This window comes from Leucopleurus acutus (assembly GCF_964270905.1).
Source record: "Leucopleurus acutus genome assembly, chromosome: X".
In the NCBI taxonomy this organism is placed as follows: Eukaryota; Metazoa; Chordata; class Mammalia; order Artiodactyla; family Delphinidae; genus Leucopleurus; species Leucopleurus acutus.
Window position 1 is genome coordinate 47367546 of NC_139148.1, and position 60948 is coordinate 47428493.

Genomic DNA, 60948 nt, shown 5'->3' on the forward strand with positions numbered 1-60948 from the left:
ATTTCATTGTTTTAATTGGAATTTTCCTGATAACATATGATGTGGAGCATCTCTTCCTACCTTTATTTTCCATCTGCATATCTTCTGAGGTGAGATGTCTGTGAAGGTCTCTGGCCCATTTTTTTGAGTTTTTTGGGTTTTTATTGTTGGGTTTTAAGTGTTTGTATATTTTGGATAACAGTCCTTTATCAGATATGCTTTTGTAAATATATTCTTTCAGTCCATGGTTTGTGTTATCATTCTCCTGATAGTGTCTATTGCAGAGAAGATATTTTACATTTTAATTAGGTCCAACTTATCAATTTTTTTAATGGATTGTGCCTTTGCTGTTGTATCTAAAAAGTCACCGCCATATCCAAAGTCTTCTAGACTTTTTTTCTTACGTTATCTTCTGTGAGTTTTACAGTTTTACATTTAGGCCTACAATCTATTTTAGTTAATTTCTGTGATGTAGTGAATTTTTCATTTGTTATCTGACATTCCAGCTCCAGAATTTTATTGGTTCCTTTTCACAGTTTCAATCTATTTATTATAATTTTCTATTTTGTGAGACATTGTTCTTCTGATTTCCTTTAATTCTTTATTTATAGTTTCCTTTATCTTTTTGAGCATATTTAAAGAAGATATTTAAATGTCTTTTCTAGTAATTCCAATATCTCTTCTTCCTCAGGGACCGTTTCCACTAATTATTTATTTTGTAAATGGTACTGTGGACAAAGAATGTCACTTGCCATATCAGTAAGCAAAGGGTGTTGCAGCCATCAAGCCATCAGCCACTGCAGATGAACCCCACCCTGAAGGTGTACCCTGAGGGAATTCAGGATGGAGAAAACAGGATACTGCCCCTAGACAGTTAAGGTGTACATCAAAGGAATGATTTCAATGAGCCCCAACTCTTGCATCTTCCCATACATAGAAAAGTGCCTAATTCATTAACTTGAGATGTCTAGTTTTTCCTTCCAACTACCTAGTGGTTTTTGGCAGAAATTCCTATATATCCCAGCTCCTTCCTTACCTTGCTGGAGTAGTCTCTGATTGCTGAGAGGCTGTCTCCCAGGCTTAAGTCCTCATTATGTCTGCTTAATAAAACATATTTCTCAACTGTTAGCTTGTGCAATTTGTTTCAGTTGACAGTACATAGGTTCTTATCTCTTCTCATGCTTTGAAATTTTTGTTGAAAACTATATTTGGAATGTTATAAAGAGGCAACTCTGGAAATGAGATTCTCCTCCCTTTCTTGAGTTTATTGTTGTTTGTATTTTTAGGGACTTTTAAAAATTATTTTTGAGAGACTCTCTCCTTTGCCATATGTGGTCATTGATGACTCTATCTCATTACCTTTGTTCATTAGCTTTTATTAGATCATTTATTTGTTCATTAGCTTTTATTTCATTAGCCAGCGTTTTCACAGAGAACCCTTTAAGTGTCTGGATATAAAAAAAAAACTCAGTCTTTTCAGGTAGGCTATGTGTGTGCATTTGGGCACAACTTCAACACATCTAGGCAGATTACAGCTATGCGTTGTAATCTTCATTTCTTGTTTATACACACACACACACACACACACACACACACACACACACACTGCACATACGTAAAAAGAGAGAGAGAGAGAGAAGAATTTAGTATAAGGAATTGAAGCATATAACTTGTAAGACAGAACAGCAGGCTTAAAATTCAGGTGAAAGATGATTTTACAGTCTTGAGTCTGAAATCTGCAGGAAAGGCCATCAGGTAGGAAACTCAGGCAGGATTTCTATGTAGCAGACTTGAGGAAGAAAAAAAGCTTGTTCAGGAAACCTTAGACTTTGCCCTTAGAGCTTCGCCTTGGCTGATGCCCACCCAAATAATGAAGAGTAATCTGCTTTACTCCAAGTCTACTAACTGTAAATATTAATCACATCTAAAAATATCTTCGCAGCAACATCCAGACTGGTGTTTGGCCAAACAACTGGGCACCATAGCCAGGCATGTTGACAAAAAATATTAACTATCACAATTTCCATGTAAATGTTTTTGAGGAACACTGTCCCCAAAGTCACTTCTCTGACATGAGAGAGATCTGAATTAGATGAAAAAAAGGTAAGTCCTTTGCAATAGACCTTCAGGGAGCCACCAGACATTTCCAAATGGACAATCACAATTCTTTGAGGGCAAGGATCTGCTGCTCTCACCAGCACCAGGAAACCACACTGGGAACATGGGTTGACATCAAACCCGGGAGGTGGGGTGGGACAAAGGTAAGTTAAAATGTCACAATGCACTCCTACCAGGTTTTAGTCACCTTTTTCTTGTTTAAGCATTTGATTGGTTGCTATAAACCTTTGATTATTTTCCAGACATCTGAAAAGTTGATTTTGATGTTGATTTTACCAGTGCTTTTGTAGAGGGATGGTCCTTTGGAACTCCCTACGCTGACATTTTTGTTGCTGTCACTACTATCAAGATGCATTTTAAGGAAAATTTAAGAAAAAAAGAACGTGTTTAAAAGAAGAAAGCTTATCCCCCATAGAATGCAGTGTATTTTTCACCATTAGTCGACCACAGTCTGGAAACTTTTACAGTAGTGGACCTACTCATAACCATAGTACTGACTAGAATTAATATGATTTGTTGAGCATTTTACTCTGTGCAACTGATGCCCAAATTGCCTCACATGTGTGATCTCCTTGGATCCACACAGACAGTGTAGCAATATGTTCTATTTAACCTAAGAACAGAAGAGGCAGATCATATAGTAACATTCCCTATTTTATTGAATAAGAAACTGAGGATTAGCCACTGACACAATATCAAAAGGAGAAAATCTAGCAAAATTAGGTTTGTCACTCAATTTGGGACAAGTCAACTTCTTGACCCTTCAGTTTCTTCATTGTAAAATGGGAACAAGAATATCTACATTCTAGGAAAGTTCTGAAGGTATAGTGGTATAACATATGTTCAATTGCTAGCAGACATGTGCTCAACTAATATTTAGACTAATATTTAAACTAACAATGATAATGAGGATTAGGGCTGCTATGTTCTCAGCCTCCACTATGAAAGTCCAGCACTAAATAGCTAATTTCATTAAATAGACTGCCAACTTGCACTGACTGTACAGGAGAAATAACAAGTCATTTCATGTTGTCATTTATCAGAATATTGCAATATGGACCTAACCTCAAAGGAAATTTATGTTTGGAAATTAATATTCAGGCATTGAGATGTAACACAAGGCCCAAAGAGTTGCAATACTGTTGCTTAATTTGGTGAAAAATCTAACCTTTCTGATTCTCAGTTTACAATTTACTGTAAAAAGGCATCATAAGAAATCATTGGAGAAAATCTGAAAACCAAAAGCAAATACTTTGAAAAGACCAATATGATTGACAAGCCTCTATCCAGGCTAGCTAAGAAAAAAAAGAGGATGTAAGTTGCTAATATAAGAAATGAAAGAGAAGAGATCACTACAGATCCCATAGGCACTGAAAGGGTAACAGTATATAATGAACAACTCTATGCCCACAAACTTGATAACCCTGACCAATTCCTAAAAAGACACAATTATCCAATACTCCCACAGGAAGAAATACACAATCTGAATAGGCTTCTATTTATTAAAGGAGTTGAATTAATGATTAATACCTTCCAAAGCAGAAAACCACAGGCCAAGATGGGTTGGCCATTGAATTCTAACAAATATTTGAAGAAGGAATTATACCAGTTCTGTAAAAGCTACTCCAAGAGATAGAACAAGGTAGAATACTTCCTAACTCATTCTATGAGGCCAGCCTTGTCCTAGTACCAAGCCCAGGCAAAAACATTATAAGAAAAATACACATCAATATCTTTCATTAACACAAATGCAAAATCCTCAATAAAATAGTAGTAAATCAAATACTATAATTTATAAGAACAGTGCATATATCATGAACATGTGAGATTTTGAATTTACCAAGAGAAAAGTGACTCATTCCCTACAAGAGAAACTCCATAAGACTGGATTTCTCAGTAGAAACCTTGCAGGTCAGGAGAGAGAATGATGTGTTCAAAATGCTGAAAGAAAAAAAAGCCTACCAAGAATACTTTACTCAGCAAAGCTGTCCTTTGCATATAAAGGAGAGATAAAACTTTGCCAGCCAAACAAAAAATGAGGTAATTACTCACCACTAAACCTGCCTTTACAAGAAATCCTAAAGGGAGTCTTCAAGCTGAACCAAAATGATGCTAATTAGTAACATGTAAACCTGTAAAAGTATAAAACTCACTGGTAAATGTAAGCCTATAGTCAAACTCAAAATACTCCAAAACTGTAATGGCAGTGTGTAAATCACATTTAACTTGAGTGTAAAGGTTAAAAGACACACACACAGAAATAAATTAAAAATAACTTTAGCTAAATAATTTGATAATGGATACACTAAGTAAAACAATATAAATCATGACATCAAAAACATAAACGTGATGGTAAAGTAAAAGTATAGAGTTTTTGTACGCAATCAACATTAAATTGTTATTGCCACACAGCTCGCAGTGCCATGTTGGCAGGGGTGTGTGGAATGACTCTGTTTCAGAAAAGAGAAGACAAGATGGTGGAGTAGAAGATCTTGAGTTCACCTCCTCCCACGAGAACATCAAAATCACAACAAACTGCTGAACAATCAAAAATAAAGAAGACTGGAACCTACTGAAGACAAAGAAGAAATCACAGTGAGATGGTAGGAGGGGTGTACTCACAATATAATCAAATTTCATACCCCCTGGTGGGTGACCCAGAAACTGGAGAATAATTATATCACAGAAATTCTCCCATGGGAGTGTAAGTTCTGAACCCCATGTCATGCTCCCCAGGCTGGGGGTCTGGCTACAGGATGAGGAGCCCTAAGAGCATTTGACTTTGAAGGCCACCAGGTCTTGTTTGCAGGAGCTCCAGAAGAGTGGGGGAAACAGAGACTCCAATATTGGAGGATGAACACAAGGTCTCATTTGCACCGGGACCCAGGGCAAAAGCAGTGACTTTGTAGGAGCCTGGGCCAGACCTACATGCTGGTCTTGAATTTATTCAGGTATGCAAGAGTGGTTCAAAATTTGAAAATCAATTGATGTAATCTATCCTATCAACAGTCTGAAGAAGATAATTGCATGAATATATATGAATATATATATATATGCAGAAATTGGATTGAACAAAATCCAATGCCCATTCAGCAAAGTAGGAACATGGGAACTTCCTCAATTTGACAAGTTCATATACAAAAACCTACCGTTAATATCACATTCAGCAAGATGGTGGAATACCATCCTTTCTACCATCCTCTTCCCACAGAGGTACAGATTTTCATAATCTCCCCAGCATAAGAGTACCTTTGTGGAAGTCCTGGAGTCCAGAGAAGTTCCAGCACACCAATTGAGCAAAAAAAATCCAAGAATAGACACACTGAAGAGGGTAAGAAGCACAGTTTCACCTGACCCACATCACCCCTCCCCCAAGGCAGCACAGCTCAGTGCCAAGAGAGATCCCCTCAACACAATTTCTCTCACAACGGAGAGTGAAAACATAGTGAACTCATGGCTTCCCCAGCAAGAAGTCCACTTCTTTCTTGCCCCACCCAGAATGCTGAGGTAGGTGGAAGAGTTTGGGTACAGGGAAAAGAAGTGGGGACTCACAACAACCAGGGCTCAGAATTCAATAATGGGCCATAGATCCTATTGTCAGCTTCACAGACTGCAACAGGAGGCACACCCATGAGTCACTTGGTGTGCCTCACCTTCAGAACACTCTCTCCCCCAACTGGCCCACAGGAATTCCCAAAACACAGCTCTATTCAGCCTCCTCTGTGGCTGGCTCCCATTGCTTGACCCCACAGATGGCAAGTGTGATCCTCTGCAGACAGCTTGAGAAAACATGCCAATGGCCATCTCAACTCTGCAGAATTGGGAGAAGGCACACAAACTTGAGCATTTCAGGGAACTGCACTATGGTAAACAAACAGGAGGCTCTCAGCACCTTGCCTGGTATTGTGGGATCAAGAGAGACATAAAATCTTAGGAATTCCCTCCTCCTAAGAGGGAACAAGGAGTGCAGAGTTGGTGTATCCATAGAAATGGTCTGCAAGTGCCTCAAAATCCATAGCTGGGCTGACTGGTGAAGGTGTTCCTCTCCTATAGCCAGTCAGTAAGAACTGTAGGAGGTGTCTACATCTTCAAATGTGAAAACAGCAACACAGAATTTCAATGTTAATGGAAAATCAAGAAAGCATGATACTATTGAAGGAACATAATAATATTCCAATAACTGACCACAAAGAAATGAAGAGCTATGAATTGTCTGACAAAAATTCAAAATAGTTGTTTTAAGGAAGCTGGTGAGCTACAAGAGAACACAGATAACTCAGCAAAATCAGGAAAACCATACATGAACAAAATTAGAATTTCAATAAAGAAATAGAAATAATGAAAAAGAACCAAAGAGAAATTCTAGAGCTGAAGAAAGCATCGAATAAAGAAAAATTCCATAGAGAACACCAAAAACAGACTTCATCATGCAGAAGAAAAATCTGTGAACTCAAAGACAGGTCATTTGAAATTATCATGTCAGAGAACAACAAAGAGTGAAAGGATCAAAGATAGCCTACAGGATTCATCAGAAACCATGAGGGAACTAATATACAGATTATGAGAGTCCCAGAAGAAGAGAGCAAGAAAGAGATGTAAAGCTTACTTAAAGAAATAATGGCTGAAAACATTCCAAATCTTGAAAGAGCTATTTATGGATATCCAGGAACATGAAGGTCAAAGGTGCCCAAAGAGGATCAACCCAAATTGAATTTCACCAAGACACATTACAATCAAACTGTAAATAATCAAAGACAAAGAGAATTTTTTTTTTTTGGTCCCCGTGAGGGGAAGTGCACCATTCCTGGAGATACTGCAATACCAGGTCGATGCGTGGAGCGGACAGAGCAAGCTCCTATTCCGACTCCCAGCTCCAAAAATCCATTTAATATATTGTCCTCGGATAGAGGACGTATCAGATATTAAACTGATAAGAACAGATACTACACTTGATCTTAGCCAAAAGGCCGAGAAGCGATGACAAAGAGAATTTTGAATTCACCAAGAGAAAAGTGATTCATTCCATACAAGAGAAACTCCACAAGATTCTAGATTTCTCAGTAGAAACCTTGCAGTTCAGGAGAGAGTGAGATGATATGTTCAAAATGCTGAAAGAAAAATAAAAAAAGCCTACCAAGAATACTTTATCCAGTAAAGCTGTCTTTTGGAAATAAAGAAGAGATAAAACTGCCAGCCAAACAAAAAGTGAGGTAATTAATCATGACTAAACCTGACTTTACAAGAAATGCTACAGGAAGTTCTTCAAGCTGAACCAAAATGATGCTAATTAGTAACATGTAAACCTATAAAAGTATAAAACTAAAAGTATAAAACTCACTGGTAAATGTAAGTATATAGTCAAACTCAAAATACTACAAAACTTTAATGGTGGTGTGTAAATCACATTTAACTAGAGTGTAAAGGTTAAAAAAACAAAAGAATTAAAAATAACTATGCCGGGAGGACCTTCAAGATGGTGGAGGGGGGCTTCCCTGGTGGCGCACGGGTTGAGAGTCCGCCTGTAGGGGACACGGGTTCGTGCTCCGGTCCGGGAAGATCCCACATTGCTGCGGAGCGGCTAGGCCTGTGAGCCATGGCTGCTGAGCCTGCGCGTCCGGAGCCTGTGATCTGCAACGGGAGAGGCCCAAACAGTGAGAGGCCCGTGTACCGTAAAAAAAAAAAAAAGATGGTGGAGGAGTAAGACGTGGAGATCACCTTCCTCCCCACAGATACATCAAAAATACATCTACATGTGGAACAACTCCTACAGAACACCTCCTGAACACTGTCAGAAGATCTCAGACTTCCCAAAAGGCAAGAAACTCACCCCCACTGTACCTGGGTAGGGCAAAAGAAAAAACAAAACACAGAGACAAAAGAATGCGGACTGGACCTGCCCCTCTGGGAAGGAGCTGTGATGGAGGAAATGTTTCCACAAACTAGGAAGCCCCTTCACTGGCAGAGACAGGGGGATGGGCGGGGGGGGAAGCTTCGGAGCCACAGAGGAGAGCGCAGCAACAGGGGTGCAGAGGGCAAAGTGGAGAGATTCCTGCACAGAGGATCAGTGCCGAACAGCACTCACCAGCCTGAGAAGCTTGTCTGCTCAACCACTGGGGTGGGTGGGGGCTGGGAGCTGAGGCTTGGGCTTCGGAGGTCAAATCCCAGGGAAAGGACTGGAGTTGGCTGTGTGAACACAGCCTGGAGGGGGCTAGTGCACCACAGCTAACTGGGAGGGAGTGCAGGAAAAAGTTTGGAACTGCCTAACAGTTAAGAGACCATTGTTTCGGGGTGCATGAGGAGAGGAGATTCAGAACACCATATAAATGAGCTTCAGAGATGGGCTTGAGCCACGGCTATCAGCATGGACACCAGAGACGGGCATGAAGTGCTAAGGCTGCTGCTACAGCCACCAAGAATCCTGTGTGCAATCATAGGTCACTATCCACACCTCCCTCCCTGGAGCCTCTGCAACCCACCACTGCCAGGGTCCCATGATCCATGGACAACTTCTCCGGGAGAACACTCGGCCTGCCTCAGGCTGTTGCAATGGCACACTGGCCTCTGCCCCCACAGGCTCGCTCCACATTCCGTACCCCTCCCTCCCTGCAGCCTGAGTGAGCCAGAGCCCACTAATCAGCCGCTTCTTTAGGGTTAGGCAGTCTACTTGAAAAAGAATTCAGAGTAATGATAGTAAAAATGATCCAAAATCTTGGATTTTTCTTTGTATTTAATTTTTGATAGTTTAATTAATATGTGTCTTAGTGTGTTTCTCCCTGAATTTTTCCTGTAGGAATGGGACTCTGTGCTTCCTGGACTTGGTTGACTGTTTCCTTTCCCATGTTAGGGAAGTTTTCAACTATAATCTCTTCAAATATTTTTCAGTACCTTTCCTTTTCTCTTCTTCTTCTGGGACCCCTATAGTTCGAATGTTGGTGTGTTTAATGTTGTCCCAGAGGTCTCTGAGACTGTCCTCAATTCTTTTCATTCTTATTTCTTTATTCTGCTCTGCAGTAGTTATTTCCACCATTGTATCTTCCATGTCACTTATTTGTTCTTCTGCCTCAGTTATTCTCCTATTGATTCCTTCTAGTGTATTTTCCATTTCAGTTTTGTGTTCTCCATCACTGATTGTTTGTTCTTTAGTTCTTCTAGGTCTTTGTTAAATATTTCTTGTATCTTCTCAATCTATGCCTCCATTCTATTTTCGAGGTCTTGGTTCATCTTTATTATGATTACTCTGAATTCTTTTTCAGGTAGATTGCCTATTTCCTCTTCATTTATTTGGTCTTGTGGGGTTTTACCTTGCTCCTTCTTCTGTAATCTATTTCTCTGTCATCTCATTTTGTCTAACCTACTGTTAAGGTCTCCTTTCCTTAGGCTTCAGTGTCTGTAGTTCCTCTTGCTTTTGTTGTCTGCTCCCAGTCAGTGAGGTTGGTCCAAGGGCTTGTGTAGGCTTCCTAGTGGGAGGGACTGGTGCCTGTGCTTGGGGGTGTGGAGCTGAGTCTTTTCCCTCTGAAAGGCAGGGCCACATCAGGTGGTGTGTTTTGGGGTGTCTGTGATCTTAGTATGACTTTAGGTAGCCTGTCTGATGATGGGTGAGGCTGTGTTCCTGTCTTGCTGGTTGCTTGGTGTGAGGTGTCCAGCACTGGAGCCTGCAGGCTGTTGTGTGGGGCTGCATCTTGGTGTTGATATGGATACCTCCGGAAGTATGCACACCGATTAATATTCCCTGGGCCCAGGTATTCTCTGGCGGTCCAGTGTCTTGGACTTGGCACTTCCACCCCAGAGGCCCAGGCCTGACCCCTGGATGGGGAACCAAGTGCCCACAAGCTGCCCAATGATAAAAGAAAGAACAGAAAAGAAACCCAAGGCAAAGAGCAAAAACAACAGCAAACAGCAGCAACAACACAACACACACACACAGAATAAAATAAAATAAATTTAAAAAAACAAGAGAACAAACAAAAGAATTCAAACATGAGAACAGTCAATAAGGCCTTAACGAACAAAACTTAAAAAATGAAAAATAAAACAAAAACAGACAGCAAACAAAAAACAAGAAAAGTGAAGAAAACAAAATATACACATATAAACAATCAAAAAAACTAAAGAAAAAATAAAATGAAAGAACAAAACAAGAAAACAAGTAAAGTAAAAATAGAATATATATATATATTTAAAAAATAAAAATAAATGATAAAAAATAATAAAAGGAACAACACCAACAACTGAACAAAACGAAACAAACAAAACTGAATAATAGAATTAAGAATATTTTTCTGGGCCCTCCTCTGTCAGTGTCATTGCTCCCTCAGTGAGCCACAGCCAATCCCTACCTTCCCAGGAGGACCTCCAATAACCTAGGTAGGTCCCTGGACCTGCTGTGGGCACTGTGGGGCCAGCTCAGACTCTGACCTGGCTTGACTCCCACATGTATGTTACCTAAAACTCCAGTGCTATGAAGGCTAGATCGGTCTCAACTGTGGGAACACTCATTGTCTATTCAGGTATTCCACAGAGGCTGGATTTACCAAGTCAATCTTGGGGATTTAATCCATGGCTTGTGCAGCTGCATGGAAAGACTTCCATTCCTCTTCCTTAGTCGCATGGCCCCTGGGGCTCAATTCTCGTTTTGGCCTCACCTCTGCATGTGTGCCACCCTCAGGAATCTGTTCCTTGCCCAGGTGTGAGTGGGTGAAAGCAGTGGCTGCTTGGGGCACACTTACTCAGGCCAGGGAGGGGTATGGCGGACACAATTGGGGTGTTCATGAGTTGCCTGCAGCAGCGGGGACCAGCAGGCAGTTGCAACAGTCTGGGGCATGCTCACTCTGGTGGGAGTGCCTGGCAGTGCCTGCAGAGGCAGGAGCTGGCATGTGGGGGCAGTGGTGGCCCTGCCCCCCTCACACCTCTCAACAATGGTGCCCCACTTTCCAGGCAGTGCATGCTTCCTCTAGGGGCATTCCCAGCTGTGCATCCCCTCACTCCTGTCCCCACTGCTATATCCACGCAGCTTACAGCACTCCTCTGCCCAGATCCATTCTCCCAACCCCACGCTTTAGCACTCAGCCCAGCCAGCATCAGCAGACTCTCATCCCAGGCAGGGGAGCCCAGGGCTGATGCCCAAGGAGGCTTTGGGATGGGCAGCACTCAGGCCTCTGGAGCCCACATGGGCAGAGGAGACCCTGGCCCGAGGGATGGGTGTGCCTGCTCAGATAGGAGCCCTTCCCAATGCCCATGGAGGCTGAAGAAGCCGGCAGGTGGTGAAAGGGGTTATAATGGCAATTCTGCCCCTTGTACGCCACTCAAAAATGACGCCTTGCTTTTATGGTGTCCCAGGTTTTTTCTGCAGACTTTCCCGGTTGTGCATCTCCTTACTCTTGTCCCTTCAGGCTATCTTTTCACACCCAACAGCTGTCCCCTCCCTGGGTCCGTGCTCCAAACCCCAATTTCCTGCACCCAGCCTCCCTTTGCAACAGGTGACTCACGACTCAGGCTGGAATGTGCAGAGCTGCAGTGTAGACCATGCAGTTCTTAATTTTTCCTGCCTTCTACAGACTGTCCACTGCATTCTCCTTTGATCCCCTGAAGGTCCTTTTCTGTCCCAGCTGATTTCCCCACCATGAGAGAGTTTTTCTGAATGTGAGGACCTCCCCTCACCTTCAGCTTCCCACCAGGGTTGCTGGTCCCTCTTTTGATTCCTCTTTTCTTTTTTTCTTCTTTCTTTCATCCTAGACAGTTGTGAGGGGATGTTTCTTGTCCTCTTAGGTGTCCAAAGTCTTCCGCTAATGTTCAGCAGGTGCTCTATGAGAACTGTTACGTTTGTAGTTGTATTCTTGATATACTTGTGAAGAGCGACGAATTCCACATCCTCCTATTCCACCATCTTGACTCCTCCCCTCTCTTGTTTCTTGATGTAGGCATTTATCAGTATAAATTCTCCTTTTATAACAGCTTTTGTAGAAACACATGGGTTTTGATGTGCTTCAATTTTAGTTTCAAGATATTTCTTGATCTCGCTTTTAATTTCTTCTTTGACCCATCAATTGCTGCTGAGCATGTTGTTGTTTTTGTTGTTGTTTTTAACATATTTATTGGAGTATAATTGCTTTACAGTATTGTGTTTGTGCTGTATAACAAAGTGAATCAGCTATACATATACATATATCCCCATATCTCCTCCCTCTTGCATCTCCCTCCCACCCTCCCTATCCCACCCCTCTAGGTGGTCACAAAGCAACAAGCTGATCTCCCTGCGCTATGCAGCTGCTTCCCACTAGCTATCTATTTTACATTTGGTAGTGTATATATGTCCACTGAGCATGTTGTTTAATTCCCAACTATCTGTTAATTTTCCAGCTTTCCTCCTGCTATTGATTTCTAATTTCATACCATTGTAGTCAGAAAATATACTAGCTATAATTTCAATCTTTTTTAAAATTTGGTAAGACTTGTCTTCTGACATATTATATAATTTATCCTGGAGAATGTTCTGTGTGTGCTTAAGAATATTCTGCTGCTCTTGGATGGAATATTCTGTACATGTCTGTTAGTTCCATTTATTCTATAGTATGGTTCAAATCCAATGTTTCCTTATTTATTTTCTGTACAGATGTCCTATCTGTTGTTGAAAGTGGGGCATTGATGTCTCCTACTATTATTGTATTGCTGTCTATTTCTCTTTTCAGAACTGTTAGTATTTGCTTAATATATGTAGATTCATATATATTTACAATTGTTATATCTTCTTTCTTATTTATTTTATTTTATTTTTTATTGGAGTATAGTTGCTTTACAATGTTGTGTTAATTTCTACTGTACAGCAAAGTGAATCAGTTATACGTATACATATATCCACTCTTTTTAAGATTTCCTTCCTATTTAGGTCACCACAGATCATTGAGTAGAGTTCCTTGTGCTATACAGTAGGTTCTCATTAGTTATCTATTTTATACATAGTAGCGTACATATGTCAATCCCAATCTCCCAATTTGTCCCACCCTCCCTTCCCCCCTTGGTAACCATAAGTTTGTTCTCTACATCTGTGACTCTATTTCTGCATTGCAAATAAGTTCATCTGCACTATTTTTCTAGATTCCACATATAAGCTATATTATACAATATTTGTTTTTCTCTTTCTTAATTACTTCATTCTGTATGACAATCTCTAGGTCCATCCACATCTCTGCAAATGGCACTATTTCATTCCTTTTTATGTCTGAGTAATATTCCCTTGTATATATGTACCACATTTTCTTTACCCATTCCTCTGTCAATGGACATTTAGGTTGCTTCCATGTCCTGGCTATTGTAAATAGTGCTGCAATGAACATCAGGGTTCATGCATCCTTTACAATCGTTATATCTTCTTGACCCCTTTATCATTACATAATTACCATATTTGCCTTCTGTTACTATTTTTTGCTTAAAGACTATTTTTTCTGATATACATATAGCTACCCCTCCTCTCTTTTGGTTTCCACTTGCATGGAATATCTTTTGTCATCTCTTTACTTTGAGCCTATGTGTGTCCTTAAAGTTGAAGTGAGTCTCCATAGGCATCATATAGTTGGGTCCTATTTTTTCATCCATACAACCACACTTTGCCATTTTATTAGAGAATTCAATCCATTTACATTTAGAGTAATTCTTAATAGGTAAACGATAGGTAAAGACTGACTAATGCCATCCTATTAATTGTTTTCTGGCTGTTTTGTAGCTTGATTGTTCTTTTCTTCCTTTCTTGCTGTCTACCATTGAGGATTGATAATTTTCCAAAGTGATATTGTTTGATTCCCCTCTTTCTATCTTTTTTTGTAACTGCTTTGCAGTTAACAAGGAGGCTTACATAAATCTTCTTATATATATAACAGGCTATTTTACACTGATAACAATTTAACTTTGATTGCATGCAAAAACTATATACTTTAATCCCCTTTCCTTTTATACTTTTTATGTCACTATTTTAATCTTTTTTTATTGTGTATCCATTAACAAATTGTTGAAGCTATAGCTATTTTGGGTACTTTTGTTTTTTAACCTTTATGCTAGAGTTAACTAGTTAACACATCACCATATTACAGTATCAAGCTGTTTCGAGTCTAATTATATGTTCACTTTTGCCAATGTGTTGCTTATTTTCTTATGTTTTCATGTTAGTAATTAGCATTCTTTTGTTTCAGCTTCAAGAATTCCTTTCAGCATTTCTTGTAAGGCAGCTTTAGTGGTGATGAAATCCCTCAGCTTTTGCCTGGGAAACTCTTTATCTCTCTTTCAGTTTTGAAGGACAACTTTGCTGGCTAAAGTATTCTTGGTTGGCAGTTTCTTTTAGCACTTTGAGTATATCATCCCACTCTCTCCTAACCTGTAAGTTCATTGCTGAGAAATCCACTGATAGCCTTATGGGTGTTCCCTCGTTGTAGAAAATTTTTTTCCTGTTGCTTGTAAAATTCTCTCTTTGTCTTTAAACAATTTTATTATTATGTATCTTGGAGAACATTGTTTTGGATTGAAATTTTGAGGTGACCTATTAGCTTCATGAACCTGAATAACTATATCCCTTCCCAGGTTTGTGAAGTTCTCAGCCATTATTTTTTTTTTAACATCTTTATTGGAGTATAATTGCTTTACAATGGTATGTTAGTTTCAGCTTCACAACAAAATGAATCAGTTATATATATACATATATTCCCATATCTCTTCCCGCTTGCGTCTCCCTCCCTCCCACCCTCCCTATCCCACCCCTCCAGGCGGTCACAAAGCACCGAGCTGATCTCCCTGTGCTATGCGGCTGCTTCCCACTAGCTATCTACCTTACGTTTGGTAGTGTATATATGTCCATGTCTCTTTATCGCTTTGTCACCGTTTACCCTTCCCCCTCCCCATAGCCTCAAGTCCATTCTCTAGTAAGTCTGTGTCTTTATTCCTGTTTCACCCCTAGGTTTTTCATGACATTTTTTTTTAAATTCCATATATATGTGTTAGCATACGGTATTTGTCTCTCTCTTTCTGACTTACTTCACTCTGTATGACAGACTCTAGGTCTATCCACCTCATTACAAATAGCTCAATTTCGTCTCTATTTATGGCTGAGTAATATTCCATTGTATATATGTGCCACATCTTCTTTATCCATTCATCCGATGATGGACACTTAGGTTGTTTCCATCTCTGGGCTATTGTAAATAGAGCTGCAATGAACATTTTGGTACATGACTCTTTTTGAATTATGGTTTTCTCAGGGTATATGCCCAATAGTGGAATTGCTGGGTCATATGGTAGTTCTATTTGTAGCTTTTTAAGGAACCTCCATACTGTTCTCCACAGTGGCTGTATCAATTTACATTCCCACCAACAGTGTAAGAGGGTTCCCTTTTCTCCACACCCTCTCCAGCATTTATTGTTTCTAGATTTTTTGATGATGGCCATTCTGACTGGTGTGAGATGATATCTCATTGTAGATTTGATTTGCATTTCTCTCATGATTAGTGATGTTGAGCATTCTTTCATGTGTTTGTTGGCACTCTGTATATCTTCTTTGGAGAAATGTCTATTTAGGTCTTCTGCCCATTTTTGGATTGGGTTGTTTGTTTTTTTGTTATTAAGCTGCATGAGCTGCTTATAAATTTTGGAGATCAATCCTTTGTCAGTTGCTTCATTTGCAAATATTTTCTCCCATTCTGAGGGTTGTCTTTTGGTCTTCTTTATGGTTTCCTTTGCTGCACAAAAGCTTTTAAGTTTCATTAGGTCCCATTTGTTTACTCTTCTTTTTATTTCCATTTCTCTAGGAGGTGGGTCAAAAAGGACCTTGCTGTGATTTATGTCATAGAGTGTTCTGCCTATGTTTTCCTCTAAGAGTTTGATAGTTTCTGGCCTTACATTTAGGTCTTTAATCCATTTTGAGCTTATTTTTGTGTATGGTGTTAGGGAGTGATCTAATCTCATACTTTTACATGTATCTGTCCAGTTTTCCCAGCACCACTTATTGAAGAGGCTGTCCTTTCTCCATTGTACATTACTGCCTCCTTTGTCAAAGATAAGGTGACCATATGTGCGTGGGTTTATCTCTGGGTTTTCTATCCTGTTCCATTGATCTATCTTTCTGTTTTTGTGCCAGTACCATACCGTCTTGATAACTGTAGCTTTGTAGTATAGTCTGAAGTCAGGGAGCCTGATTCCTCCAGTTCCTTCTTTCGTTCTCAAGATTGCTTTGGCTATTCAGGGTCTTTTGTGTTTCCATACAAATTGTGAAATTTTTTGTTCTAGTTCTGTGAAAAATGCCAGTGGTAGTTTGATAGGGATTGCATTGAATCTATAGATTGCTTTGGGTAGTAGAGTCATTTTCACAATGTTGATTCTTCCAATCCAAGAACATGGTATATCTCTCCATCTATTTGTATCATCTTTAATTTCTTTCATCAGTGTCTTATAATTTTCTGCATACAGGTCTTTTGTCTCCTTAGGTAGGTTTATTCCTAGATATTTTATTCTTTTTGTTGCAATGGTAAATGGGAGTGTTTTCTTGATTTCACTTTCAGATTTTTCATCATTAGTATATAGGAATGCCAGAGATTTCTGTGCATTAATTTTGTATCCTGCCACTTTACCAAATTCATTGATTAGCTCTAGTAGTTTTCTGGTAGCATCTCTAGGGTTCTCTATGTATAGGATCATGTCATCTGCAAACAGTGACAGCTTTACTTCTTCTTTTCCGATTTGGATTCCTTTTATTTCCTTTTCTTCTCTGATTGCTGTGGCTAAAACTTCCAAAACTATGTTGAATAAGAGTGGTGAGAGTGGGCAACCTTGTCTTGTTCCTGATCTTAGTGGAAATGCTTTCAGTTTTTCACCATTGAGGATGATGTTTGCTGTGGGCTTGTCATATATGGCCTTTATTATGTTGAGGAAAGTTCCCTCTATGCCTACTTTCTGCAGGGTTTTTATCATAAATGGGTGTTGAATTTTGTCAAAAGCTTTCTCTGCATCTATTGAGATGATCATATGGTTTTTCTCCTTCAGTTTGTTAATATGGTTTATCACATTGATAGATTTGCGTATATTGAAGAATCCTTACATTCCTGGAATAAACCCCACTTGATCATGGTGTATGATCTTTTTAATGTGCTGTTGGATTCTGTTTGCTAGTATTTTGTTGAGGATTTTTGCATCTATGTTCATCAGTGATATTGGCCTGTAGTTTTCTTTCTTTGTGACATCCTTGTCTGGTTTTGGTATCAAGGTGATGGTGGCCTCGTAGAAGGAGTTTGGGAGTGTTCCTCCCTCTGCTATATTTTGGAAGAGTTTGAGAAGGATAGGTGTTAGCTCTTCTCTAAATGTTTGATAGAATTCACCTGTGAAGCCATCTGGTCCTGGGCTTTTCTTTGTTGGAAGATTTTTAATCACAGTTTCAATTTCAGTGCTTGTGATTGGTCTGTTCATATTTTCTATTTCTTCCTGATTCAGTCTTGGCAGGTTGTGCCTCTCTAAGAATTTGTCCATTTCTTCCAGATTGTCCATTTTATTGGCATAGAGTTGCTTGTAGTAATCTCTCATGATCTCTTTTATTTCTGCAGTGTCAGTTGTTACCTCTCCTTTTTCATTTCTAATTCTATTGATTTGGGTCTTCTCCCTTTTTTTCTTGATGAGTCTGGCTAGTGGTTTATCTATTTTGTTTATCTTCTCAAAGAACCAGCTTTTAGTTTTATTGATCTTTGCTATTGTTTCCTTCATTTCTTTTTCATTTATTTCTGATCTGATTTTTATGATTTCTTTCCTTCTGCTAGCTTTGGGGTTTTTTTGTTCTTCTTTCTCTAATTGCTTGAGGTGCAAGGTTAGGTTGTTTATTCGAGATGCTTCCTGCTTCTTAAGGTGGGCTTGTATTGCTATAAACTTCCCCCTTAGAACTGCTTTTGCTGCATCCCACAGGTTTTGGGTCGTTGTGTCTCCATTGTCATTTGTTTCTAGGTATTTTTTGATTTCCTCTTTGATTTCTTCAGTGATATCTTCATTATTAAGTAGTGTATTGTTTAGCCTCCATGTGTTTGTATTTTTTACAGATCTTTTCCTGTAATTGATATCTAGTCTCATGGCATTGTGGTCAGAAAAGATACTTGATACAATTTCAATTTTCTTAAATTTACCAAGGCTTGATTTGTGACCCAAGATATGATCTATCCTGGAGAATGTTCCATGAGCACTTGAGAAAAATGTGTATTCTGTTGTTTTTGGATGGAATGTCCTATAAATATCAATTAACTCCATCTCGTTTAATGTATCATTTAAAGCTTGTGTTTCCTTATTTATTTTCATTTTGGATGATCTGTCCATTGGTGAAAGTGGGGTGTTAAAGTCCCCTACTATGAATGTGTTACTGTCGATTTCCCCTTTTATGGTTGTCAGTATTTGCCTTATGTATTGAGGTGCACCTATGTTGGGTGCATAAATATTTACAATTGTTATATCTTCCTCTTGGATTGATCCCTTGATCATTATGTAGTGTCCTTCTTTGTCTCTTCTAATAGTCTTTGTTTTAAAGTCTATTTTGTCTGATATGAGAATTGCTACTCCAGCTTTCTTTTGGTTTCCACTTGCATGAAATACCTTTTTCCATCCCCTTACTTTCAGTCTGTATGTGTCTCTAGGTCTGAAGTGGGTCTCTTGTAGACAGCAAATATATGGGTCTTGTTTTTGTATCCATTCAGCCAATCTGTGTCTTTTGGTGGGAGCATTTAGTCCATTTACATTTAAGGTAATTATCGATATGTGTGTTCCTATTCCCATTTTCTTCATTGTTTTGGGTTTGTTATTGTAGGTCCTTTCCTTCTTTTGTGTTTCTTGCCTAGAGAAGTTCCTTTAGCAGTTGTTGTAGAGCTGGTTTGGTGGTGCTGAACTCTCTCAGCTTTTGCTTGTCTGTAAAGGTTTTAATTTCTCCATCAAATCTGAATGAGATCCTTGCTGGGTAGAGTAATCTTGGTTGCAGGTTTTTCTCCTTCAACACTTTCAATATGTCCTGCCACTCCCTTCTGGCTTGCAGAGTTTCTGCTGAAAGATCAGCTGTTAACCTTATGGGGATTCCCTTGTGTGTTATTTGTTGTTTTTCCCTTGCTGCTTTTAATATGTTTTCTTTGTATTTAATTTTTGACAGTTTGATTAATATGTGTCTTGGCGTATTTCTCCTTGGATTTATCCTGTATGGGACTCTCTGTGCTTCCTGGACTTGATTAACTATTTCCTTTCCCATATTAGGGAAGTTTTCAACTATAATCTCTTCAAATATTTTCTCAGTCCCTTTCTTTTTCTCTTCTTCTTCTGGAACCCTTATAATTCGAATGTTGGTGCGTTTAATGTTGTCCCAGAGGTCTCTGAGACTGTCCTCAGTTCTTTTCATTCTTTTTTCTTTATTCTGCTCTGCAGTAGTTATTTCCACTATTTTATCTTCCAGGTCACTTATCCGTTCTTCTGCCTCAGTTATTCTGCTATTGATCCCATCTAGAGTACTTTTAATTTCATTTATTGTGTTGTTCATCGTTGCTTGTTTCATCTTTAGTTCTTCTAGGTCCTTGTTAACTGATTCTTGCAATTTGTCCATTCTATTGTCCATTCTATCTCCAAGATTTCGGATCAACCTTACTATCATTATTCTGAATTCTTTTTCAGGTAGACTGCCTATTTCCTCTTCATTTGTTAGGTCTGGTGGGTTTTTATCTTGCTCCTTCATCTGCTGTGTGTTTTTCTGTCTTCTCATTTTGCTTATCTTACTGTGTTTTGGGTCTCCTTTTTTTTTTTTTTGCAGGCTGAAGGTTCGTAGTTCCTGTTGTTTTTTGAGTCTGTCCCCAGTGGCTAAGGTTGGTTCAGTGGGTTGTGTAGGCTTCCTGGTGGAGGGTACTAGTGCCTGTGTTCCGGTGTATGAGGCTGGATCTTGTCTTTCTGGTGGGCAGGTCCACGTCTGGTGGTGTGTTTTGGGGTGTCTGTAGACTTATTATGATTTTGGGCAGCCTCTCTGCTAATGGGTGGGGTTGTGTTCCTGTCTTGCTAGTTGTTTGGCATAGGATGTCCAGCACTGTAGCTTGCTGGTCGTTGAGTGAAGCTGGGTGCTGGCGTTGAGATGGAGATCTCTCGGAGATTTTTGCTGTTTGATATTATGTGCAGCTGGGAGGCCTCTTGTGGACCAGTGTCCTGAAGTTGGCTCTCCCACCTCAGAGGCACAGCACTGAGTCCTGGCTGCAGCACCAAGAGCCTTTCATCCACAGGGCTCCTTAATTTGGGATGATTCGTTGTCTATTCAGGTATTCCACAGATGCAGGGTATATCAAGTTGATTGTGGAGCTTTAATCCGCTGCTTCTGAGGCTGCTGGAAGAGATTTCCCTTTCTCTTCTTTGTTCTCACAGCTCCCAGGGGCTCAGCTTTGGATTTGGCCCCGCCTGTGCGTGTAGGTCGCCGGAGGGCGTCTGTTCTTTGCTCAGACAGGAAGGGGTTAAAGGAGCCGCTGATTCGGAGGCTCTGGCTCACCCAGGCCGGGGGGTAGGGAGGGTCACGGAGTGCAGGGCGGGCCTGCAGCGGCAGAGGCCGGCGTGACGCTGCAGCCTGAGGCGCGCCGTGCGCTCTCCCGGGGGAGCCGTCCCCGGATCCCGGGACCCCGGCAGCGGCGGGCTGCACAGGCTCCCCGGAAGGGCGTGTGGCTAGTGACCTGCGCTCGCACACAGGCCTCCTGGCGGCGGCAGCAGCGGCCTTAGCGTCCCATGTCCGTCTCTGGGCTCCGCACTCTTAGCCGCGGCTCGCGCCCGTCTCCGGAGCTCTCCCAAGCAGCGTTCCCAATCCCCCCTCCTCGTGCACCAGGAAACAAAGAGGGACGTAAAAGTCTCTTGCCTCTTCGGCAGGTCCAGACCCCTCCCCAGACTCTCTCCCGGCCAGCCGCGGCGCACCAACGCCCTGCAGGCTGTGTTCACGCCGCCAACCTCAGTCCTCTCCCGGCGCTCCGACAAAAGCCGGAGCCTCAGCTCCCAGTCCCGCCCGCCCCGGCGGGCGAGCAGACAAGCCTCTCGGCTGGTGAGTGCCGGTCGGCCCGATCCTCTGCGCTGGAATCTCTCCGCTTTGCCCTCCGCACCCCTGTTGCTGTGCTCTCCTCCGCGGCTCCCAAGCTCCCCCACTCCGCCTCCCGAAGTCTCCACCCGCGAAGGGGCTCCTAGTGTGTGGACACTTTTCCTCCTTCACAGCTCTCTCCCGCTGGTGCAGGACCCGTCCCTATTCTTTTGTCTCTGTTTAGTTTTTTCTTTTGCCCTAACCAGGTACGTGGGGGGTTCCTTGCCTTTTGGGAGGTCTGAGGTCTTCTGCCAGCGTTCAGTAGGTGCTCCGTAGGAGTTGTTCCACGCGTAGATGTATTTCTGGTGTATCTGTGGAGAGGAAGGTGATCTCCGCGTCTTACTCTTCCGCCATCTTCCCGGAACTCCTTCATTCTCACTGCTAGTGTTGGAGGGTCTCCTGCAGAGGCATGGGGTGGCTCTGTCTCACCATGAGGACAAGGACACTGGCAGCAGATTCTGGGAAGTACTCATTGGCGTGAGCCCTCCCAGAGTTTGCCATTAGCCCCCAGCCATTATTTTTTTAAATAAGCTTTCAGCCATTTCTCCATCCCTTCTTCTGGGACTCCAGTTAAGTATAATATTTCTTTTGATGGTATTTCATAATTTCCATAGGCTTTCTTCATTCGTTTTCATTCATTATTATTATTTTTTTTGCTTCTCTGATTGGATAATTTCAATTGATCTGCCTTCTAGCTCACTGATTCTCTCTTCTGTTTGTTAAAGTGTGCTGTTGGAGTTCTCTGTTGTATTCTTCCATTCAGTGATTGTAGTTAGCTCCAAAATTTCTGTTTGGTTATTTTTTTATGCTTTCTATCTCTTTATTGAACTTCTCCTTTCATTGTTGCACTGTTTCCCTGACATCATTAAATTGTTTATCTGTGTTCTCTTGTAGCTTTCTGAGCATCTGTAGAAAAATTATTTTGAATTCTTTGTTGAACACTTCCTTGAGCTCTATTTCTCTGGGGACAGTTGCTGGTGGTTTACTGTATTCCTTTGGTAGAGATGTATTTTCCTGATTTTTTTCTCATGATTCCTGTAGCCTTGACTATGTATCTGCACACTTGAAGGAGTAGTCAACTCTTCTAGACTTTATGGACTGACTTCAGTAACAGAAGCATTTCACCTATGAATAAAGGCACACTGTATCATGCTGTGACCTGGTTCTAGTGGTCCAGGGCGTCAAGTATGGGGGCTTGTGGTGGCACTGCGTCTGGGAAGCATGATGTCTCTTCAGTTTAGGCCAATTTTGTCCACAGCACTGACAACTATGTGGTCCTTGGTGAGCACAGCACAGTGTGGGGGGGTATGCAGTGGATGCAAGGACTGTTGGACTCCTTAGTGGCACCTCTAGATCTAGCAGCTAGGGACCAGGGCAGTCAGTGTTGCTGGTCAGAGTCAGTGGTGTGCACACACTCAGCTGCAGAGGCTAGCTGCAGACACCTGTGCCTGCACACTTTTTCCTTAAGCATGTGTGCTTCAGTGGAGGCTGATAGTGGGAGTTGGGCTAGGGACATGCAGGTACACAGCTAGAAGGGCTAGCTATGGGTAGGTGTGATGTTGCCAGCCAGTGATTAATCCAGGCCCACAAACAGCTGCAGGGGCTGTGGCATTCCATGTGATCACCTGTGGCTCCAACTCTCTCTGCCCATCTTACCCCGGGCATGTGTACTGCAGTGGAAGCTGATGGCTGATGACAGGATCCAGGCTGGAAGCATGCAGACACACAGTTGAAGAGGTTAACTATGGGTGGGTGTGGTAGTGCTGGACAGTGACAGAAGACAGGGCCTGATCTGGGCTTAGAAGTTGCTCCAGGAGCCCTGGCTTTTGGTGTGCCCACTGTGGCTGCACGATCTTCCTCAGGGTATGAAAGCTACAGTGGAGGCATAAGGCTAGATCCATGTAGATGTGCAGATGGAGGCCCCAAGCAGAAGCACAGTGGTGAAAGTCACCCAGGGTGCTTAGGCTGGCATTTTGCACTCATGCAGATGCAGAGGCTCAACATGGCTATGTGTGTGGCTCCTGGGCTCTGGCAGTAGCATGGAAGGACTCAGGCAGCTGGCAACTTATACTTGCATAGCTTCAGGATCCTGGATAGCTGTTGGTATGGTTCCTGGGCTCTGACAGGGGTGGGAGGAGGAAAGGAGTGGGAAGGAACTCAGATGGCTGGCATCAGCAAATGCAAATACCTGTGGAGTGAAAGCTGGTGAAATATGCAGGCAATCCACAGCAACTGTGTTGGCTGTTGGTTTCCTCAGTGGTGAAATTTGCTGAATTCGTCTGCAGAGCAGGTCTTTGTGAACTATGATTGCTCCTGCTGTATGTCTGCTAATAATAGCCTCTGCTTTTCTTCCTTTTTCCTAGCTGGCTGTATACATTTCAGCTTTGCTGGTCTAGGTGGGGTGAAACCAAAGTGGGAACTTTCTGCAATGCCTCAAGAGGCTGGATAAGCTGTTTGCTCACCCCTACTCTTCCTTTCCTAGAGAGAGGAACTCTTTCTTGGTGGAAGTTCTTTCTTGGTGCTGAACAATGCTGCTTTGGGAGATGGGATGTTGCAGATAGAATGAAGTTGTCTTCTTTCTCTGCTTGTGTGGTTCTCAAAAATACTGGTTTTTGTTCCACTGTGCTGCTAAAATTCCTAGGTGGACTCTAGAGGTTTTCCAGAGCTGTTTTTATTCATGGATAGCTGTTCAATCATTGAACTTTTTGGGGGGTGTGTTGGGGAAGCAGGGTTCTTCTGCATTTCAGTTTTCCCCAGAAACTAATGGCTGATTTTTCATCAAAAACCATGGAGGCCAGAAGGCATACTTAAAGTGTGAAAAGAAAAAAATAGTCAACTAAGAATTCTATATATGCCAAAACTATTCATCAGAACTGAAGGAGAAATCAAGACAGCCCCAAACAAACAAAATCAGAAGAATTTGTCACCAGTAGACGTGCCCTACAAGAAATGCAAAAGGGAGTCCTTCAGGCTGAAAGGGAAGGATGCTAGATAGCCATACACAGAAATAAAGAACACCGGTAAAGGTAATTAAATAGGTAAATATAAAATTCAGTATTATTTTATTATTGGTTTGTAACTTTTCTTTTTTACTATATGATTTGAAAGACAAATTCATAAAACAATAATTATAAGTCAATGCTAGTGGATACACATTGTATAAAGATGTAAGTTATGACAATAACATCATAAAGGGGAAAGGACAGAGGTGTCTAGGAGCATAAGAGCAGAGTTTTGCATGCTACTGAAGCTGTTAGTATTAATTCAAACTAAAATGTTATGAATTCAATATGTTACTTATAATCCTCAGGATAACCACGAAGAAAATAACTCAAAATACACAAAAAGGAAAATGAGAAGGGAACCAAAATGGAACACAACAACAAAAAATCAATTAAACACAAATGAAGGCAGTAATGGAGGTAATGAGGAAGGAAAAGCTATAAGACATATAGAAAAAAATAGCAAAATGGCTGAAGCAAATTCTTCCTTATCAGTAATAAGTTTAAATGTAAATAGAGTAAACTCTGTAATCAAAAGGCATAGATTGGCAGAATGGATGAAAAAATTATGATCGAACTATATGCTGCCTACAAGAGACTCATTTTAATCAAAAGAAACTGGTAGGTTGAAAGTGAAATTATGGAAAGAATACTCCACGCAAATAGTAACTAAAAGAGAACTGGGGTAGTTATACAAATATCATACTAAACAGACTTTAATTCAAAATGTGTTTCAAGGTACAAAGAAGGACATTACATATTGATTAAAAGGTCAATTCACCAAGGAGCTATAATTATAAACATACACACAACTAACAAGACCATCACAAAATATATGAAGCAAAACCAGGCAAAACAGAAGGGAGAAATAGTTCTATAATAATAGTTCTATACTTCAATACTCCACTGTCAGTAATGGGTAGAACAACAACCCATAAACAGAAGATCAATAATAGAGAACTTGCAAAACACTATAAACCAACTAGAACAAATAATATATACAGAATGCTCTGCTGGCAATAGCAGAATACATATTTTTCTCAAGTGCACATGGAGCATTCTCCAGGATACACCATAAATTGAGCCCCAAGTCTCAGTTAATTTAAAAAGAATAAAATCTTACGAAATATCTTTTGTGGTGACAAAGGAATGAAACTGAAAATCAATAACAAGTGAAACTGGAAAATTCACAAGTATGTGGAAATGGAACAACACACTATTAAACAATCAGTAGGTCAAAGAATACATCACAAGGGAAATTAGAAAATACTTAGAAATGGATTAAAATGAAAATACAACCTATCAAAACATATGGGATGCAGCAAGGCAGTGCTCAGAGATTTATAGTTATAAAAACATATTTTTAAAAAGAAACAATATATCAAACCAATAACCTAACTCTACACCTTAAGGAAATAGGAAATTAAAATAGCAAACTAAATCCAAAGTTAGCAGAAGGAAGGAAATAATAAAAATTAGTTATAATATTGTAAATTAAGTATATTTCAGTTAAGTAATTAATTAAATTTTTTAAATGGTGTTGGCAAGTTTATGAGAGACCAGACACACACACTCTTATGCACCATTATTGGGGATGTATAGCAAATGTATAGGGCAAATTAGCAGTATCAAAAATTTTAATGTCTATATATCCTTTGACCCAGGAATGTTTTTAGGATTCTACCATATAAAAAATATCCTCACATAAGCCCAAAGATATTTATTGCAACATTATTCATAATGGATGGGGGAAATCCCTGGAAGTAACTTAAATTTCCATTAATAAGTGAGTGTTTAAATAATGTTAACATTCAGATTCTTGAATAGTATGACTCCACAAAAAAGAAAGAATTTATATGGAAAGAACTACATGGCATATTGCCATGTGGTCAAATAGAAAAAAAGGAAATTGCAAATCATTATAGAGTATGATTCCATTTATGTTAATATACTATTAATGATGATAATCTGCTCCACAGATGAAATTGCCTGGTTATGACATCGTCCTGCTGCCCTAGGATTGAGAAAGAAAAAAGAAGATAGTGAGGAGAAGAAAATTACAAAGGGATAAGGAGTTGGTAATAAAAAGAGGAAATAGAGAACTTCAAATTTTTAACTGTATATCCTGAAAGGGAGAATAGTGCTTAAAGAGTACAGGTTCTGGAACCAGACTGCCTGAGTTCATAGTTGGACTCTGAACTTACTATCTCGGTAATTATCAGTTAGTTGTCTCACTTCTCTGAGCCCTAGTTTCTTCATCTGTAACATGGGAATAATAATACCTTTCTCATAAGGTCCTTATGAGGATGGGCTAAATTTATCCATGTAAAGCACTTAACAAAGGTGCATAGTAGGCACTCAATCAACATTAGCTGTTATTTCTTTGGACCAGGCACTGTGTTGTGTTTTCTGTACATGATATTATTGAATTGTTACAATGACCTGGATGTCATCTATGGAAGCTAACTGTTACAGAGCCCTTCCCTCTTGTGCTACAGTTGCTTCTGACTTTTACTGCCCTCCTTTTATAGTTGAGGAAAATGAGGGTCAGAGAGATAGATGGTTTTGCTCAAGGTGCCCTAGCCATATAGGGATGGTCTAATTCCAAAGCCCAGCAAACTCATTTTACTACTCCAGAGGGAGAAGGGAAAGAAAATAGAGAGGGGAGAGCCGGTGCTGGGTGAGGGTGGGAGACAAGAGGGGACTACATTGGGTTTTATCTCTAGCAAGGGCCTGAGATACCTTTGGGGCCAATGCAGGGCCAGGCCAGCAGAAGGCGGGGTGGGTGGAGTTGAGCCAAGGGAGAAGGGATAAAACCAGGTCCTGACCCACAGCACCCAACCCGTCGTTCGTTCGTCCTCAGTGCAGGGCAACAGGTAAGTGTTGCTTTCAGCCTGGTGCCCTCTCTCTTGGTCTGCTTGCCCACCTCAAGGCTGTATATGCTGACTCTCTGGCCTGACTAGATCTGACTTTGTCTGTTCCTTAGAATCTGTCACTCTGTCATTTTCTTTTTGCCTCCTATGTCTCTTCCTGTCTTTCCCAGTTTTCAGCTTTCCTTTGTCTTTTTTCCTCGTTTCCTCTCCTCTGTTAGTTTTCAAGATCACTCACTTTACTTCATCATTCTCTGACACTCTAGCTTTCTCTTATTTTTCCTTTTTCTGAGGTCTATATGTATCTTTTCCTCTAAATCTCTCTCTCCCTTTCCATCTCTTTCTTCTACTCTGTATCTCTCAGTCTCGCAGTTTTTCTATCTCTTCCATTCCTTCTCTGTCTCCCAAGAAGAGGTCTTGGTATTTTTTTTTTGGCAATTCTCCATTCCTCCCTCACTTTGACTCCTTCTCTCTCCTTGGCTGACAGCAGAGCTCAATGGGTCAGACCCCAGAGGGCCAGAGGTAGGGAGAGAAAACAAAGTGAATGTGGGGTGGTGGGAATGATGAATTGGGAAGGGAGAGATTTGTGGGAATTGAGAGTTGAATAATTAGCAGAAATAAGGGGAGATGGTGGGAGAAGAATGGGGCCCTATGCTGAAAGTCAATTGATTTGTTTTCTCACCCTAATTCACTGTGAGGCAAATCATTCATCCTTTGAAAAAAAGGGCTTGGCCTATGATTTCCACAACCTCTTCTAAGTTTTATTTCATGGTCTTCTAAATTTTTGTTTCTAAGAATTTCTGATTCTGATTCCAGGAATCTAAAATTCTTTATGATTCTTCCATGATGGGGAGAGGGTGCTAGGAAGGGAAGTAAATCCTGATGCTTCCAACTCCTGAAGAGAAGTGACCACATCCCCTCCAGACTTAACTGATTCTTTCAAAGCAGGCCACAAAGGGGAGAGAGAGATCGAGGAACGCTGCAATGAGTGGTTTCTGGCTCTCTCCTGGGGTAGAGTTGTGGTTGGCCCCTCTGATCTCTGGGACTGCAGATTGGCTGCTGACACGAGAGAGGATTTTAAGGTGTAGGGAAAATCTTCTAGTAATGCTCTATCACTTGGTCCAAAATTTCACAGTTACCTCCTTGGGTAAAAGCATTGTTTTAAGAAGACCCCGGCAAAGATTGGTGCATAAGTTGTTAAATAATGGAATGAATGAATGTATGAATGAATGAATGTTCACCAGTGCCTGAAATTCTGCTTCAGTTAGAAATCTGTTCCTGTGGTAAAGGCATTGGTTACAACTCAAAATCAAGTGTCCCAGAAAGGGACCTGTTAGTGTAGGAGAGTGGATTTATGCCTGGAGTCAGGCTCTCAGTCAGGCTAATGTGTAGTAATATTAGAATCATAGATCCATAGTGGTTAAGTTAGTAGGCTCTGGAACCAGATTGACTAGGTTCAAATCCTGGTTCTCCTACTTAGTAGCTCTGTGACCTGAACAGGTTACTTAATCTTTTGGGCCCTCAGTTTCCTCATCTTTGAAATAAAGTTGATATTAGTATATAACTCACAGGGTTGTCATGAAGATTAAATAAGTCAATGTATGTGAAGCATTTACAAAGGGGTATGGCACAGTGAGAACTCTGTGAGTGTTTGACTGGTAGAACCAGATGGAATCTATGGAGCTATCTAGTCCAATGTTTTTGGAGAAACTGAGGCCCAGAGAGGGAAAATACAGAGCCCAAGTTCATATAGTAAGTTGTAACAGAATCAGGACAAGAATCAGGATTGAGACAAGAATCAAGTTTCCAGACCTGGTCTGGTGTATTCATGATGTTACTTCCCTTGACTATACCTTCACTTTCCCTACATAGAAAATGTAGAATATAAAAAAGAACAGATAACACTTTTTCAGCATTTACTCTAGGATAGGCACTCTTCTATATACTTTATATAGATTATCTTACTGGATCTTCACAACATCCCTGTGAAGTAGATTGTCCTTGTTATTATCTACATTTTAAAGATATAAGACATAGAGCAGAGGACATGACTTTTCTAATGTCCCAGAGCTAGTGAGTGGTAGAGCCAGGATTCAAATGCAAGTAGTCTGGCTCCAGAGGCTGTGCTCTTAATACCCTAAATTGCCTAAAATACTCCTTTGATTTGATTTTACTCTCTCCAGTCTCATGATAGGTAGTAAGATAGAATGGAAACAGAGCCCAAGATGGGCAGGCAGAGTGAGGCAGGGCAAATTCCAGGAAAGGAGTGCCAGAACAGAGAAACTGGAACTGAAGCTTGAAAGAACTTGATAATTCAACAAATTCCAAGAAGTAGCCTATATTTTCCCAGGTCCCTGAGAATATCATGGCCGAAAGCCCCTTAGAGATGATGTGTGTACTGAACTTCTGTTTTTATACCTGGGGGTGGGATTCACCATCATCCAAAGGCAGGACTGGACTTTGCTTCCACTCTTGGGGGTTTTTCTTCACATTACATACCCCAATGTTGTCATTATTGTTGTTAATGTTGGGGAAAGGAATTTGCAGGAGCCTGGAACCTGGCCATCTGCTTTGCCTCCTCTCCCTGGGCCATCCGCCCCCCTCACCACCAATAGCTAGGGTCAGCCCCAGCCAGATGCACAGACATGATTCTAGAAAGGAACTCCTCTTCTCTTCCACACCCTGGTCTCAGCTTCGGGAGTGGTCAGACCCTAAACGTGATAAACTCTGGGAGCCTTATCTGTGGTCTGCAGGCTCAGTTCCAAGCAGTTTAGCCTTTGCAGGAAGGCAGGAGAAGGGAAACTCATATCTCCAGATATAAGGTAGGCATCAAATCCAATTCATTACCTACCATATGAGGTAGACATAAATACCTTACATTTGACAGCTGATGAAAGCTGAGACCCAAAGAGGGGAAGTGACTTTCCAAGAACGTCCAACAAGGAGTTGGGGAGCTGGAATTGAAATAAGAAAAGCTAAGATTTTCTTTTAGGCACTTTCCTAAAGTCTTAACATGAGTTTCATTAGTCCTTTCAACACCCCTTGGCCTTTCCCAATTTCAGGACCCACACACCCTACCGCACATACCAACGTATGCTCTTATGACAGCCTGTGAGAGTTGGAGGAGGATGCTCTGGGATGGAACAAGGGGAAGAGGCTGCTTTGTGAGTTAGGAGGAGGGTGTTTGCTCTATGAGATCTAGAAGGGAGGAGTATTGCTCTGTAAGAGGTGAAGGAGGTTGTCATATGACGACATGGCCACGAGTTCCTCCTGTTCACTTTTCCCTCACAACATAAAGCCTTAAATACTAGAGGTGCTGTTAGGTTCTACTAAGTAGCTCTCCTCGTGGTGGGAGGGCCTTAGTCTTACCACATTCCTCCATCTCTCTCCCATTATCCTGTCCCATATCTTGTCTCACCCTCTGATGCTGGATCTCTAGTTTGTCCTTTTTCTTTTAATCTATTTCTCCCTCTTGCTATCTCTAGCTCTCTTTGTCTTTATATGTCTCAGCCCTCCCTCATCACAACCCCCAACCCACCTTAGCCATCTCTCTGTCTCTATCCTTTGATCTTAGCTCTAACTCAGTCTCACTCTAATCTCCCTCAGTAGGGAGGGCCAAGATCCTCTTTCCCTAGCTCTTCTTTGTTGTTCTCCCCCACCCACACAATCTCTGACAGAATTTCTCCTTTACCTTTGTTCCTGACTGACTCTCTGCCTCTGCTGGATTCTCTCCTCTCCTGCTTTCAGTTTTCTGAGTCTTTGTATATTCAGCCATGCTCCTTGATTTCGCCTCATATCCCTTTTTTGTCCCTCTGTCTATCTGTCTCTAACTCTACCTCTGCTCTGTTTCTCTCTCCCTCTCTCTCTTCTCTCATCTTCTCTCTTTCATTCTTTCTTTTATCTCAGTCTCTTTCCCTACCTTCTATATTTCCCATAATCCTCTTGTCCTCTGCTTTTCTGGATCAGTCCTCTTCTCCCTGTTCTTATCTCTACCTGTCCCCTTTCCTCTTGCTTTGATCTCTCTCCCGCTATTTCTGTTGTAACTCCACTACTACCATTGCACCTTTGTTCTCTTACTTTCCTCCTTTTATCTTTCCTAATTTTTCTTTCTTTATGACCCTTCCTCTCTTCTCTTTCCTCCATTTGAGTCCCTGCTCATTCATTAATTTACTCCCCAATTCAACAAATATTTATTGAATGCCTACTATGTGTATTTTTTTCTTATATTCTCCCCACCCCGATTCTCTCTTCTGTCTTAGTCTCTGCCTCTTTCATTCACCTATAGACTTGTTTCCCAGATTCCTTGGGTCTTGCTTTCACCTACATCTCTATCTGATTTTCAAAACTCCAGGAGAAAATTCAAAGACAGTAAAATATCTGTCTCGTGGCACATGGTGCCCTTTTGTCCTATTTCCTGAATCTACTTAAGCTGGTACCTATGGCCTCAAGCTCCTTGTCTCTCTGACTGGGTCTGCTCAGGAAACACTCTGAGTGAAGCCTCATGAGCCCTTGTCAATGGCATCTGTCTGCATTAGCAGGTTGAATCTTCATTTGGCTGAGGCCAATATTCTTAGAAAGAGTCTTAGCCCTAAGTGTTGATCAAAGGGTTGGTGGGTTGTCAACTCTCATCCTGCCACACACAATCAGACTTCAATGATCCTTACCATCACAGAGCAGGTCAGTGGCAGAGTCTGAATCAGAATTCAGGCTTTCTGACCTCCAGTGGGAACTCTTTTCTTCACCTCTTTTGTCTAATGATCAGTTTCCTGTTTCTTCCTCTCTGATGCCCTATTAGTACATTTTAATATTTGGAAAGTTCTTACCCTGAAATGACAATAAAGGCATCTCTGGGGAGGGAGGCAAGCATTGGGTGAGAAGCTAAAGGCAAAGGATCAAACACAAGAATGACCCTTGGCTTTCAGCCAGGTCTTCATGGTGGAATCTCATCTCTTCCACATCTTATGCAGAACTTCGGGCTCAAGAGGGTGGCAGCAGCCATGTTGCTACAGCGTTGCCCAGTGCTTATCCGGAGCCCCACAGCCATCCTGGGCAAGATGATTAAGACTCACCAGTTCCTGTTTGGTATTGGACGCTGTCCCATCCTGGCCACCCAAGGAACAACCTGTTCTCAAATCCACCTTAAGGCAACCAAGGCTGGAGGGGGTAAGAAGTCACTGCTGGCAAATGGGGGAGAATGTCTGGATCCTAGAGATAAGATTCCAAGTCATATTGGTCATCATTACCTAATAATTGGAAGGGTTCATGTGAAAAGTATCAAGGAAGAATGAGCTTGCCTAAGAGTTCACTGGCCTCTGACTTCTGGCAGTATCTCTAAAAGGAGTTTCACTCTCATTCCCCTCACATTCTATATACTCCAGTCATGCTGAAACTAAAGTTGTCTGGATTAACTCTGTTTTCTTAAGTTTCTGTGTCTTTGCACCTGTCAAATGACTCTCTCCCATTATCTTTACTAGAGTATCTCATACTTCTCATGCAACATTTAACTTGGGCATCATCTCCTCTATGAAGCCTACCTAGACTTCCAGCCTGTCCAAATCCAATTCTGGGTCATGTCCCTTTCCTCTTCTAGCCCATGTCCTCCCTCCAATCCCAGCACTGCTCATAATGTGTCTTCAGTATGTGCCATCCCCAACAACTCAGGAACTCCCCTAGGGACCAGATACATCCATCTCTGTGTCTCTACCATAGCCTGAGATAGAGCTTTGAGATATAGTACTTCTCAGTGACCACTGTTAAACTTACAGCTAGAAGCTCACTGCCACTTACTCTCTTAACTTTACGTAGACTCTCCATCTTGGGCCAAGAGCCACTGTCCCTTCATGCTGTTGGAACTCCAGGATGGGAAGAGTAAAATTGTGCAGAAGGCAGCCCCAGAAGTCCAGGAGGATGTGAAGACTTTCAAGACAGGTTGGAGTTAAGTTCCACCTCATGTAACCTCTACACCTAATGCTTGATTTCACTTTATTACAGTCCTGAGCTAGGCAGCTTAGGGCAGCTAGTATACATTTCATGATGGAAGTCCAGTCTTTTCCAGGGGAACCATGTTACTAAATAGTATAGACTGTGCACTGAAATGCACCCTCCCCAACATACATACATGCTTCTGTAACTTTTAGCTATTAGTCTAAAATGAGCCCTCTAGAGTTCTGCCTCCTCTCTCCCAAGTGGCTAAATGGATTCCAACAGGCTGGGCTCCCACATTTAAGCAATACCACTCTATGACAATCTGGATTTGCATAAAGGAGTGAGTTTTGGAAGCAGCTACATTCTTTAGAAGGGTATGGAGCCCAGGTGAACTCAATTGGTGCAGACCACTGAAGGCCACACTTGAGAGTTGGCCACACTTGAGAGTTGGCCATACAGTCAACATTTTTCATAGACCCTTTTGGGATATAATTAAGAGTAAAAATTTCAAAATTGAATTTTAATGACTTTCAGAAAAGAAGAGTAAGGTACACTGTCCTGCATCTACCTTCCAAGTGAAAGACTCAGCATTGCTGCTCCAGTTGTCTCACCCAAGGGAAAGTCCTAGTGAAGAGAAGTGTAATTCAGCCTATGGATGGCTTCCTGACATATAAGTCTCCACTTGGGGAGATGAGAAAGGGCTAACTTTTCAGAATATTTCTTCTCTCTGTACAAGGCTTCCCTCCTTCCTAAACTTGAATATTTATATGTTGTATTGTGTTTAAAGAAGATAGCACATGCTTTCTTTTTCCCCCCTTTTTTTCATGGCCAACGAATCCCATACTCCTTCTCAGACCTGCCCATCTCCCTGGCCTCAACCAGCCTGAGGAAGCCATTCTTCAGTCCCCAGGAGCCAGAGAAAAATTCAGAGAAGGTCACACACCTGATTCAGAACAACATGGCTGGTGAGTTTGCTGAGGAGGAAGTAAAAGGGGTAGGAATATGGAAGGAATGCTGAAAGGGCTTCTGACACAGTAGAGGCAATGGCAAGAAAGCACTTTAGAGCCAAAGGGAATCTGAGTTTAAATTTTAATGCTGGCACTTGCTGTATCTGCATGCTTTAGAAAGTAAGTCACTCCCCTCCAGTGAGATTTTAATAACTCAACAAGTTATTATGAGAAGGAAATAAAATTACACTTATGGAAGTGCTTCTAACTTGTTATGAAGCTTCATTAAATATTAGGTGTATTCCTATTATTTCTTCTCCATGTTTCCCTCAAAAACTCTCATCCTTTGCAGAGAGCCTTTTCCCCCTCTCTTATATGTGTTTATATTCATTTTTCATAATAGAATGTTTTATTTTCCCAATATAAAAAGAATATAAAGAGGGAAATTTAAAGCACTCAGAGTTCCACCATCCACCATTAGCTTTTTGTCATACTTTTTCCAGATATTTTCCTATGACTAAACACACACACACACACACACACACACACACACACACACACACACACACACAACTACACTTCCCTCCACACACATGTTGTTATTAGAAATGTGATCTTATTCCACCTGGAGTTTGTTATTACGCTTTGTTCACTTAACAATATGTTAGGGGCATTATTCAATGTCCCTAAACATAGAGCTGCATAATAATTATTAATGGTTGAATGTGTTCTGTAGCATGAATGCAACATCATTTAGTTAACCAAGCACCTATATTTCAGGTAATTGTTTCCAACTTTTTGTGTGTATTCTTCCACTCTACATTGTATGTTGGTTTTACATACATATAAATGTATCCAAAGATAATATATAGTATTATCTTAGACTTAGTGTGGCTGTACTATAGAGTATTTAGTTATTCCTCTATTGGGTTGCTTCCAATTTTTCCTATTACAAACAGAGGTGCAACAAACATCCTTGAATGTACCTCATGTATATAGGTAAGTGTTCCTCTAGAATAAACACTAAGAGGTGACGATTCTCAGGACGTAAGGGTGTGTACATTTTCAATATTAATAAATATTGCCAATTAGTCCTCCAAAGTGGTGTACCAGTTATCAAAGAGAATCCATATTCTCACACGCTCTCCAGCACTTAGTATTATCACATTTTAAAATCTTTATCAATTTGATGAGTGAAAATTTGTTTTTGCCTTTTGATTTTCCCCGATTAAGCATCTTTTTCTACATTTATTGAATTGTCTGTTTATATTATTTGCCCACTTTTCTATTGGGTTAAAATTTTCCATAATAATTGTTCAGAGTTTCTAAAAAATAAATTCTGGATATCAATTTTTCTGTTAAACATGCTGCAAATATTCCCCTAGGTATGTCAGCATGTGCATTTTAAAAACACTTGGTACATATTTCCAAACATCCCCACAGCAAAGATGTTTCCAATTTACCCCCCTACCATATAAGTTGCCATCTGCAACAATCATGATTTCTGTCTCATGGATAGAGTTCTGGAGTTCAACAAGCCCACTGGCATACATTATTTCAATTTATCCTAAAAGTAGGGTTGCTCCATTTTGTAGTGGTAATGGTTAAAGAAGTAGACTCTAGGTCACTTATTTGTAGGCCACTTATGTGCTGTATGACCTTGGCCAAGTTACCTAACCTCCATAAGCCTCTGTTTCCGCACTTGTAAAATGGAGATACTAATAGAACTTACCACATAGGGTTGTTATGAGGAATAATATCTGTAAGTTCCTAAGAGAGGGTATTACATGTAATAGGCACTTATTAAATGTTGGTTATAATAATATTATTTAAAATTATTATTATTATTACTACTACTACTATATTACAATAATCATAATACTACTACTATGTGCCAGACACTAGTTTGGGTGTATTACATTCTGTTTGTCATCAGATGGTCACAATTCTGCAAGGAAGATATTATTAATCCCATTCTACAGATGAGGAAATTAAAACTAAGAGGATTCATGACTTGCTCAAGATTACACAACTAGGAAGTGGCAGAGCTATGACTAGAAACTAGACCCATCAACATTCTTCCACTGAAACTAGAAGTAGTGATTCTAGTAAGGAGGGTGCCATACTAACCTTGGGAAAAGAGATGAGGCCATGCCAAGGGTAGGAAGCCTGAGTGAATGTATAAATAAATTACTAAGTGAATGAGTCAGTGAGTAAGCAAAGGGATGCTTGAATGAAATAGTAGAGAGTTAATGTGACCCAGTAAGTTAATGACTGATCAAATAAATGAATAAATGGAAAGAGAATTGGAGAACACCAAATCAACAGCATGAATAAAATATGGACTAGCCAGGAAGTAATTTAAAATGAATTCTTCTCATCCCTATTTCTACTCCTGCAGGAAACCATGTCTTTGGTTATGACCAGTTTTTTAGGAACAAGATCATGGAGAAGAAACAGGACCATACCTACCGTGTTTTCAAAACTGTGAACCGCTGGGCTGATGCATACCCCTTTGCCGAACACTTCTTTGAGGCATCTGTGGCTTCAAAGGATGTGTCTGTCTGGTGCAGTAATGACTACCTGGGCATGAGCCGGCACCCTCGGGTCTTGCAAGCCACACAGTGAGTAGTAGGGTCTGAGCCATGAGCTGTGGGGAGACATCCAGAGAAGAGCCAAAGCCACTCATGGAAGGAAAAGGCAGAGCTGACAGTGGAAACCTTGTTTCCACCCAACACCCCTTTTGTCCAAGGTCTTCCAGCAAATCTAATCCTCAGACATGAACTAAGTCAAAAGCTATGTTTTCCAAACTCTTTGGTGTCCAGTGCTACAAAGGAAAGGATGAGAAACCAAGCAAGGCCCACTCTCTATGAGTTCTTACTCTGGCTGCAGAATGAGTATTGCCAGAGATGATGTGCTAACTCCTCTAGAAGGTCTTCCAAGCTAATCAAGCTCAACATGGCTTCTCCCTCCATCCCTGAGTGCTTTCAGCCTGAGAAGGAAGGTCCATTTCTCCCCATTGTTCCCAGCCTGCCCTCTACCTGGTCATATAGGACACAGCTCATAGAGTCACTAAATCAATACTGACCCCCTTCAAGGAAGAGAAACCTACCCAGTTCCTCAGAATCTGACAAGAATTTCTTCTCCTTGTCCCCTTTCTGTTTTCTCCTGGCCAGAGAGACCCTGCAGCGTCACGGAGCTGGAGCTGGTGGCACCCGCAACATCTCGGGTACCAGCAGGTTTCATGTTGAGCTGGAGCAAGAGCTGGCTGAGCTGCACCAGAAGGACTCAGCCCTGCTATTCTCTTCCTGCTTTGTGGCCAATGACTCTACTCTCTTCACCTTGGCCAAGATCTTGCCAGGTAAGCCTGGTGCCTGAGCTTTGTTCAGGGGTGGTATCCTGCACTACAGCATCCAGGTTTACTGCCTCCATCACTCCTTCCCTGTCTTCTGAGTTCACTTGCTCCCATTGCCCTTCCTTATTACCCACCTTGCATCTCCTCAACACTGGATGACTATATCCCAACCTCACAGAAGGGTAACATCATAAATTTATCATTTCCCAACTCAACTGCACTCTTAACACTTATAAACAGTCCTTTTATGTCCCTACATCAACTTTTTCAAACTTTCTTCCCCCTTCTAAAACCTGTAGCTACCTCCTCCTTCACTCTTAGCAAATAACCTCACATCTTACAACACAAAGAAAACAGAAGCCACCAGACAGGAGCTCCTTTAACTTATAGCCACCAAATCCACAAATTCATCTGACTGTTCATGTACCTTCTTTCATTCTTTCCTTTTACAAATTGAAAGCGCATCTCTCCTTCTGCCTAAAGCCAATCCCTTCACTTATACACTAGATCCCATCTGAATCCCATGTTCCTACTCCCCCATTCTCTAGCCAATAATGTCTTCAACTCATATGCCTGTCATCCTTCCATCATAGCCCAACTCTGGATGAATATAACTCTCCACCTTCTTTTTTTTTTTTTTTTTTTTTTTGCGGTACGCGGGCCTCTCACTGCTGTGGCCTCTCCCGTTGCGGAGCACAGGCTCCGGACGCGCAAGCTCAGCGGCCATGGCTCACGGGCCCAGCCGCTCCGTGGCATGTGGGATCCTCCCGGACCGGGGCACGAACCCGTGTCCCCTGCATCAGCAGGCGGACTCTCAACCACTGCACCACCAGGGAAGCCCTCTCCACCTTCTTTATGTCAATCCTGGTCTTATATAATTGCTCAGATGGGAGCCACTAAAACTTCATGATCCCCAATGTCTACCAGGTCCTCTATGCTGCCTGGCAATCCTGTTTTCATAGTCAGCTCTCCAAGTCTCCAAGGTAACTTTGCCAAACCCCGATCCCTTCAGCCTTCTTACACCTCCACCTGACCTTCAACCACAGCAAATGACTTCACCTCCTACCACACGGAAAATAGAAGACCCCACGCAGTAATGTCCTCAACTTCTTGCCTCAAACTACTTATAAACTCATGAGCATTCCCCTATGTCCTCTCCTCTCTCCTTCTCTCCTGTCACAGTAGAAGAGGTGCCCTTTTTCTTGTTGACTAATTCTTACATTGGTGCTCTGTGTCCTCTACCTCTTCAGGAACCTTGATCTATGAGTTCTCTCTCTCCCTCCTGTATCTTTAGCCTCTCCCTCTCTTTAAAAATGTTGAAGTCTTTTGCATCTCAAAAAAAAAAAAAAAAAACACTTGCCCTCATCACTCTCTAGCTACTGCCCTTCTCTCTCCTCCCTATAACAGCCAAACTGCTTGAGAGAAGTCTCCACACTTGTTATCCACTTCCTCAGTTCCTGTCTATTTTTCAGCACACTGTAAACACCTCCACTGCTTCTCAGAAACTTTTTCCGAGATCACACATAACCCCAGCTAAAGCCAACATCTTTGGGAATGTTTTCAGTGAACCCCCTCTTCAGCCATTAGAATTCAACTTCTTTCCATTTCCTCTGCCACCATCCTCACCTAGACCAACATCATTTTCTTGATTTCACCTTTGCCCTCCTACAATATATTCTTCACAACAATCAGATCACATTTTAAAAATGCAAACCTATCTTTGTTACTCCCCTGCCCCAAACCCTTTAATAGATCCCCACTGCCCTTAGGACCAAATCCAAACTCTTTATAATGCCTTCTAAAGCCCTCAATAATCTGGCCTCTACCTATCTCTTCAGGCTCATCTTTTGACACCCCTCCTCTCACTCTTTCATTCAGTAATATATTAATTCATATATTCATTCACTCACTTGAAAATCAGTAATTTGTTTTTTATCCGTTCATTCATTCAGGAAAGGTTTGCTTAACATCTAAAGTACACTTAGTCTTAACCTGGGTACCAGAGACAGAAAGATAAAAAGATGCGGCTCCTGCTCCCTAGAAATTCCCAGTCTAGTTATCTTTCACAGCAGGTCCTCCAGGAAGTCATGCCTGATTTCCACAGGTAGAAGTGATCCCTTACTCTAATGAAAGGCCACAGTTCCTTGATGTCAGTGCAGTTTTGGGGGCCCAGGGATCAACTCCATCCACCAATTTCCCATCTCTACCTGTTCTCCCAGCATTGTCCAGTAAAAAGCCCTGCATTCCTCAGGTCCTAGAGAAAGGTCTTCCCCTCTCTGGACCTTAGCTTCCTCACTTGTACAGTAAAGGGATTAGATTCCATGGTCACCAATGGCCCTTCCAGCTCTGACTTGTCATGAGCTTATGATTCAAATTGTGAAAGTCTGATGAGTGTCTACCCTGTAACTATAAGCAGAAGGATGCTACCTGGAAGAGGTGGGATTTCATCTAGATCAGGAAGAATCTAGCATCAGTCCAAATCAGCAAATATTCCCTGGGATAAACTCCTTTCTAAGGCTTAATCTTGGTGTCTAGGAGAAGGAACCTAGGTCCTGTCCTCAGGAAACTCTGGAGCTTCTTGGGAAATTCAAATTTCCTCCACCCCAAGATAGTCAAAGGCCAGACCAGAGTTAGAAATGCCTGGAGGGAAGAGTGTAGGGGTCAGAATTTCAGGGCAGAGGAGTTCTTCCAAGAGAGGAAGAGGTGTTACAAAGGCTTCCAGAGGATGGAGAAGCAGAGCAGAGTCTTTAAAGGGAGGAAAGGGTTGGCTCTCTGTCCCTGCCAGGTCAATCCTGAGGTTGAAGTGTGAATACTGGGACTGAAGCTTAAGCATTATGCATCTGGTTCTTCAGGGTGCGAGATTTACTCAGATGCAGGCAACCATGCTTCAATGATCCAAGGTATCCGCAATAGTGGAGCAGCGAAGTTTGTCTTCAGGCACAATGACCCTGACCACCTGAAGAAACTTCTAAAAAAGTCTAACCCTGAGACACCCAAAATTGTGGCCTTTGAGACTGTTCACTCCATGGATGGTATGTATATGTGTGAGTGTATGTTTACTAAAATTGGTCTCACAAAAACTATGATGATAACAGCTAACATTTATAGTGCTTATTATGTGCCAAGCAAAATTATTAGTATTTTACAGGTATTAATTCACTTAATCTTCACAGTGATTCTATAAGGTAGGTGCTATCATTATTTCTGTTTATTTATATGAGGAAATTGAGACATAAACAAGTGAAGTGACTTGCCCTAGGTCACACAACCAGTAACTGCCAGAGGATGGAGGCAGCTATTACACTGATCTCAAAGGTTAAGAAACTAAAGTGTGGAGACAGTATGCAATTTGTCTTGGTTGGCTCAGTAAATTGGTGCCAAAGTGAGTAGCTGCACCCTAGGATGTACGATTCCAATTCCTTCACATGACACTCCCTCCATTAGAAGTGCAAATCAATCATCCCAGTGTCTGGTTTCTGCAACAGAAAATTTCATAAACCATTACCTGGGAGATTTTTCAGGGTCCAATATCATCCTACCTCTTTTCTTTTCCCAACTGAAACGATGCTCAAATCATTCCATTGTTGTCCCTTTTAAGCAGAAGTCATGTGTTTTAGGCATAACCTTCTGGATTTATTAAAAGGAAGAGGTCCTCACTTCATTTCAACTTGTCACTTTTCCAAGTGAAACAAAGGAGAGTCCACTGTGTTCTCTGATTTAGCCAATGTAAGTGCCATCACATCAAGCAATGGTGATGCACAGGCTGTTGAACCAAACTATCCATGTTCAAGTCCCAGTATGACAACTTACTAGCTTGGGCAAGTTTCTTAATTGCTCTGTGTCTCAGTTGCCTTACCTTTAAAAATGGAGATGATAATAATAGAGTAGCTGCGAGAATTTAAGTAAGTTAATTTATATAATGAACGTATTGTCATGCCCTCTTTCACAGTTCTACAACTAACAATGATTATATTTCTACCACTGAGACTACTCTAATTCATTCATTCTTTTTTTTTTTTTTTTGGCCACACTGCATGGCTTGTGGGACCTTAGCTCCCCGACCAGGGATCAAACCTGGGCCCTCAGCAGTGAGAGCACAGAGTCCTAATCACTGTACCACTAGGGAATTCCCTCTAATTCATTATTTCTGTAGTGAAAGCCATGTTGGAACCATTCTGCTTCCTTACACTTGCAAATGAATGGTTCCTGATTCTTCTGGTGGAAACCCTGCCTAAATTGTCAACCATAGGGCTGAATTCCTCCCACTGAAATGATGCTTGAGCCATCACACTGTCCTTTTTGTCTTGGGCTCCAACTCCTGTGGTTTTCTCCCCTCCTGTTGTCCCAGCTCACATACTTTTATCCAGGCCTGGAGTCCCTGTTCCCACCAGAAGAAGTTTCTTCTGTATTCCAACTCCCTGTACCATTAGTTTCCAGCGATAGGGAATGGCAGAAGTGTGGGTTCTTGTATATGTAGAGTGGCCACAAAGTCTATACATGAGAGTCACAGCCATTTGAAGACCTTATAAATGACTATCAGCATAGAAGATGTCTAGAATAACAGGGAAAAATGGTAAATCTGCATGGAAAATGTACAGGAACATACAGATTACTTCTAATTCACTTTCATTCAGTATATTGAGACTGAGTCTGTGGGTGGGGGCCCTCAAGTAACAACATTGACAGAGATGAGACAGAAATATATTCCCACAGAGACACAGAAAAGACACAGAGGCACAAAGAAACTCAGAAAGAGAGAAAGATATAGAGAAAAAAAGTCTGAAGTCAGAAAGGTAGATAAAAAAGGGACACAAACAGTAAGAAAGAGAGAAGTGAGAGAGGAACGTGAGGGAGGGAGTGAGAGAGACACTGACAAAGAGACAGAGGGAGGAAGTGGAGAGGAGAGAGAAAAACAGAGGCAGAGATAGAAAAATAGAGAAACAAAGATGGAAATAGCCACAAAAAGAGAGATAGTGACAAAAAGCCAGAAAGACAGAAATAGGGAGGACCAGTGAAGAATAATAATATTGACAGGGCTGCCAACAGTACTTGGCTGAGGGGGCGAGCAGGATCTAAAATCAGGACTACATTAACCTGGAGCAAAAGGTTATTTTTTTCAATTTATTTAAACAAAGACATCATATAGGCTAGTGCCAATCCTAGATGGAAATACACAGACTTGTACAGAAAAAAAAAAGAAGCAGAGAGAGGCTGGCAAATAGCATAAACAAGATGACAGATATTATCAGAATGAAGTAAAAATAGAAAGAGGCAAGTCTTAATCACAGGTTGGAGAAAACACACACACACACAGCTTGGGTGGGAGTGGGGTGAAATTAGTCAACACATATAAAGAGGTTTGGCATAGCCCCAACTGACAGTGCACACCCACCTCCTTTCCCAACCTAAAGTAGTTATGGGTCACAAATTCCGTGCTGGAGATGGAGCTGGGGAAGGGTTATGATCTACCTCTATTTGTTGGCTTTGCTCAGGTGCCATCTGTCCCCTTGAGGAGTTGTGTGATGTGGCCCACCAGTATGGGGCTCTGACCTTCGTGGATGAGGTTCATGCTGTAGGACTGTATGGGTCCCGGGGTGCTGGGATTGGGGAGCGTGATGGAATTATGCACAAGATTGACATCATCTCTGGAACTCTTGGTGAGTGAGTCCCTTGAGTTGCCCTTATATACAATCCAGAAAGGAAGCCCCTAGAAGACCCTTTTCTTCCTCCTCCCCACAACTGCAGGAGCTATTCGGGTAGAATTTACAGCCCCAGGCTATGGAACTCGTGGATTCTCTCATCCCACTCCCACCCCACTGCAGAGTTGCTGAGAAAGTCTGGGAGGGTTTTCTGAGAAGACCCCTGAGCCAGGCCAAATAGCCAAGTTCAACTCAGTGAGTGGAGAGTTGTGGTTCTAAACTCCTCCCCCACCCCAGCCCCAAACTTCATTTTAGCTCCACTTTTGGGCCTAACCAGTTGATGGTCCCACCCAGCTCCTGCATATCTAGTCATTGCATATGGCAGCCCTTGAAAGTCCTATCTCAAAGCAGCAGAATTATCAGCTCTGTCTGCCTTGTCATGGACAGGGGAGATGAACAGAGGCCTGTGAAGGGAGTCTGGAGCTCCAGCTTTTGGTATACCGCCTTGTGTTACCTGGTGCATGACCCTGTTCCTTGGGGGACTGATAATGGGGTCTGTGCATATCCTCCTCATTCTCCTCCTTGTCTCCAGGCAAGGCCTTTGGCTGTGTGGGCGGCTATATCGCCAGCACCCGTGACTTGGTGGACATGGTGCGCTCCTATGCTGCTGGCTTCATCTTCACCACTTCACTGCCTCCCATGGTGCTCTCTGGGGCTCTGGAATCCGTGCGGCTGCTCAAGGGAGAGGAGGGCCAAGCCCTGAGGCGGGCCCACCAGCGCAATGTCAAGCACATGCGTCAGCTACTAATGGACAGAGGCCTTCCTGTCATCCCATGCCCCAGCCACATCATCCCCATTCGGGTGAGAGCCCCACACTGCCCATTTCCTTCTCTACCTATCTCTTCTGGGAGCCTTCCCACACCCAGCAAACCAACACCTGTTCCTGTCAACTCTGCTTTCTTGTTAATCATCCTCCTTATTGCCAGTTTTGTTGCCCTTTTTGAAAAATTATCAGTCATTTTGGATTAGCCAGTCCTTTTTTTTTTGTTTGCATTATCTCATGCTTATTTTGCATTAGCTATTATCTCATGCTTATTAGACTGTCCTGACCCTCAGTTTTTTCAAACTGTGGATCAAGACCATTAATGGGACACAAAGTCAGTTTAGTGGGTTATGATTAGCATTAAAAAATAGAAGAAATAGAATAGGAAATGTTGGAGCACATCACACATAGTAAGGGTATCGTTTTATGAGAAATTTGTTTCAGTTGCGTATATGCACGTTTATGTGTATGTGTGTATAGTACGGTCATGGTGTGAAATGTATTTCTTAATGGAGAACTGAAGTCAGAAAATAGAAAATCAAAATCCATGGGGCTAGCTGCTACTTTGGATTCCCAACTATGTTTGTGTTTACTGCCTTTAAAAATGAACCTCTGGGGCTTCCCTGGTGGCGCAGTCGTTGAGAGTCCGCCTGACGATGCAGGGGACGCAGGCTCGTGCCCCGGTCCGGGAGGATCCCACGTGGCACAGAGCAACTGGGCCCATAAGCCATGCCATTGAGCCTGCGCGTCCGGAGCCTGTGCTCCGCGGCAGGAGAGGCCACAGCAGTGAGAGGCCCACATACCGAAAAAAAACAAGAACCGCTATTGTATGTACGTGCCACACTTTCTTTATCCATTCATCTGTCGAAGTACACTTAGGTTGCTTCCATGTCCTGGCTATTGTAAATACAGTTGCAATGAACATTGTGGTACATGACTCTTTTGATGGACCTAGCGACTGTCATATAGAGTGAAGTCAGAAAGAGAAAAACAAATACCATATGCTAACACATATATACGGAATGTTAAAAAAAAAAAAGGTTCTGAAGAACCTAGGGGCAGGACAGGAATAAAGACGCAGACTTTGAGAATGCACTTGAGGACATAGGGAGGGGGTAGGGTAAGCTGGGATGAAGTGAGAGTAGTATAGACATATATACATTACCAAATATAAAATAGATAGCTAGTGGGAAGCAGCCACATAGCACAGGGAGATCAGCTCGGTGCTTTGTGTTCACCTAGAGGGGTGGGATAGGGAGGGTGGGAGGGAGATGCAAGAGGGAGGAGATATGGGGACATATGTATATGTATGTATACATGTATGTATGTATATGTATAGCGGATTCACTTTGTTATACGGCAGAAACTAACACACCAGTGCAAAGTAATTATACTCCAATAAAGATGTTAAAAAAATGAACTGCTAATTCTTTCTTAAACTCTTAAATGACATCTATTTGTGTGTGTCGGTAAGCTGGGGTATGGTAAGGACAATTTTTTGTGACCTTTATTGATGAGAATGGTCACTGTTCTTGGGCCAACCCAATGTTCCCTTGAAAGACTGCTTTTGTAAATATGTTTCTTTAATTAACCCAGTGACAGCACCCCAGAGGTGGCTTGGGGGGGTTTATCTTCCTACTCAGAAGCACCCCAAATTAACATACTAGCTAAGTATGCTTGCTCTGCCAACAACTTCAAGACAAGGTCCCTAGTGCCACCTTCACCTCCTTTCATTTTTTTTTAATTGCAGTATAGTTGACTTACAATATTGTGTTAGTTTCAGGTGTACAGCAAAGTGATTCAGTTATATATATATATTTTTCAGATTATTTTCCATTATAGGTTATTACAAGATAGTAATAGTTCCCTGTGTTATATATTTAATAGTTCCCTGTGACTATAGTTCCCTGTGTTATGTAGTAAATCCTTGTTGCTTATGTATTTTATGTATAGTAGTTTGTATCTGTTAATCCCATACTCCTAATTTATCCCTCCCCTCCTCCCTTTCCCCTTAGGCATCCATAAGTTTGTTTTCTGTGAGTCTGTTTTCTTTATAGATTCATTTGTATTATCTTTTAGTCTCCACATATAAGTGATATCATATAATATTTGTCTTTCTCTGTCTTACTTCATTTAGTATAATATTCTCCAGGTCCATACATGTTGCTACAAATGGCAATATTTCACTCTTTTATGGCTGAGTAATATTCCACTGTGTGTGTGTATGTGCTGCTATGAACATTGAGGTACATGTATCTCAAATTTGCTTGCTGCCTCTGAGCAACTCCTTGATAGAAATTCTAGACCTGCCACTGACTAAGCCTTTTATGAAAAAATATGTCCCCAAATTCAGTGGTGTTCCTTGATCTGGTTCCCTCCACCTACTTAATGGAGCTAGTGATAGTGGTCCCAGGGTAGCAGATACTGACAGACTTTTCTCCTGAGCCCAGGTGGGTGATGCAGCACTGAACAGCAGGATCTGTGATCTCCTGCTCTCCAAGCATGGCATCTATGTGCAAGCCATCAACTACCCAACTGTCCCCCGGGGTGAGGAGCTGCTGCGCTTGGCACCCTCCCCCCACCACAGCCCTCAGATGATGGAAGACTTTGTGGGTAAGTCCTCAACATGGGTGCCTACAGTACTCTCCTTCCCTTCAGCCCCAGTATGTGAAGAAGTTGAGAATGGATGCCATTCAGTTTAAAAATATATTCCTGGAACATCTATTATGTGCCAGACCCTATACTAGGGTCATAAATTAATGAGAAACAGTCCTTATACTCATACGGCTTCAGTTTGGTTGAGGAGATCATAGCAGACCCAAACAATGACTTCAAGGGCTGATCAAAATTCAACAAAGACAATGTATGGGGGAGTTGTGGGAGCAGAGAGGAGGGGCCTGACGCAACCTGTGGGATTCAAGACAGGCTTCCTAGTGGAGGTGACACCTGAGCTGAGTCTTACAAAGCTGTGTGGTATTGGGCCAAGAGAAGAAAGAGGGTGTAGTAGGGGTATTCCTAGCAGAAGGAAGAGCATGAAGAAAGGCAAGGAGGAGGGTGAGAAGTAGCCTGGGACTTATCAAGAATAAGCAGTTGTTACTGGAATGTAGGGTAGTAAGAATGGAGGGGTGGAGGGCAGTGTTTATCTATGAACCTACAAAGACAACACAAGATTTAGAGGCTTGTAGAGCTGAATAGTTTGGGTTTTATCCTGAAGGATGCCAGTTTAGATGCTCTCTGGTGGTCTAGTGGTTAGGATTCGGCACTCTGAAAGATGCCAGTTTAGTCAATTCACCTAAAGTTTACTGGATTCCTGTTGGGTGCAGGGCCTGGCATAGAGCAGGTTCTCTTTCTAGGTCTGTTGGGTGAAAGACACATAGGCAGTTGATGGTATAGCAAAGGAGACAGACATAAACATGGATCGTACTGGTCCAGTGTGATGAGTTCCAGTACTCTGGGAACTGGAAGGAGAGTGCTCATTTATGGCTAGAGAGGGTATAGGAAGGGTGAAATTAAAGAGGCTTTATTGGTAAGGAAGTCCTGCTGCACCTTGAAGTACATGTGGTATGGTGTAAGGACATTCCAGAATAAGGGAATTCCATGAGCATGGACCTAGAGATAGGAAAACAGAGGGCAGGCATGGGCAACAGTCATTCTGTTTGTCTGGAGCATAGGCAGAATGAGAGTCCCGGGAAGAAAAGACAGGTAGGTGCCATTCATTCATTCATTTAAAAACATCAAATAATGCTAGCCAACATTTATTAAGTATTTACCACGTGCCAAGAACTGTTCTAAACACTTTACATGTATAAACTCATCTAATCCTCATGGGGTACAGATGGTATTATTAGTATTTCCATTTTATACATGTAGAAATTGAGGCATAAAAATATATAATAACTGGTCCAAAGTCACACAGCTAATAGATTTGAACTGCAGAGTCTGTTTCTACATCCATGCTCATACCACTAGATCTGTATACTACCTCTGTGAACTAATGATCTAGACTTCTGGACCTTTTGCTCAGTCCTCTCACTTGCTCCAGGCTTCAATTATAGACCTCTCAGTACTCTCAGTTCTCTGAGTGTCCATTTATGCTGGGCTTTTGCAGGAAAGAAATATGAGGCATCCACCATGACTCCACCAGTCAGTCCTTCAATGTCATAGCCAACCCATCACAAAATCTTGCAAATGTTCTCTACAATCGCTCTCTAATGTCTTTTCTCCACTGCCACTTCTTTAAGCCATGTCAATGTGATTTCTTCCTAATTTTCCTGCTTCTCTCTTGCTTCCTTCTAATCCCTTATCCATATTGACCACTAGAGGGATTTTTCTAAAAATCTGACCATATAGCTGTCTTGCCTAAACCTCTTCATTTTTCCCTATTGTCTAGACTAGAGCAGTGGTCTCCAAGGTGAGGTATGCAAGATGATCCATAGGGTAAGGGGATTTATTAGAATTTTATGTTTACTTTTTATATTAAAAAATAGGAAATTAAGCGTGACTGATATTGATCTCTAATATATAGAGTGACAATAATATACGTATATAGTATATAAAAAATACATACATTGGAGGTACATACTACAACTTTTGTACTAATAGGATGTATAAGCCCCCAAATTGGAGACAACTGGCCTGGAGAACAGTCAAAGCTCCTTGGCATGGCATTCAGTGCCTTCAACATGGTGAACTCTATGCCCTCACTTCTTGCCCACATTCATTTTATTTCTCCAGCTACACTGAATGATTTATAGTTCCCTCATTTTGCTCTAGCCTCTTACCTCTGGGATTTTGCTAATGATGCTCCTTTCTGATTGGAATGCCCTCCCTCACCCCTTACTCTGGCTTACTTCTTTTCATCTTCTAGACTTAATCAGGCATCCTTTCATTCATTCTTTCGACACATATTTATTGAGTACCTACTGTGTGCTAGACACTGTTCTAGGTGCTGGGGATCCAGTAGTAAACAAAACAGACACAAATTCCCTATTCTTCTGGAACTTACATTCTAGTGGAAGGAGATAGTCAAAAAACACTTTAAAAAGTAAGTGCAAATTAAATAGCACGGTAGTTCTAAGCACTATGGAAAAAAATAGAGCAGAAAAAACGTGCTGGTTGGGGGGATACATGGGCTAGCTTGGAGGAGGGTTGTAGCATTAAATGGAGTGTTATGGGTAGAGACAACCAAAGTGACACTTGAGCAAAGATATGAAGGAGGTGAAGGAGTTAGCTGGGCAGAAATCTAAGAGAAGGGCATCCCAGGCAGAGAGAACAGCCTAAGACAAGGAAGACCCTAACACAGCAGTATTCCTTCTGTATTTGAAGAACAGTAAGTAGATGAGTGTGGATGGAGTGGTGTGAGCAAGAGGGAAAGAGACAGAAAACTGAGGAGGGGCAATGTGGGCTAGACTGTGTAGGGTATTATAGGCCACTGGAAGGGTTATGGCTTTAACTCTGAAATGGAGAGCCTTCTGAAGGATTTAAGCAGAGGAGTAACATATCTGATTCAGGTTTTAAAAGAATTTCTCTGACTTCTATGTTGAGAATAGACTGAAAGACTGGGAGCAGGGAGATCCATTAGGGGGCTACTGTAATATTCCGGGTTAAGAAATTATGGTGGCTCAGACCTGAAAATAGCACTGTAGGTGATGAGAAGTGGTCAGATTTTGAAGGTAGAGCCAATGGTATTTGCTGATAGACTGGATGTATGGTAGGAAGAAAGAGAAAAATAAAGGATGGCTCAAACATTTTTGTACTGAGCAACTGGAATTGCCATCAACTGAGATGGGTAAGGCTGAAAGTAGGGTAGACTTGGTGGAGAGTAGGGAGATCAGTAGCTCAGTTGTGCTCATGTTAAGTTACAGATGCCTACTAGATATCCAGGTGGAGATACAGAAAGGCAATTGGATACACAAGTCTAGAATTCAGGATACAGCTTTGGGCTAGAGATGAAAATTTCACAATCATCAGCATGTGATGGTATTTAAAGCCATAAAACTAGATGAGATCACACAGGGAGTAGGCATGAAAAAAAGCCAGGGACAGAGACACAACTGAGGTACTTCTGACAGCAAGGTCAGGTTCTGTCCTCTGGGCTCCCACTCCCTCTAGGAAAAACCCCTGCCCCAGGCTCCCAGGTCACAATACTGACGACACTGTGTGGGTACTGTCAGTGTCACCTTCCTCACCAGGCTAGGAGTTTCCAACTAGATGGATTCACTTCTTGAGCCACAGCATGTCCTGTACTTAAGGCTTGGTTCAGGCCAGGTCAGTATAGCTTCAAATTATGTCACATGAGTGCTTCTCAAACTTTTATACATCACAGCACCCATACACAAATGCTAACATTCATAGCACACGGTGGAGCAAACTGAGGAGGATACCTCTGGTTCCGAGACATCTCAAAGGGTTGGGGGGATCAATATCTTGGCACATCTGTAATGTGACACAGGGATTAAGACCTACTCTAACCAATTATTTCCCTCCCCTCCCCTCACTACCTTCAGAGAAGCTGCTGGCAGCCTGGACTGAGGTGGGGCTGCCCCTCCAGGATGTATCTATAGCTGCCTGCAACTTCTGTCGTCGTCCTGTGCACTTCGAGCTCATGAGTGAGTGGGAACGTTCCTACTTTGGGAACATGGGGCCCCAGTATGTCACCACCTATGCCTGAGAAACAAGCTGCCTTGGATCCCCACCACACCTGCACCTCTCTTGGGGCTGGGCCGCCTCCTGTCCTCTGCTTTGTTGTGTGCCTCTCGCTGACTTGAGCCTGAAAATAAAGAGCAAAGTGTAGCATTTGTAGCCCTTTGTTTGACAGAGAACAGACAACTACATTATACATGACCCCCTCAGACAAGTGGCAGAGCCATGAGGAAACCACTGATCACCTGTTGGTCATTTTACTGATAGGGAAACAGATCCAGAAAGAGCAAGAGGCCAAAAACTACACAGTGAGTTAAACAAAGAGCCAGGACATTTGGCAGGTTTATATCAAATGGCTCTTTCCCCATGGTTTCAACAAGAATCCAGGGATTGACTCTTCATGCGTAGGCCCAGAAACTCAGGCCCCAGGTAGCCTCTGAAGCCAGGAGGTGGAATCAGCCCAAACCAATCTGCCTGGAGAAAAAGACTGGTTCCCCAAAACTTTGGAGATATTTTCCAACAGAGAGAATGGATGTCCTCCTCAATCCATTATCCTCTTTGCTTCTCACAGCACCTTATAAAACAAGACTTATCAGTTCTGTTTCCCAAGGTGAGAAAGAGGCTTGGCTATAGCAAGCAACTTGTTCAAGGCAATGCTCCCAAACTTTCTAGGTCATAACACACTGAAAACATTTGCATGGCATGCTTGGGTGAATTAATGGTATTACTTGTCTAGGAGGCAATCTTTCCTGAAACTTGTGCAATTCCTGGTCCTGCCTGGCGACTCTAGGGTTGAGGGACCCATTTCTTTCTACCCTGTAACCCATTTGTGGCAGCTGTGAGACACATCAGTTGAGAAACAGTGGTTTAAAGCTACACAGCCCACTTGAGCTTTCTGCCCCACCACACCCACCTCCCTTGCTGATCCAACCTCAGCAGTGCAGGGAACCCCAACAACTCAACAGAGCACTTTAATGGTAAGCACCAATCCTCCTTCCTCCCCTCTCCCTGGAAGTTATATCATCAGGTTACAGGCAGTTGGCAAACCCGGGACTGAGATAACGTCTCTGACTCAGCTTTATGGAGCACATCCAAAATGTCCACATGACATGGTGCACTACAACAAAGACACGTACTTTATTTAGGCACAGATACATTTCCCAGGAAGGAAGGAAGGGGTTTAAAATCACAACTTCCTGGGGCAACTGGTTCCTCTGTAATTCTGAGAGGAAGGTGGGAAGTGGGGTGGGGGACTGGGTCACAGCATTAAGACAAAAGAAGCTCACCAGTGAGGGGGAGCTAGGCAGGAAGAAGAGAGAGGAAGGGAGGCCTTGGAGGAAGAAGAAAAAGAGGAAAGGGAAGGGTCCCTGAGGAAGGTGGAGGAGGAAGAGGAGGTGGGAAGGAGGTCTTGAGGAAGTAGCTTAGGAGGAAGCTGGCCTCAGACCATGTACAAGGTTAACCATGCCAGACATCCCTAGGCCTGGGTTGGTTCAGCTGGGCCTGCTCCAGAGGAAGAAGCTGCAGCGGGAGGAAGGGTCAGTGGGAGGACCCTGGGGCCTGGCACACATGTAGAAGCGGCGGCCCAGGTTGGGTCCTGGCTTCTTCACAGTTCGCATTACACACGGCTCCCTGTGGCCCCCACACAGGGGCATGGGCAAGGGCCCCCCCAGCAGAGACTTCCAGAATGAGGTCCGTACCTCCTTTTCATCCTTGGCCTCTGAAGCCTTGGCCCGCCCCTCCACCACATTGGCCATCACATCCTCTTCTGAGGTCTTTGGGGTCATGAGGGTGCCCAGGCTAGGAAGCTCCAAGTTAGAAGAAGCTTGGGGACGACTGGAGGATGGCTGGAAGTAGCTCATCAGGTTTTTTTGGCCTCTACTGGAACCAGCTTGACTTGGCCGAGACCTGGTCGAGCGCACACGGGCTTTGTTCTGGCGCATCTGTACCGGTGTTTGATTGCTGAGCTGCAGCGCTGACTGCCTGAACACAGGATCTTGTTCGAGACGAACTAGGAATCTAAGGATCTTGAGCTGGGTGCCTGCAAACTCAGGGAGGAAGCGGGTGCACAGAGGTGGGCACTGTTTTGCCGGCACAGAAGACACGCTTAAGACTGCACCCACGGGGCAGTGGTCAGAGCCCATCACCTCAGGCAGCAAGAAGGAGGCCTGAAAGGTGTCCATGACCAGGGTCCTGTCTCCCAGCACATAGTCAAGCCGAGAGCCATAGTTCAGATGGCGGGCGCCACTGACTGTGGACCAGCAGGTGAAGGCCCCCTTCTGCTTTGGATGGAAGCATCGGTAGCTATCAATGAAGGGTCCCGTATGGGAACCAGCCTGGCACCCCAGGTTACTGAGCAAGTGGTCCATCCACTTGCGACCTGGGTCCTCTTGAAAGCATTCCTGGGGAAAGAGAAGGGGGACAAAGAAAGAGGTAGAACTAGATGCCTAGAACTGGAAGGGGCTTAGATTAACTGCTTTATTTTACAGACAAGAAAATGTGGTTGTTTCAAAGAAGAATGCTTAAGGTCATACAGTCCAGAACTGGCAGAGCTGGGATTCACTTTCCACCCTTACTGATTTAAAAGGCCATGATTCTTTTTCCCCTCTGCATCAGGCTACCTCTACCTTGCACTGGGCCATAAATCCCAGATCTGAAAGCTTGCTGTTAGTTAATCAAAGCAATTCTCAGAACTGCTCACCAAGAGAATGGAAAACAGCAAGTTAAAAGTGGTTACCTCCAGGAAGTAGGGCTGAGGTTAGGAGTTAAGAAGCCTGTTGCCTTTTCATGTAAACCCTCTGGTACTATTTGGCTTATCTTGTTGTGTGTGTCAAAGCCTTCACTGACCACACCCCCTTCCTGAGCTGAGGGGCTCCAGGGTTTCAGGTCTGAATACTTCCTTTGGCTCTGATCCCTAATTCATCATCCATCCAATCCACTCACCCACTCATTCAGTGCAACAAATGTTCAAAGAACACTGATTATGTGCCAGGCACGATACTAGAGACAAAGTGGGACCATGATCTTGTCTTGGGGACCAACAAGGCTTCCTTTCAGGAAGTGATCTGGAGCTGAGATCCAGATCCAGATCTGAAGGCTGAGCAAGAGTAACCCAGGCAGAGGGTGTTACAAATTGAGAGAACAACTTCTGTGATGGGCCTGTGGAGGGAGGGGACAGTATACCCCAAAGACTTGAGGGGCAACCAGACTGACTATCAAGAGGTGATGGTCACTTAGACTAGGGTGGTGCCAGAGGAGACAAAATGAAATTAAGAGATGATTTGGAGCTAGAATCAACAGTACTCACTGACCAATTGAATGGGAAAGGGGGGTAGAGAAGAAGAACACTAACACAATTCCCTGGCTTCTGGTTGGAGCAACCAAGAGGACGATGGTACTATTTAGGGAGATGAGACTAGAAGAGCTGGTCTTGTGGGAAGTAGACATACTCTGTTATTTTGGAAAGATTGTGTTTCTCATGTGATCTGGTACTATTAGTTCTCTTTCCTTGGGGAAAAAAAGAATATAGGAAGTGCACTCGAGATATCTAAGATATTTCTAAACTAAGAAGAGAAGGCATAAAAGTATATAACAGTATCACAGGAAGCAGCAAAAACAGACTAAGTAAACACCGATAAGGAATAAGGTAGGGAGGATTGAAGGCTTGCAGTTTGTAGTGTACACTCCCTTCCCCACCACCACCACCACCACCACCACCACCAGTCTCTCATTATCTCATTTCTGCTCATTTTCCCAGCTGAGAGACACATTTATGTTCCTGTGGCTCTTCTGCAAACTAATCAAGGAATTTTCCTACAGCCTCTTCTTTGAGCCAAGCCTACTGCTGAGTTGGACTGTGCCAGCATAAGTTACTTATCCCTCCCCTTATGAGGCAAGCTATGATGAGAACTGACTTGGAGATTCTAGGGCAGTGGTCCTCAAGCCTGAATATACAATAAAATCAGCCTGGGAACTTTCAAAACATACTGCTACCCTGGCTCCACACCCAATAGATTCTGATTTAATTGGTCTAGGGTTGCACCAAGGTATTGACATTTTTGTAAAAGCTCCTTGTACTAATGTACTTTCAAGGGTTGAGGACCATTGGCATAGAAGGACTCAGAGATGAGAGGTTCACACAAGAAAAGAAGACAGAGGGAGCGGATGCCTACCAATTCAGAGGACAGTGAGAAAAGCCAAAATGAGAATAACTTTTGCAGTGTGCAGAGAGGAGACAACCTGGCTGGAGTGGATGGAGTGTGTAGCGGTGCGGAGGATGGAAACGGAGACTGGGTGCAGACAAGAAAGAGTTTTGAATGCCAGGCCTGTGTGTTTTCTCTGCATCACAAAGGTAACAGAGAGGTGTTGAAGGTTCATGAGCAGGAAACATAGTATATTAGGGAAATGATCAAGGCAATGTGGAGTTCCAGGCTCTTGAAATCTGACTGAAACTCTCCAGCCCCATCTCCTGCTACTCACCTTCCTTCTCTGTCACCCCCTAACAAGAATGGGACTTGTAGTTCTCAATGCACACCAGCCAAATTCTCACCTTGCATCCTTTGCTCATCATGCTAGAATTCTTTGCTTCCCACCCCAAAGCTCTGTTCTACTCATCTTTTAAGATTCAGCCATTTTAAGATATCTCCCCTGACGTCCTGGCTGGCCCGACTCCTATTTCCAGGCTCTCCTAACCTCCTGGGCTGCTGTCTCTGCCTCAGCCCTGAAGACACCATTCTATAATTGACTGGTCATGTGTCCATACCCCACCACCATGCTGAGAGCTCTGAGGGGCCGAGCCAGCACTGACTACTAACTGAGTCCACAGCACAATCCTCAGTGCTTTGAGAATAGAATTTCAAACTAAGCTCTGCTTTTCTGTGAAGGAAGCTTGCCCCTGGGCCAAAAAAAAAAAGCATTGATTGGCTGGCTAAACAGAACCATAGTCAGGAGTGAGGTCAAAGGCCTAGAGGGAGCCTTACCAGGTTGACTGCATCCCAGTGGTCAATGGGGCGGTGAGCTGTATTCAGGTCCCCCAGAATGATAACATGGCTGAAAAACATAAAATGAATGTTCAGAAAGGGAAGCAGTAGTCCTGGCCCATCTACTTTCCCCTGGGCCCAAGATCTCAGATAGACCACCTGCCACACAGAGGTCAAGGTAGGGTCCAACGGCAAGTCATAATAGCCTGCCTCTCCAATTTCAGTATAACCTTGATGCCTTTTACAACTGACCAACACAATTATGATCTCCAAAGGTAACCCTGTTCCCTGTTTGACATGATTGTCTCACTTATCTCTACGTAATGGCATCTTTCTGGTCCTTTAAAGATGAGCTCAGGTACCACTCCCTCTAGGAAGCATCCCTCGATTATGTCAACCTACCCTCACTTTCCTGTCCCTCCCTGGGATAAGACTTTTCATTTGTTCCCAAGTACGTTACCTTCCTCATCTCATTTCATCCTTAAAACTATACTCTGAGGTAGGGATTCATACACTTATTTTACAAAAGAGAAAATAGGGGCAACACTAGCCTTCGGGCTCACAGTGAGTAAAAGAGGAGCTGGGATAGGTGCTCAGAGGTATCTGAGTACAAAACCCATATTTGTATCACTTTACCTGGTCCCCACAGCTCTTAGACAGCAGGGTCTATTCTGGTGGGCCTGCTGGTGTCTACAACTAGGCTGTAAATGAACTCAAAAGACAAAGATCCCATATCCCTCTCAATGGACCTTGACACGGGGCTGGGCACCCGGGACAAGCTCAAGGAAGCCTTGCTGCCCAGGTTTGCAGTACCTGCCAGCTGCCAGGAGGGCTTCTGCTCGGATCTGCAGCAAGCGATAGAAGCGCATCTTAAAGGCGAGCCGCTCAGGCTTTCCAGGGTCCGCATGGGGGCAGTACACGTTGATTAGGGTCAAGGTCTTCTCCTTCCCTTCCCATGTGCTGGGGAGAATAGAACCGGCCCCCGCAAAAGGGGTCACTTTCAAGCCACCCTTCCCCTCCCCACACCATGTGGCTCCCACTTAATGATTGTCTGTGGGATGGAAGTGAAGGAAAGGGATAGAGAGACATGAACAAGCTGGCATACACAGGACTTGAGGACTGACTATATCTAGGATGACACTCAGGTAAACCAGGTGATGGTCCTGCCATTCACAAAGACAGGACACAGAAAGAGAGCAACCTGGGGCAGTAAAGTTGGCTAACTTGCTTCTGAGGCACCTGTGGTAAAAAAGAGAGCTAGTCCTCCTGGCCAGGCTCCCTCTCCCCCCGCCCCCACCCCTGTAGAAATAGAGAACTCAAGGCTCAGAAGAGAATATGATTTGTTCAGGGTCACATAGCAGGTTGCCTTGCCAGGACTGAAGTCCAGGAAAGGCAAGTTTGGGAAGTTTTCTATGGTGAATGTATGTTTATAAGGCAAGCCTTAGAATCACCACATTCACAGAGTTGAACCAGCAATGCTCGGTGACAGGCAGATGTGGGCTATTACCAGATCTTGTGTTGTGTGAGGAGGGCCCGGCCCTCACTATCCAGAGCTCGAAGCTCCTCTTGAGTGAAGTCATCCATGTTTCCGTAGCAACCCACGTCCCCATTCTGAGTGGCAAGTAGGCCACTTAGGCCTTCTTCAGCAGCCACTGGGGTAGCACTGTCCTTACAGAAGGTGGCTACACCTGGAGACAGAGAGGGTACTCTAAGCAGGCCTGGCAGCCAACAGCCTGTTGCACAGTCTATTGCCCCTGCACAGGTCACCCGACTCATCTTCATCAAGTGTGGCTCTCTTGATGACTCCCCCAACTCAAGGGCCATGGATGCCTGAGGCAACTCCTCTACTCAAACCCTGGAATTTCAGTTCCTTCATCTAGAAAAGCTGCAGATTAATAACAGCTAATATTCTAAGTGCTTTACATGGTAGGTGCTCAGAAAATGTTAGCTATTATTATTATCACATGGATTAATTAGTTTAGTCCTTGTAATAGCCCTAAGAAGTACACATTATCTCCATTTTCCAGCTGAGGAACTTGAGGCATAAAGAGGTTAAGTAGCTTGCCAGAGGGTACGCAGCTAGGAAGTGAGCTAGGATCCAAACTCAGGCAGTCTGGCTCCAGAGCTCATACAACTAACCATCACACTACTGTGTTTCTGAGATCCAATATTATACATAAAAATTATCCTTCATATAACCTGATATGGCTTTAGCTCTTGGATGAAAAGCCTACATTTCTTATTACCTTCTCACTAAATATTGAAAACCCTTTCCCACCTGTCTCCATCACTTTAAAGTCCCCAGAAAGCCCGATTTACCAGAATAGCCACTACGGTTGCGGCTGAAGCTGAAATAGGAGTTACAGCCCTCAATGATAGCCAGGGGCTCTGTCAGCACATCCCCTGGAAAAAAAAAAGATGTAAGATTACATCAGAGATAAAACTAGGACCCAGGACACAGAAAGGCTTGGAATTACAGCTGTAGGCTAATTTCTTGCACACATCAGAGCCAGGGTAGAAGAGAATATCAAGTACCTATGATAAGAAGAGAAGCTAAAAAAAGGTGGGGACTAGAGAGGGAATTGTTATCAGAATTACGAGAAAGGGGAAGACTACTGAATGGGAGGTGAAGAATTAGGTGGGAGGAGGCTAGGTGACTAGGTGACTGGAGGAAGTTGGGGGTGGGAAATGGACATATGGGAGAGAGAACTGGGAATCTGAGCTGGGAGTAGGAGGTAGGAGAGGGAATTCAAGGATTTGAACTGAGGATGGAGGGAAAGTAGGTAATGGGTCTTAGAGGGAGGTGGGTGGGAGAGGGAAGGAATCAGGGGATTGAGCTGTGGGGGAGAGGGAATTAGAGGGTCTAAGTTTGGGGTGGGACATGAGGTAGAAATGATGAGAAGCTCTCAGCTGGGGAGGAGAGATGGCGGTAGAGATAAGAGGAACTGGGGATCTGAGATAGAAGTTTAAAAAGGAGGAAACTAGGGAGTCTAAACTGGGGGCAAAGATGGTGTGAGAATTAAAGGATATGAACTGGGGGCAGAAAAGGGAAAGTGGGGGTGTCTGTCTTGGGAGTGGGAGATGGAAAGTGTGTGGCGGGAGGAAATTTGGGGGACTGAGCTGTGTCAGGAGAATGAGTAGGAATTAGAGGATCTGAAAGAAGATGGAGATTGCAAGGGGGAGGGAATTATGGTTCTGCTGAGGCCAGGAGATGATGTCGGAATTAGGAGATCTAGCTGGAGTGCGAAATATAGAGGGGGGATTGGGATTCCAGACGGGCTCTAGGGGGAGGACTCTAAGGATAGAGAAATGGGAAAGTTAAATGATACGGAGCAGAGAGCAAAAGTTAGCGGAAAAGGGAACGTGTGGTAGGGGTCCTGAATTCTTGAGCGCTCACTGGTTACTTTGGTCTCCTGAAGACAGACGATGTCAGCATCCAGCTTGTCCAAAATGCGCCCCATGGCCATGGCGGTACAATTGCTGGGCTCCTCGTTTCCCACCCCTTGCACGGGGCTGCGAATCCCATTGATGTTCCAGCTCACCACGCGCAACATGCTGACAGCTAACTGCAATGCCTTTAAGCCCGCGCCCCACGTAAGTGCGAGCCAAAACCCGAAAATTCCTGTGTCCGCCAGGCCTGGCCTTCCGCGCGCGCATTTGCGCAGGCGTTCTTGTGCGTGCCGCAAAAGGGTCGGACACACATGGGGCGGGGATTCAAGCCCTTCAGTTTTCATTGGCTGGAGAAGCGGAAGCTGAAGGGGGCGGTGTGGTAGCCTAGGGGCGATGAATAGTGAGAGGAAGGCCAGTGGTTGGGCTCCTGCCCCTACCACCCGACACTGGCTTACGTGCCTGAGTCTGACTGCGTTTCTGCTCTGCTGAAAAGTCCCCTTGGTGATTTCGATTACTTACAAACGAGATTTTACCACTTTTTAAGTGGCGGAACCGCGCAGCGACCGAAGCCCCGCCCACAGTGTTCAGACTGCGCCCCTGAGTACGAAGAGGGCTGCGGCACCCAGCGACTAGGGAGTGGCTGGCGTAACCCTGCATGTAAATGTGGGCGGGGGAATGCGCGAAGGGAACTTTGCGGCCGGAGGAGGGAGCAATAAGAAACGCACTCCATTTTGGAAATTAAGATCTTGATGGTCGTCGGTCATCGTTTGCAAATACTTTCTCCCAGTCCTTAGGTCATCTTTTCGTTTTGTTTATGGTTTCCTTTGTTGTGCAAAAGCTTTTAAGTTTGATTAGGTCCCACTTATTTGCTTTATTGCTTTTGCCTTGGGAGACTGATCTAAGACGATATTACCAGGAGTTATGTCTGAGAATGTTTTGCCTATGTTCTTTTTCTAAGAGTTTTTTTTTATGGTGTCACGTCTTATATTTAAGTCTTTAAACCATTTTGAATTTATTTTCATGTATGGTGTGAGTCTTCTAACTTCATTGATTTACATAAGGCTGTCCAACTTTCCCAGCACCACTTGCTGTAGAGACTGTCTTTTCTCCATTGTATGTTCTTGCCTCCTTTGTCCAAGATTAATTGAAAGTAGGTGTGTGGGTTTATATCCAGGCTTTCTATTCTGTTCCATTGATCTATATACTTTTGTGCCAAAAGAATCTTAATTAAAAATGTTTAATTTTTATGTTATGTATATTTTACCATATTTAAAAAACTAATAATAAAAGGAATGAGGAACCATCACCTCTACCTAGTTCCAAAACATCACCCCAAAGGGAAATACATACCCATTACGCATTAAGCAGTTAGTCCCTATGCCCTCCACCACCAGCACCTTTATGGCATCAATTTGCTTTCTGTTCCTGTGGATTTACCTATTTTTGATATTTCATATAAATGAAATCTTTGCAAAATGTACTAAATACCACTTAATCATAGACTTTAAAATTGTTAATTTTGTGTTCAAATTTACCTCGCTTTTTTAATATATATACACACTACAATATATAAAATAGAGAAACAACAAGGACCCACTATACAGCACAGGGAACTCTACTCAATACTCTGTAGTAACCTGTATGGGAAAAGAATCTGAAAAAGAATAAACAGTATATGATGTATTTTGCTATACACCTGAAACTAACACAACATTGTATATCAACTATACTCCAATATAAAATATTTTTTTAAAAGGGGGGGAATAATGAAATGTTCTATGTGTAGTGATATGGAAAGATCCCAAAACATATTGGGGGGTGGCAGGCTGCAAAATAGTGAGTATTGAACCTTTTCAATAAACCACGGGGAAAATGAGGGAAAAAAAGAAGCACTCTAGTGGAGTAAGATTTAGAAGAGGGCCTCTGGCTTTATTGGGCTGGGGGAGTGAGATGGGGAAGCTGTATCAAGCCCACCCTGTAGTCATTATTTGTCTTGGGCCTTATAGCATCCCTTAGGATGTGGCCTGACAGGTACTTCCTCTTTGCTCTGTTTCTCAGATTATTAAAATCAAGGCCAAGAGAGTTTAAGTGGGCTACCCAAGTTCCAGAGCAGCACTGTCTTCCAATATAACCTATGGCTCTTCCATATGCATTATCTCATTTCATTATCAGGGCAACACTGTAAGGGGCATTGAGGCTAAGAGAGG

At 42.7% G+C, this 60948-nt stretch overlaps 2 protein-coding genes across 2 annotated transcripts; one reads left to right on the forward strand and one right to left on the reverse strand.

The window, feature by feature from the left end:
* Nucleotides 1-26995: 26995 nt before the first annotated feature.
* Nucleotides 26996-50512, forward strand: ALAS2 (5'-aminolevulinate synthase 2). Its single transcript, XM_082864535.1, has 11 exons — nt 26996-27050; nt 32012-32207; nt 32850-32972; nt 33824-33934; nt 36318-36540; nt 37093-37277; nt 40124-40303; nt 42764-42928; nt 43503-43771; nt 46184-46346; nt 50240-50512. Exons 2-11 carry the CDS (start codon nt 32042-32044, stop codon nt 50401-50403), a joined length of 1749 nt encoding a protein of 582 aa, XP_082720661.1. The 5' UTR covers nt 26996-27050; nt 32012-32041; the 3' UTR covers nt 50404-50512.
* Nucleotides 50513-51514: 1002 nt separating this feature from the next.
* Nucleotides 51515-58970, reverse strand: APEX2 (apurinic/apyrimidinic endodeoxyribonuclease 2). The gene is made up of 6 exons (XM_082864895.1): nt 58749-58970; nt 57671-57754; nt 56859-57039; nt 56165-56311; nt 55352-55421; nt 51515-52774 (listed from the first exon to the last, which is right to left on the reverse strand). The coding sequence occupies exons 1-6, from the start codon at nt 58903-58905 to the stop codon at nt 51866-51868; spliced, it is 1548 nt and encodes a 515-aa protein (XP_082721021.1). The 5' UTR covers nt 58906-58970; the 3' UTR covers nt 51515-51865.
* Between the last annotated feature and the right edge of the window lie 1978 nt (nt 58971-60948).

What these genes read in the sequence shown, in the direction of transcription:
- ALAS2 (XM_082864535.1), top strand. Translation starts at nt 32,042, where the DNA reads ATGTTGCTACAGCGTTGCCCAGTGCTTATCCGGAGCCCCACAGCCATC. An exon ending in GATTCAGAACAACATGGCTG is followed by an intron (nt 33,935 to 36,317) that starts GTGAGTTTGCTG and finishes CTACTCCTGCAG; the next exon opens with GAAACCATGTCTTTGGTTAT. An exon ending in CGGGTCTTGCAAGCCACACA is followed by an intron (nt 36,541 to 37,092) that starts GTGAGTAGTAGG and finishes TCTCCTGGCCAG; the next exon opens with AGAGACCCTGCAGCGTCACG.
- APEX2 (XM_082864895.1), bottom strand. Translation starts at nt 58,905, where the DNA reads ATGTTGCGCGTGGTGAGCTGGAACATCAATGGGATTCGCAGCCCCGTG. An exon ending in CAACCGTAGTGGCTATTCTG is followed by an intron (nt 57,040 to 57,670) that starts GTAAATCGGGCT and finishes CTCTGTCTCCAG; the next exon opens with GTGTAGCCACCTTCTGTAAG. An exon ending in CTCACACAACACAAGATCTG is followed by an intron (nt 56,312 to 56,858) that starts GTAATAGCCCAC and finishes TATTCTCCCCAG; the next exon opens with CACATGGGAAGGGAAGGAGA.